This window comes from Excalfactoria chinensis, chromosome 3 (assembly GCF_039878825.1).
Source record: "Excalfactoria chinensis isolate bCotChi1 chromosome 3, bCotChi1.hap2, whole genome shotgun sequence".
Classification (NCBI taxonomy): Eukaryota; Metazoa; Chordata; class Aves; order Galliformes; family Phasianidae; genus Excalfactoria; species Excalfactoria chinensis.
Window position 1 is genome coordinate 72,315,427 of NC_092827.1, and position 72,089 is coordinate 72,387,515.

The following is a 72,089-nucleotide window of genomic DNA, read 5'->3' on the forward strand; positions in this document are numbered from 1 at the left end:
GGCCCTGTGGGATATTAGGGCTGGACTTCCTCCATGTGCCACTGCAGGCTGATTACTGATGTGTTTGGGACTGCAGCAACCTGTCAGGCTGGAGCAGGTAGGCAAAGCAGGCAGACTCAGTGCCCTAGGAGTGCTGTAATCCTAGTTTGATTGTAAGATGAGCCTGTGCTTCTGGAAAAAGAGCCATGTTGATCAGCAAGTATTTGCATGGTCCTGTCCCAAAGAGCTCCCAAGGTCAGCCCCATATACCATTGCATACAACTGGGAAGAAGCAGTTACCCTAAGTGACTGCCAGAGGCACTCTGCAAATGCACTGTATAGCAGATGTAAGGCCACTAGTCAATGAACGGGTGAGCAATGAGGAGCTGGTCCAGATGAGCCAGGGGAGAAGGCAAAAGCAGCCACAAAAGACTTCTTCACCTGGCTGCACCAGCACACTAAGACAGAAGTACCCTCTATTTTGTGTGTTTTGGTGCTTGGGAGCATGTTGCTGCTAAGTGTTGCTGCTTCTGCTTGGGGCACAGACCAACTCTTATGTCTGAGATGAAATGCAAATATGTGCAAGTGCAGGATCTCCTCTGATGCTGCATGAAGTGTTTTTCACAATTAGGTTTCCTTCTCAGGAATTGTTCTTACACTGCATCTCAAGGATCCCTTGCTGGAGGGTAAAGACGTAAATCATGGTATTTAGAACCACGGCAGCAGTCTGTCTCCCTGCTTTGCAGAACTAGTACTTCCCATGCTAGGTTGAAACATAAATGATGTAGCTTGGATCCTTGCCTGGAATTCAGTGGTCTCTGCTCTCTGCATTACTGGCCAGGAACAAAGACCTTTGGCTATGCGCTACTCAGCTGTGTGACAGATTCAAAACCAGTGGGGCTGGAAGTTCTTCCAGAGGACTCCCAGTTGATTTCACCAGGAACGGTGAAGGTGGAAGGACAGACTTCTTGTTTTCAGTCTCTGCATCTTGGTGCTGTTCTCCTGTGCCGCCCAGGCAATGTAGTGCAGCCCATTCCATCTCTAACGTCCTCTAAATGCCTCAAGAGTAAGGCTTGCATTGAGTTAGAATGCATTCCCTTGTGGATTCTAAAGCACACAAGCATGTTTCAGTACCTGGATCTAGAAACTCAGATCTGGTTTGAAATGAATTATAAATAGTTACTGCTGAGCAGGTGAATGCATAGAGTGTGAATCCCTCACCACTGCTCCTGGATCACTTGTCTAACGTGCTCCCTTTTGACACTGCTTTCCATTTCTGCAGTGCTCCTGTTGTAGCAGCAGTGCTCATAATCCCTCTCTGCTTAATGGTTCCCAGCTAACACACTGCATTTGAGCTGAGGGGTTCGGACTTACCTTTTCTTTGTGGTTGTTTTTCCACAAAGGGACTGAACTGAGAAACTACAGCCTTCAAAAACACCTCCAGTCAAGTTGGTTGGAAAGTTCAGAAGTCATTTGGAGGGAGCTGACAACAATCATCTAGGCTTTGTTTCCATGTGAAACAATGCTTTAAAAAGCTCCACTTAAGATCCCTTTGTCTATTGTCCCTGATTTGGCCAGTTTGTGTACTTACTTTTCCTCTTATGTCCACACAGAAGCCCAGCAGGCACAAGGACCCTCCAAGCACTGCCTCTCAGCTCTGGACCTGCCTCAGCATTCTGACTTTCCTGCGTGCTCCTGCACAGTTCCTGATGAAGCTTCCCAATTTCCAGACCCTCTCCCATGGTTACAAAAACAGACAAGATTCTGAAGGGTAGGGGCTGACCACATGCCTCAGGTCTGCTACTGCCTCCTGGCTCCCCCTTCAACTCAATGCTATTATCCTAACATTTTTCTTCTCAAATGTAAGGACAGCATATGTCTGGATCTGCAATTACAAGTTGTATCTTTGTGAATCGCCAAGAAATGAATGCTCCTTGATCCAGCCCATGTGTTGCTTCTTCCCCCTGGTGCCAGAGCATATGATGTGAGAGAGGCACCCAGCCCACCTCTGCAGAGGAGAGCTCTGCTGAAAGTAACGCACGGGTGTGCGAGCTCAGAATAACGCAGTGCTGCTCCCCTTCCTCTCTCTGTGATGTTAACCAGAGAAAGACCTGGGCCGCCATGCTCCCAACGCATTTTGTTGTAGGGCAGCTTGCTGGCAGCTGGCTCCTGCCAAAGGAAGGAGGTTGTATGGGCCGGCTGGGGCAGCACCCAACACTCTGCTGCCCAGACACGCCTGTGCCAGTGGCTTTCCCAGAGCTGCTGCTTACTTTAGATCATGCATTCCATTGTCTGCCGGGGGAAATTATTTTCTTTCCCCAGCTGAAGAACATTAATGGCATTGAAATAATAAGAGATTTAGAGCATCCCCGTGTTTACACAGCAACAGGCTCAATGTAAATAGCTAAACACTGAGATAACTCAACACTAAGATCAATGGGGAAAAAAATGCCAACATTTTTCCCATTCCAAATTCTTTAGAGTAATCTCATTTGACCTCCAACACAATGCATGCTTTAATGATGCCTGAATAATTACTAGGCAAGGAATTAACTCCCATGGTGGGTTAACACACTCACTTTCACCCAGAAGACCTGGGCTCAAATCCTGAATAAATTGAATGGATTTGGTGATTTAGTTCCCATTCCTCCCAGCCCTTTGTTTGCAGCCCATGATGTGACACAGCCAGCGTCCTCATGCAGAGAGCAGCCCGGTGTTCAGCCCATAGAGGTGCTGCAGGTCAGACATGGGATGTGTTAGTAAAAGCCGGAAAGCCCTTCCTGGCACAGGGTTCCGAGCCCTTTCCATCCCTGCCCTGAGAGCAGGATTCAGACAGGGAGTGTGTCTGGAGAGCAGGCAGCACCTCACACCACCTCCGGGATGTCAAATGCGAGCTGCTTCCAGACACCTTGATGTCAAAGAAGTACCATTTTTGACTGCAGAGCAGATGTTTCAAGACAAACCGCCTCAGTGTGACCAGCTGCAGATTTGTCTCACCAGTTTTACGAGTGGGAGAGCAAATGGGATTCATGCAACCTGTGGGAGGTCTTCACCAGGTGGCTGTGCTGGCAATGTTCTGTGCACCCTACAGAAACCCTGCACCTACAGGGAACCTGAAGCTAAAACAGCCCTCTGATGCCTTGCATTTCCTGCATTTCCTTCCTGCTTGCTGCTAAGGACACTTGGACAACATGGAACTTCTGGGTGGCATTTCCAAATTCTGCCACCAAAAGCTAATGCCTGGCACCTGTACTGGAGCCTACAGATGCATTCAGCTAAAGCTCAAGTACTGGATGGCTACAAAATCACATCACTTCTGCCTAGAAGCACTGCTGATATTAAACACATTGAAAGGCTGCTTTGTTTTCTCTCTCTTTTTTTTCCCTAATCAATATCTCCTTCTCAGACCATACCCAAAACATAGTCAGTAACATCACAATTGCAGTGCAAATAACTGTGCCAGAACACTCTATTATTTCACCTTTAACAATGTAGGCAGTCAAACTCAAAGGTCAAAGAAGCAAAGAGCATGTTTCCATACAAATAAGACTGCTGTTAACAACAGCCATGCGGCTGGTGCTCCATCCTAAATCGGAGTAAAATGCACTTAATTTTTTTCCTTGAAGCTTCATTCAGAGTGCAGAAGCTAGGAACAAGATTAGTATGGACAAGAACAAATCTGGGTTGTTCTTTTCCATAAGGTGACATTGCAGTCTGGATGGCTGCAGCACGACACAAGGACAGCTTTGCAGCATTTACTGGGGACATCCCTGTCACAGGATGCATCAACAGGAGTTTGTGCCCTCATTTCAATAGCAATGGGACATTATCCCATCTTTTCATGTTCTTGATGAGCATATTAATATGACACTCTTTGCTGGCAACACGCTTAACTGAAACACTCAGAAAAAGGTTTGTGTGCTGGTTATGAAACCAAGGAGCATTGCTGGCACAGCAGGATGTTCTTCCTGCTCCAACCTCATTTCACACATGCAACATGGAGGTCACATCCATGCTGCTGCATTATGGAGCCCAAATGGTGGCTGTGGAGCCACAGGGACTACAGCCTTTCTCCTATGTACCACAGATCCAGGGCTGTGAGCAGAGCTCCCCACGAACAGCAAGAACATCCTGAAGCTGCTGGTGCATTGCTGTGTGAGGTGTCACAAGTACCTCCAGGGGGTTGCAGAGACACAGGGGTGCAGAGGCTCAACCCAAGTGGCTCCCATGAGCAAACAGGGCTGGAACGAGGTGTAGGAGAGCCAGGATCCCCTTCCCAGCTGTGAGCACCAACTGCTCATCTTGGGAAAGCATGTGGCCTAATGCTACCCCTCCGGGTATGAAAGCACACAGTCATCATGCCATGGCTTGCTGCCCTAACCCAGCAAGGTCTGGCACGTGTTCCTGTGCACAGCAGTGCCAGCCAGGTAACCCAACAGGGAGAGCTCAGCTGCCTGGGAGACCCACAGCAGATTCCCAGATGAGTTGCACAAGCGCCAGGCAGATCCAGACCATGAAGAAACCCCATCCTGAGAGCATGCTGCCCATCCCCATAACATGCTCCTACTGGGAGGGGTGACACCGAAGGGAACAGTACAAGCTCACTCTGGCCTGGAACAGTTTGTCACACATCAGTGAGAGGCCCGGGTCAGGAACACGGAGCCCTTCATAAACATTTCTGCACCACAGGATCTGCACAAGGTTGGCTGGCACTCAGCTCTGCAGTTGAGGAAATTAAGGTGAAGCAAAACACTCCAACAACTAGAGGCACCAGGTTCCATGCAGGATGGCAGGCAGCAAAGCTCTGCTTCCAGCCTATGTCCTCCAGTAGGTCTGCCACCCGCCCCAGCAGCCCTGCACTCCATGCTGTGTGCTCTCTCCCTGTTTGCACACACGGATTTAAAGCATCTCCCCCGGTTTCTCTGCAAATTGCTGCATTCAGATGAAGTGGCAGCTGCTGTAATTAAGACATAGTTAATTACATATCCCCTTAATTGCGATGATAGGATTTTGTCAATTTAGTAAATAAGAACTGCGAGGTTTCTTCCGGCAAGTTGAGCCCCCGTGTGGCACAGGCGTGCCTGACTTACCCCCAGCAAAGGCCAAGCCCCAGGCTGGGTGAAATGCCCACCCTGTGGTGCCTGGGGTCTCAGTTGGGCCCTCTCATTGCAGCACCAGGGGGACAAGACCCCACCTGTACCAGAACGCTGCTTTGCTCAAGAGGAAAGAAACTGAAGGCAAGGGGATGGCGAAACACAAGGATCAACTCTGACCTTCACAGCCAGTTTCTGAGGCAGGCCCTGCAGCAATGATCGCAGCCATGTGGTGCTGCAGAGCCAGCGGGATGCCGGGTGGGTGAGAGGCACCTGGTATGGATGTGTGTGTGGGCTGTGGAATTGCCTTTCCGTGACTCAGCACGCAGAGCTGCCAGCCACATTATTGATGAGCTGTGGCTGAGCAAACAAGCACGCTCAGGGTGTTCTCACACAAATCACAAAAATAATCTCATTACGGGTTACCTACAGTCACCTCAGATTTAATCATTGCTTACAAGTAAGCCATGATTAGTCAGAAATTAATCAAAATATTGTTTGTGTTTGTCTCCCGAGCCCTCATCCGGTAAGCAACCCAACCTTTCTCCTGATGAGAAGGAACATCAGGCAGAGGCCTCTCAACCGCCATGCCTGGTGCCTGACACAGTGGAAGGGAACCCCTGCCCCACGCCTGGTGCTCCCAGTGGCCCCTTTGCTAACCCTCAGGCCCTTCACAGCACCATGTTGGCCTGCCAGGACCTGTGTACTTCCTGCATTATCCTCTGCCCCTCTGCTCAGCAATCCCCAGGTGAGGAGCAGGATGTTTTCCTCAAGCACTAACAAACCAACAGTATCAGCTCCAACAGCAATGTGTCCCAGCTTGCAGGGTACCACTGTGAGCAGGCAAAGGAATGCAGTCTACAGAGACCTGTGTTGAGGTAGGTGCACAACCGGACAGCAGAGTAGAAATCACACCTTGGGGAGTGATTCACCATCAAACCTGCAGCATACTTTTAGCAAATGGGTGCTGCTTCCATATGGTTCAAATCCTTCATAGTGAAGGCAGCAAGAGAATACACTTAGTAAAAGTGCAGGTGTAGTAAAGCTAAGAAGAACTGGAAGGATGTTAAGAGAACAGTGTAACGGCTCAAAATTGCTTCAACAAATCAGAGAAGTGGTCTGAAGAAAAAAAAAACAGGCTGCAGGCAAGACTCTACATGGAAGCAAAATACCAACTAAGCAAACTGAAAATGGGATGAGGTATAAATGGGCAAATCTATTCCATCAGAAAGGTGGAAAATATCATGCAGGATAATTAGACTTGTTGATGTAATAAGATAGATATGCAATGCCATCCATCCCTTCTGCCCGGCATTGCAAGCATCAGCGGATAAACCACGTCTGCTGTCAGGTCCCAACTCCTAGAATTAGGAGAGAGTCACAAACAGCCTCAGAGATCTCTAAAAATTACCTTCCATCAAAGTCTGAGAAAACTGGAATTGATCAGCCTGGGAAATAAAAAATAACTGAAACTTAGCAAGTATTCAAAACACTGATGAAGAAAAAAAAGGGGAATAATCTGTCTTCCATATCCACAGTGAATGGAGCACCACACAAGCTTAAAATGGCAGCAGGAAAGATCCAAATATATAGCAGAAGTTTTCCTAATGGAATAACACCAGAGCAGATCCTCTGGGAGGCTGCAAAGTCTCATGGCAGGAGGCTGGGCAATTATGTGCCTTAATCAGCAGGGCCTGGTGCTTCCTGCCACACCAGGCCCTCACTAGCCAGAGGGCCCCTCAAGGTCCTCCTTGGCTCCAGAGAGGCAAACAATGCTCTTCCTTCTTCCCTGCCCTACCCCATCCCCCCTGAGGTCTCCCCATTTCACTGCTGAGGTAGAGCTTATAGCTTATATGACAGAATATGGTGTAAAAAAAAAGTCCAGACTCAAATTACACCTACACTTCTAATTCCAGAAATGTTAAATAAAATTTTACCTTCTGTCTACAGCAAGTAAGATGCACTGGGGAGCACCTCCAATGATCCTTGAAGGAGACCAAGCCCTGAACACGCTGCTGCTTGCATCAGACCTTCTTTGTTTTCTCATCCTTGAAGCTTTAAATTTTACCGTTGTCAGGCGATGTTCCTACTGTCAAACCTAGATGTGAGGCCTGTCAGCTTAAAGACACAGCCATCTATCTACCAAAGCTCAGCAGTCAGGGTGGTGGTCAGGAGTGCAGGGGCACAAGTTTCTGGGTAGTGTGCTGGTAGATCAGACTTCCCCTCCTGTCCAGCTCTGTCTCCTTTGACCCTCATCTTCAGTATGACCTAGGTCCTTCGTTGTATTGCTTACATCACCAACTGCAGCACTGCTAGCAAATCGGACTCTGCTGCATTAGCCTTGCAGAAGTGTTTTTGTGGTTCTGAATGCTGTTAAGAGTCAATCTCATTGCTCACGGCTAAACAGGACTCCCTGAACCCAAAGGAAGTGAGGAAACATCATAAAGGCTCATACAGTGAGGTAAGGGACTTTGTTCCATCAGCTTCACCAAGGACAGGGAGCCCAGGCAGACAGCATGCTCTGCACTGCCTCACTGCCCCTCTGTGATTCATCTCATCCATTACATCACGGTGCGTGAACTAGGGAAGGAAAACTTGCTTTATAGCCTCCATCTTCACCCAATCTGCAAACAGAAATGACCCAGTAAAATAACCAGGGAGAGCTTTGCCAGTTCTGGAAAGCAGAATAGATTTCCTCCTGACAAGCAAATCCTTTTCAAGAATGCTAGGTTAGGGAACTTCCAAAAAGAGGTTCAGGGTATTTTTTAAATGCCTTCTTATTATTTAGCACTACCAGGGCAGTTACAGATGGTCTTGCAACTTTAATTGTGAGGCTCTGGCATTTGCATGTACTCTTTTTCCTCGCCTGCCACATGCTTCCTGCAGGCCCCTACACGAATCACTCCACCTGCCCGAGGTTCTCTCCTTCCTGCTGCTCTTTCCATGCCTTGTCAGCTCAGACCAAAGCCACGCTGCTCACAGCATGCTGGGTTTTTAGTACGCTGAGTCTCAAAGGCTTCTGAGACTCACAGGGAAGTTACAAGAGAAAGCTGTAAACTAGGCGTGCACGTGGCAGACACGGAAAATACTCCTTGCTGTATCCAGGATGGACTGTTTTCTACTAAAGTCACACTAAGGGTAAAACCAGAGAAGAATCACCCATGGGGAGGAGCCAGGGAAAGGAGAGGAATCTCTGTTGGTGCTGCTGACTGTGATGAGGACAACAGTTGTGCAGAACTGGCTGACAGGGATATGGAAATGTTAGTAAATATAACAGTGATTCTCAACAGCTCATATTGTGTGTGAGTGTTGGAGTTGTCACTTTTGTATGTTGTATAGCTACATTTTCCAAGATTGACTGAAATTATCTAAAGCATGAAAATACATTCTTTTGTAGACTGAATTGGATCAGGGGATTTCACATAGTGCTGTACAACTAAGTGGAAGACTCACTGTCCTTAGTTTTAGACAAAAATCGTGCTATGGGTGCATTTGAGGAGTTTCTAAGACAGCAGTGCCACAATGCCATCCACAACAACAGCCTGTGACTGAGAACTGATCCTAACATCAAACTCCTCAGGCTGCAACGTTAATTCACACTCCAATGAAGCAGTTGCCATGGAGAGGCCAAAACAATTCACTGACTCCGATGGGCAACAAAACACAGAAAAACATCTACTTTGTTTTCCAAATACTGTCGAGTCACTGTTTTATAGACATAACAGCCAAATTTCATTCCTCGGGAGGTAAAATAAATTACGACTTAATTGTGACAAATAAGTAGACCATCAGACTCACTGATACAATGAAACAGTCTGCAAAGAAATTCTGCTTAGAGTCACAGAAAAGCACTGCTGGCCTGAATTACAAAACACTGCCTTCAGTAACTTAACTACTTCCTGCCTTTACTTCTGCTTTCAGACTTGCTACTAATATTGTGCAGCTCATCCTACACACACCCATACCTCTGCAAAGGTGCGGCGTTCCATAGAACCTTTACACATACATACCAGTTCTTCCTGTAGCCATTTCCTGGGGGATTCCTAATAGATATGCTATTCCACAGAGGGTTTGGGTACTGAAACAGATTAATATATTCGGCCACATGAGCAAGTTCTTTTAGGTCTATCAGTAGACTCTTATCAAACAACATTAACTTTTTGCACCATCGCTCACAGGAATCTGTCATGTACTCTGCAATCAAACTAAGGGAGTTTGTTGATCCCGCGCCGATCTTGCCACCAGGGTAAGGCTTCTGACCAACACAGCACACCTCGTGCACACAGGTCAGGCTATCATTAAGTCACACAATAACACTGCTCGAGACAGCTATTTCACAAGGCTATTTTTGGTAAAGAAGTCTGCCCAGCTTTCCTTTTAAATAAGTAAATAAATATAAAAGGTGCATCAATGCAAACTCAGACTTTAAAAAAAGAAAAAAAAAAAAAAAGCAGGCTTGTACGTTGCTATCAAAGCCATTCCCTTATTTGCTAGTAAGCTCAGCAGTGGAACAAACCCTGCTTTTCCACAGAATGAATGGGATCCTGCTCTCTGCCTCCTGCTGATACCATCACTGTCTTGTTTGCTTGCTATATCAGCTTGGTTGTTCGCCCTGGGAAGGATGTCCGTGGATTGTATCCTGGACAAGTGGGACGTGTCCACCAGACATATGTGCCCAGAAGAGCTCCAGGGTAAGCTTGCTTGTCCAAGTAAACCTATAGGAACTTTGGAAAATACCTTTTCTACTTGTGCCTATAATGAGCAACTCCTAATGATTTTTTTTTTTAATGACTCTGGACTGAAAGATAATTCAGGTAGAGCAAACCAAAATTACATCCAAAGGCTTTTGGTCATACAAGAATCGATGTGTGTCCCGAGTTTATTAAAGTAATCAAGAATCCAGGAAAAAGAACTGCTGGGGGAGTGTGGGGGGTAGAATCCTCCAAGAAAATTTGTTTAACAGCGCATCAACTTCAAAACTTGTCTATGTTTTATTTAATATGTACATGCTATTTTAGCTGAGAAGTGAAGGCTTTAAAAATCCTAATAATATTAAACTAATCCAGTTAGTTGCTCAACTGCAAGATGCACAACTCTTATCGTGCTGATTACAAGTCAGATGGAGCCACCAGAACAATACTGAATTATTAAGGCTTTACCGCGCATTCTGGGGCTGTTAGCATCTATTAGATTACAGTGCATTATACCAAGCACTCATTTCAGCTAGAGATTAGAAAGTACATTTATACTGCTGGCTACTCTTTGGGTGGATCATAGTATTTACATACCATATGTCAGCATGAGATTACAGAATGATTCATGCCTTTTGCCTAGGCCTTTCACTAGACTGCAACCAGCTCCAGTAAACTATGAAGCCCAAACTCCATTTCAACCTGTCTTTGAATATTCAGCTCTCAGGAATTATGTCCATTTTCAAAACACAGTGAGAAAGCCCTTGGCTGACTGGTACAACCAAACTTCCTACAAGGCGGCATTTAACTTGTCTAATCTAAAAACAGGTACGTAACTCATGCTGTACAATACATACTGCTTCTCAGCAAGAAGGGCATGAACCAGGGAGGTTCACTCCACTGCAAGTGTTAACCAGCTTAAACTGCATTGAAAGAAATGTGAACAGCACCTCACTTTTTTTTTCCCCCCTTCCCTATGGGGAGCTCCATTGGCCCTCCAAAGCCACTTTCTCTCCACTACTCTGGCATCCCAGTTCCCTCTACAGTGGGAAGGCAGCCAATGGATGAGAACAAGCCAACCTATTGATACTTGCGCAGACCGTTACCTAAAATCATTAGCTGCACACACTGCAGATAGTGACAGTAACTTATATAGAAAGAGATAAAGAATAAGCACCCAGGTTTATGAACAAATCAGCACTAAGACATTAATAGAGAAATATATGCAAACAAACTATTTATTAAATAAATGTAAGAGTTCTTTAGTAGCAGGGGAGTAGGATTTAACGCAGTATTATCTTCCTAAAGTTGCATGAAAAACCTTTGAACATGAACTCACTGCAAGATATTTCAAGATGCAAGATATTTCATATTTTGAAAGATATTTTCATAAAGGAGTTGGCTATGCCAGCAAAAGGGAAGTTATGATCTTTTAATAGAAAGTAGATTTCCAGAACGATGACAAAGCAGCTGTCATGCATTACATCACTGTATCTGTCCATCTCTTTATCTGAAGGGTTTGTCCATTAGCTGCATGCCAAAACCCAATTACATGTGTAACACAAATGGAAAGGCTAAGCATAAGTGTCCCTTGCTTCCTCTCCTATTAAGTTAATAAAGCAGGCTCACCAAACCACAGGGACATAAGGGCTATTAAATTCTGCAGTACAGCACAGGCTATCAACCTCATCAATATTTCAGCACAAGCAAGAACAGCATGAGATCAGAATACCTTGTCTGCCGTTGGCCTTGTCAAGTCTACCAGATATTTGCGTCTCTCCTGAACACATCATCCCATTAACAGGAGGGGCATTTGGTAGAGAATCAATTTCAACTACTATCCTATGCAGCCAGTTTATCCCCTCACACTAACAACAGAAGAGACTTCAGAGAAAAAAGCAGTGTATAGGAAAGGCCTGAGAAACGTATACTTGTTATTGAAAAGTACAAGTACAGTGGTTTTGTTGTTTTTTTTTTTACAGCTTATAATGTAGCTTATGACAGACAACTGGAAGCTCGTTGCCAATGACTGCGACAAGCTGTTTTGAGGCCAAAGCAGCTCTTGACTTCACGAATGGCAATTTTGGCTGCAGAAGAAACTATGAGAGCTTTTGAAAGCCACTTAACTTGGCAGCATATAGGCACACTGCTGTTAGTGTAGCACTAGGCTGTTCTCCTTGCTTCTGTAGTTGAACGCAGTATAGTTTCAAGAGCAAAACAGAACACTCAAAAATCTCCCTAACTTTCAAGCACTTGTTTCCACAACATTCAGGCTGGTGGATGAGAGATCCATTCCACTGTGACCAAAAGACCTATTTCGCCATACATACAAATGAAAGATAGGGTAGAAAAAGCACCAATTAAAAAAATAATAATAATAATAAAAATCCAACAACAACAAAAATCAGCAGGGATTAGATAGGCCATAACAACTCTATAACCGTTTCTGACACCAGGAAAGCTGCTGTTCATCAACCCAAGAATTCACTCTTAAGAAAGCCTGCTTGTGCAAAGCTGGCATTCAGGGACAACCTAATAAGCTTTACAGAAGCTAAGTTTAACCATCCATAATTTAAAGAGAAAAATTCTTTGTTCCAGGTCATGAAAATAAACACACGCCAATAACAGTTCCGGTACCATATACTACCTGGATCAGACATTCTGGTCAGAGGATGTTTTCTGCTTCCCAGGCCTACCCTTGACTGAAAGAATGAAAGAAAAATCTTGGAAAAAGGAGCATAAATCACTCTTGCAATCAAGGCAGTTGTTGTTTCTTTAACTGCACTAATACTTCGTATCATTTTCAGCTATAGTTATAGTGCTTAGAAACCCTGTTTCACCTAGGAATATGAATTCCCCAACCATATAAAAGGATGGTTTGTACAGTGAAGTTAGGGCAGTGAGAAAATTGAAACAGGTCTCGAACATGAAGTTCTCTGCTTACCACGAGATAAACATTAAGCCCTATTTACTCTCTGGAGAAGCAAAGCATTATTTCACTCCTTAAGCCAAGGATGCTTCCATTCCTTGGTCGGTAGTTTTAGTGACAGTTACACAGAACACGAGAGCACTCTCTCATTATTACCTGTTTTTTCACAGTTCAGGACTAATTCACTTTCTTGCCTTCTTTTAACCTTGTGAAGATTCGCAAATTAAGTATAGTATAAGTATATCGCTCTCTCTCTCATCACAGATTTTTATTTCTTGATTTGCCCTAGCTGGGGAAGAATAGGATGGTTCTCTCCTGAACTGCAAGGCAGAGACCAAAACTAGAAGGTAGGGCCTTCTGTCAGAAAGAAACAAGTATGAAGTTGCTTCGTTTTCTGCTACCGAGGAGAATAATCCTTACATGTAATGCTGATACAAAGGTCTCTTGACTTATCTGCCATTTTTTCAGTATTCCACATCAGCCTCCTCTTTCCATGCTACACCACTAAAATACACACCTTGCTAACTGCTCTGCCACGTGTCAACAAGTTAACAATAAATTCTCCTTCTATCCAATCTTGGACATGTGGTTATCTAAGCCATAATGTGGAACATCTGATAGTTCATTAATATTAAAGGTTTCTTATATTTGTCTCACAGCCAGAATCTACTGAACCACCCCCTGCCCTATCCTGACAAGTTTCCCCCTCCCCCCCCCCCTTTTTTTTTGTGAAGGAAGAATAAGTTTTATTTGGAATGAAAAGGAAGCACATGAGTAACACTGTACAGTGTACAGAAACAAGTCACCCTCAGAGATCTGGAATGGGAACATGTAATTCTTGGGTTCTTGCCAAAAGAAATCAGATTCTTTGTATTATATCACAATGCTTATAAATGAAAATCATTCTGAAACATCTTCCAACACTAGTAGGATAAAATATGTTTATGTCATAAGGCGAATGCTTATTTTCCCCGTCGAGAACAAATGCACAGAATATTTTTAAAGTTATTTCTAAAGCAGCTCAATTTCCAATTACAAAACTGTTTGTGCTCTGTTCGCTCTCCAAAGATCTTCCACTGGTTACATAAAAGAAAAAGTTTAAAAGGGCATCAGAACGTTAAGAACTCTCACCAAAAATAATCCTTTTTAATTAGAGAAACAGTTTGCTGAAATACATGCTTTGGAAGTAGATAAGTGCAGGGATTTAAAAGTAATAATAGTAATAATAAAAAAGTAACATTATAAAACATTTAACTCAAAAATCAGAACTGTTCTTTAATAATTGCAAATGAACTTTGTACAATATCAATTTCCTAATTTCCCGAGCACACTTTCTGGTTAAACACTTGAGTGTCCTCCGTGAGTTACAAAGAGTTCAGTTTTCTGTGCTATACAGCTTAAAAACAAAAAACTTGGCATCACACCTTTTTTTTTTAAAAAAAAAACAAACAGATCACACAATAATTTAGACAGCATTACAAAAATCAGAATCCCTCTCTTTAATCACTCACAAGAGCAGCCATAAGGAATACAAATAATGAGGATGTAAAACTATCTGTGCAAAACTGCATTATTTTTACTGTCTAAAATTTCAGGGAAGTAACACCGCCAACAGCAGAGAGAGGACAACAAACAGTCATGAAGTAATGACACCTTAGATTTCCAAACAGGAATTACACTATGAACTAATAACAGGAAAAGAAAAAGAAAGATTGATGGCACCTTGAAACAACAAATGTTCTGGAATTTGCAGTTGAATAAGAACAGATACAGGTTCAAGTTAAAATCTCTTTCAGGAGTAGCAATTGATTTAAGAATATCAACTCTAGCATTTCTTTCCATGCAAAAAATAAAAATTAAAAAAAAAAAATCTATCTTTCCAACATCTTTGCTTTGCGGGCTACTAATGCATTTAAGAATGAGCAGTCTTTTGAGGAGTGTGCTTTCTTCCATGCATCTGAAATCTTTAAAACAGCTGGATCATTGATTCCCTGGGCTTCCCTACTCCAATCCATTTAACTGCAGGAGAGAAAAGTAAACTTTTATTATAAGAATGCAAAGCAGGGTTGAATTGCACCTTAAGATATAAACTTATCTTCTTAAGCATTTAAGATCTTTAGTTCTATAGCTACAAAGAAAAACATTATAATGTCTCAGCTTACTAATGGTATATTTACATCCACTGTTTGTGAAGTAAGAATGAGCTGGTAATTTGGAAAAGCAAGAAAAATCTTCAGGTTCCTATAACAAATTAATCTGTTTTCCAGATCATAGGAAAAAAATACAGAAACTGTTAGAAAAGATTTGCCTTATTGCCATTCCAAGCTTTGGATAGAATCAGATCATCTTTGTTAGGAAGCTTGGTGGTTTGTTAGCTTAGGATCTCCTACTGCCACTCATATTTAATACCACATTAGTACAACAGTGGTTTCATTGACTTCATTATGGCAGCAGAACTATATCCCTATTACCAGCAATTGGAAAAACAAGCTTAACTTCTAAGAATCTCAGTTGAATGAGAGCTACAGTGTAAGCCAAAGGAAGGATGCTTATTATAACTTCTGAAAACGTTCAATCCAACAGACAATAAAACCAGATCAAACAGATCGATAAAAAGTAGAACAGTAATTACAAATATCACCAGGTTCAATAGAGTAACTAGCTACAACTTAATTTTCTATATTGTGAACATTCATTAAGGCAGAGTGCATGAAAGATAAGTTTCGTGGAGCTGGGAGAAATAAATAAACCTTCTTTACTTACCAGGAACACCTAATTCCATTTCTATAAAACGAACATAGTTCTGTGCATTTACAGGCAACTCATCGAATGTCCTTGCATTTGATATGTCTGTATCCCATCCTGGGAGTGTCTCGTACTTTACCTCTACTTTACTTAAGACTTCGTGGTTGGCTGAAAAGCAAACAAGATACATCCACAAAGTTCATACATTCTCTATCACTAAACACATAGCTATAAAGCTTCTTATTCTTTTCCTACAAGAAGACATTTTCTCTAAGTACAATACCAGTGCTGAAGGTGCTAACACATACCTTTTTGTTAATATAAGCAGAGAAAGCAAATCCAAGCAACTATCAAGACTCAAGACTTAGAATTCTAGTACTAACAGTCATATATACTTTGTTTAAACCAGAACACGTGATTTTCAGGAAATCTGTTTCCTCAAAATGTTGATTCTTTTTTGCTACACAAATATTAAGACCCAATTCTCCTCTCATGAAGGAATTTGGTTGATGTAAAAGCAAAAATTATGTACCAGCTCATGAGTACTACACAGCCGAAGTACATTTTAAATGGCACAGGAGAGTACTTTTTATTAAATAAACATAGTAATAGCATGTATTGTTTATACAGAACATAATCCTCATGCCCCAAAACTTTACAACAGAGTAGAGTTTGTCTAGTTCAGTTCTTAAGGGTCCTAGCTATAGAATACTGTAAGGAAGGCAGTTTGCCAACATAGTCTCCAACACTACCAGTCCTCTCGTCTCTACAGCAGAGCCCAAAGCAGCTATCTTGATCAGACATGGAATGTTCTGTTCTTGGACATCATTGTATGCAAAAGATGTACAAAGAGCCTTTCAGAGTCTACCATGATAGTCAGCAGCATGACGGGACAGAATTTATCAATCAAGTCACCACTGCAGACCTGAAGGTGGAGTCATGTATTCCACTGTTCCACTTCTCAGACTAATAGAAATGACCCTATTCCATTTTTGCCAATCAATTAATACCTTGCTACAAAGATGTCCATCAATTATGAATTCCATGATCTCAAGCCCTGGAAAAACACATTGTTCTGAAACTGAAATATTCTATTAATTTTCTGAATACTAGCAATGAAATGACACTGAGGCAAAACAAAAGCCTTAAACCTGAAGATATGAAAGACCCACTGGTTTAAAAAATAAAAAAATAAAAACGGAGGGTACCAATATTCTACCTTTCCTAAAAGAAGGCAGCATTCATTAATGTTACTTAGGCTCCATGTCTCAGACAATCCAGTCACTCTTGCAAAGACAGCCAGTCAAGTTGGGAAGGTGCAGTAGGTGCAAAAGGCGTAACAAAAATGCAAATACAGAATGTGCAGCCAACAAACTCAGGCTCAAATTACTGAATAATTTGTTCTGGTGAATGTAAGTGCTCGACAGCAGTGATGTCTTAAGTAAAGCCTCTATGAACTAGAGCCTTTTGAGCAAGGGCAAAGAACACATGCTACGCTCTATTGACTTCAAAGCTTGTAATAGTGAGGAAATGCACACTTTTTGTTGTAATTGAGTTAGCCTTGACAAGCAGGCAAGAACATTAAGGACATGCAATTGTAAAGGCCAAGAATAAGCACTTTCTGTCAACAGTGGTAACAACTAAGCTGCTGTCTGCTGCCCTGGTAAATTGTAAAATAGCTGTATCTGAAGTGCAAAACCACACACCCATCTCCAGGCACTGCAGATGGTCCAGAATAAGGTGACAGCTTAGAAGTCTACAAGCAGCTCAGTTTTTGAAGCCTCTCTGACTAAGACAGGTAGGAGAAGGCTGAAATTGCTTGGAACAGTCTAATCTCACCTACAGTCTTCCATTACTTTTAGTTCAACTCCTTACTTCCCCAAAAGAAAGGAAGAAAAAGACGGATAAATTTCTCAGTGTTCCTACTGACTCCCATGTTGCTCCAGCAGGCATAGTTAAAGATGTGCGGTAAAGATGAGCCATAAACATAGCTCAGTGCAGGAACAGATACAGTAACCATCTAGATTTCTCTGAGTTCTTCCCTGAGGGGAGTCGTCTTTCAGGCTTTCTGGAACACTCCTTATTAAGAGCTGATTAGATAACAGAGAGCACAGATATAATGACAGCTGGTAGTCTGGTACTAGAATTTTGAGAGACTGTGGCGTGATATTATTTCCAACTCGGAAAGAATAGCTGTTGATTGGGATCTTGGCATCAGTGTAAAAGGATCTCAGCGTGGAAGATCCTTCAGCCATTTCCAGAAAGTGAACATACAGTCACACAGATCAGATCAAAGGTGTACCTAATACAGAGTCCTGGCTCTGCAACCACCAGTAAACGCTCAAGAGCACAAGAAAAAAAGCAAGAATGAAATAACAGTCTAAAATATTTTAGTTTAAATATTCTCCCGTTGTTTAAGAATCTGTGTTTTCAAAGTCTTGTGAGCAAGAGGTTGTGTCTGCATTGAGATTAAATGATACCTGAGCTTGTACAGGAGGAATTAGCAGACTAGACTGTGGTTTTCACATTCCTTGCTAAGACATATTTAGTTCTTTCTTAATAGCAAGTGATGAATTGAGCACAGAAATCTAACCTGAAAAAGTAATGAAGATTCCTACAATTCTCAGATCCAGCCAGAAAAAAAAAAACAGAATCTATGTAATAAGCATCTTTTTCTTTCTTCCCAAGATGCTAGTACCCTGCTTCTGATTTGGAGACATTCATTTCATATGAAGGGTAAATCAATATCTCCAAGAAAATCAGATGTAGGGAAGGGTCAGAAAGAGAAATATCCTGCTAGTGAAAGCTTTCAAGACAAGAACTTTTCTAAAGTTAATTCAAAATGTCAAAGTGGCAAGTTAAGAATTACCCAAGAGCCTGAAAAATGAAAGGGGAAGACAGTTGCCTTTCACTTTCCTCCATCAAGTTAGGACTCAGTATTACCAGAAACCTGCAGTATAGGTTCAGAAAACACAATCAAATGTTGAAGAGTACAGCAGTGAATAAGATGGGGAACACAGAGCCACTGTGAGAGACAGCATCTTCCAACTTATCGGATGATCAGCTCAAACTCCTTCCTGACACATCTGGAAGACATGCCAGCAGCAAAGATAACAGCTTCTACTACATTTCTACTGAATTCTTAACAGTTAATCAGTTAAAAGAATAAAAATACTGTTTGGTAGATGAGTCATAATATTGTACAGCAGTGGCCAAAGGTCAGCTTCCTGTTACACACACACATGCAAGGAGCAAAGTCTGCCTTCAGGAGCCTTAACAGGATTCTGATCCCATTAGAGACACAATGAATTGAAAAAAATTATATATAAATCACGAATTAACTCTTTGTTCTGTAAAGCATGGCCACCTAAGTCATCCTTAATGATGGACCGCCAGAGGATGTCTTCTGTCCTGAACATAAGACAGCACAAATAATCCTCAGGTTAAATGACAAGCCTACAAATGAGTAACTACTGAGAAGTCCTCAATTCAAATGTACATTGCCTATAATGTTCAAAGGCTATTTCAAGTACAACAGTTTCCTTTATATTTTGGAAAGGATATCAAGCAAACGATATTTGAGTCTTACAGGAGGAAAACCATTCCCCAGTTTAGTGCAAAATGATCACTAAACTTCCTGAATAAACTGCACATTATGTTACTCAATATGCACATACGTTAGCTGGCACTTTTGTTTTAAGATTAGAGAGGGCAAATCAACTAGAGAATTCCCTTAAGCACACGGAAAAAAAGAACTACAGATTTCCCCAACTGACCTACTAATTTCAAGGACTACTGATAGATCATCACTTATACCTTCATACATAATTACATGTAAACTGCCTAAATTCTTCTGAGTTGTATTTTATTATCTCTGACCAGCCTCAAACCCCAAGATAGCAACTGGAACAAAAACGTATGTGTGCGCAACATCAGAAAGCCCAATCCTTAGTACAGAACAACGTTCTTCCTTTTTCTGGAGTATCTGTACAACAAACTGAAAAAGACGTGTTACCCCAAAAATAGTATTTTGAAAATTTTAGCAGCCACTGTCCTCCTCAGAGAGGGAGTATAGTTTTCATCATGCTATGCTGCTCCTGCATTGAAATATAGTTCTGGAGAAAGCAAGGCTAACTGCTTATTTCCTCCTTGCACCATTCCTCCCTGTCCCTTTTCCATCATGCAGGTGTGCCTGGTTACTTACTGGCTGCTTCATGAGTTAAAGGGTACTGAATTGTTAAAAAATAACATGCACCAAAAAACTGGCTTTATCTGGCTTTTCAACTGGAACAGCAGACTCATCTGTTTCATTGCACATCTAAATAGTCTTATTCAAAGGAAAGGGCTAAAGCAAATAACATTTAAATTTCAGACATTTTAGATGGTATTTTGTGCCTTTTCAGTAGGCAAAGGACACTGCAGTACAGGTATTGTGCAGAGTGCATCTCAGAAGACCTTGAAGGCTTCGTACTTCAAGTAACAAATAAGTAACAAATTCCTGTCACAAATTTTACAAGTAAAAGTCCAATGCATTTAAGTATCAGGTTACACTTGAACAATATCTGAAACTGTTGAACTGAACAAGTAGCCTTACCTGGAAAATGAGGTATGACTTCACCATCTAGTTTGTATGCAACACCAACTTTGATTTCTGGAAATACATCCAAGATATCCAATTTGGTAAGAGCCAATCTATAAAGGAACATTACTTTGTTTAAATATGTTTTTAACTCCTCTCAACTTTCAACACATTTTAAAAACACAGGAGAAAACTGATTCCTGCACTTTGAGCATACTGCAATTACTCATTTTTTCCACAGAAAAATAGCATCTATGACACTATTCCATTCACTTACCTGGTGACTTAAAAAAACAAAAAAAACAAAAAAAAACAAAAAAAAAAAAACACAAAAAAAACAGCCTTTTGATTGTGTACTTCGATCTAACACTAGAAGAAAAGCACAAAACTGAAATAACAAGCATTCTTTAGTGGGCTATAGCTTTAAGTGGTAAAATTTTAACTGGCCAGAGCGCTACCAAGATACTTTATGACCATTCATTTAACTTGGTTTCATAGCACAATGCCTGCTGCTGTCTGCTCTTGTTGTACACCAAATGTCCCTGTCCTCAAAGTGAATAATAATGAAACACTGGCTCTGTAAATACCAGGTTGCATAATCAAAGCATGGTATTTTAAATGAAAAGCACAAGAGAGAAGAAAAACAGGACAATGTAAGTAAAGCGCGTACTTAAGATAGGTTTAGAGTAATCTATAGCACATCACAATTTTTAAGTCAAGTTGCCTGCAAAGCTGTCAAAACAACTTACGCAGTAAAGCCATTAATCATGTAGGCATATCGGAGTTGCACGAGGTCCAGCCAGCCACATCTTCTCTTTCTACCAGTGGTAACACCAAACTCTTTACCCCGCATTTGCAGCAATTCTCCAATTTCCTAGCAAAGAGTATTACTATTACATGAGTCTCTTTCATCTGCAGGAAGCACACATCTGCATCATATATTTTAACACCATCTTATAACACTGTAAATTACTTTCAAACTTCTTTCCCCTATTTTTCCACAAAGTTGTCAGCTGAGAATGAAAACAGAAATACAGAATTCTACTCTCTGTTCAAGAGAATGATACTATGAACAAGTCTCTTGAAAATTCTTCCTTCTCTAGCCTTCTATTCCACAGGAAAATCTAATAAGTTATCAATCAGATTTGGCAGTCTCATAAGCACAGTTTAGAATGATAGAATCATTTAATGTCTTAGATAGGAAGCGACCTTAAAAACCACCTGGTTCCAACCCCCAGCCATGGGCAGGGCTGCCCCGGGCCCCATCCAACCTGGCCTTAAGCAACCTGGAATGGGGCAACACGGCTTCTATGGACAGCTGTGCCAGCACCTCACTGCCCTCTGAGCAAAGAAATTTTGGAGCCTCTGGACTCCTTTATTAATCATCTCATAAACCTCAGCTCATTGCCCAAACACTTTCTGCTGAAAACAAACAGAACTGCATTACAGTTTCTTAAAATCAAGGCTATTCTTATGCCAGACACAGTAATGTGGAACTTACTTAACTTACTGGTCACAACAAACATAGGAACTCTAGTCATTATGACACAGTGAACAGGAACAAGCAAATAACAAAACTGGAACAATGAGATATCTAACACAGTCTTCTTTTTCATAGGCAATACTGATTTAACATAAGACAGACACAGTGAGTTATTTAACTCAGCAATAGGTCAAACCAAAGGAAAATAATGCTCACGTTATCTTGTTCTGTAGGAAAGGCACCAATTCCAACTCTAGTTGTATATGCTTTCACAACTCCATACACTTCCCCAACGTTCTGTGGTGGCATGCCCAGACCTGTGCAAACTCCACCAACTGTGCAGTTTGATGAAGTCACAAACGGATACGTGCCTATTGAAGAAGAACTGAGTTTCAAAATCACATAAACACTGTTTGCTTGGGGTTTTGTTTGTTTGTTGTTTTGTTTTTACAGGTTTTACAAGTCAAACTTCATAAGGATCACTAGAACACTGCAACTACCGAGACATTACAATATACAAAAAATAGAAAAATGAAAACCAACACCATATGCTAAGTGTATTCTGCAGTCAGTCACATTTAATAAGTTCTTTAATTCTATGTACGTTGCCTGACCCTTCTTTATTAGAAAATTAGAAATAGAATTACCACTTCCAACTGGTACAAAAGCAGAATCTCATGATTCAGAATGATCATACAAGTCAAAAACTGGAATAAGATTGCAGGAAATCATGCTTCAACTTATATCAAATATATTCCCTATTTAAAACAATGTGAAAATTTGAGAGGAGATCATTATGAAAATGATATCACAAAGTTTTGGGTTTGTTTTTTGTTTTGTTTTTTTTTTCTCAAGTCAAATCTCTGTAGAGAAAGACACCAGTTTACCTGTGTAACATGTTATGTTTGCAACAGCAGCCCACAAGCACTAATTAAGTCTGTATCTTTTCTATGACAGAGTAGCTGAATTTCTCCTTACTGGCAGATTCTACAGCCAACGGCCATCACAGCTGGAGTCAATTAGATAGTTCTTGCTCATTTTCAGCTCCCAGATTGGTAAACTGACAGTGGTTTATCCTCACCCAATGTTTAAAATACAGAAAATCAGACACGGTCACGCAAGCATAAGGCTTCAGAAAAGTGGCAGGAATCTTCAGCTCTGACAGATATGCACACTTGTAACATTTGTTTCAGTATTAAAACTTCTGTGCAACAAAGTACAGAAAACAGTCTCATCCAGAACAATCAATCAAATTTGGAATCATCAAGTCTTTTGACTGAGACTTGACTGTTGTCAACCTAAGCACCCAACCAACTGGAAACATCTGTCTGAAGAGAGAACAGAGATTCTTGTGTCAATCTGCTTCTCATAGAACAAGGCAGGATTAAATCCAGATAACTGTCAATTTAACAGACATACCTGATGATTTTCAGACATAATCTGCATTTCCTGTGCGTATATGAAAACCATTTTTACCACAGTAACAATTCAGATTCTCAGCGTCTTTCCTTGCATCGTAGAACAGTAAAACATTTTTACATGGAGCTGAAAACACTGACTTTTGAAGAGTTGTACTGTAAGTATTTTACAAATACGCTTTGTCCTTCTATTATGGAGATTTCCATTTTCCTTCTTAAGGGTTTTCTTAAGATTCATAGGAGTGTGAGCTGTTTTGCATGAAATGCACATTACACCAAAGTACCAGTTACAATCTCTTTAAGAAAATAATTGAATCACCTAATCCTTACCGTCACTTTGTGTGAGAAACAACTAAGAGGTGATCTTGGGAGACTCTTGAGCTCCTCAAAAGTATTCATGTATTAACATTTTTTCCACTGACTGTTTGCTAACCACCAAGAGTACACTTCTTGTGGAATATAAAACACTTATTCCACAAAAACAGGTATGCACAGAAGAGTTTATATTGAATTATTTCACAACAAATGTACAGCTACCTGCATCTCAGAAAGATTATACCTACCAAAATCTATGTCCAGTAGTGCTGCATTTGCACCTTCAACTAAGATCTTCTTTGGTGGTCCGTGTAAAGCCTCATACATAAAATAAACACCATCCTTTACCATTGGTTTTACTTTTTCCATGTAGGCCTAAAAAATAAAGAATAGTGCATACTATAATTTCATTATAATAAAGACAATCAGAGTGAAAGTGCTTACGTTTATACTCTTACTTCCTTTTGAAAAGGAGAAGGAAATGCAAAGATGTAAAATGAATGCTAAAGAAATACACTATAATATGTGAACAAGGGAAAGAAGAATATTATACTCAAGCTTTACATATGCAGAACATATGCAGACTACTGAATAAAAAAAAAAAAAAAAAGAAAAGAAAGAAAATCCAATTTCTTTAAGAATTTTAAATACTTAGAAATATTCAAGCTTGAGCATAACCAGCACACTGTATTCAATGCAAGTAATTTTCTTCAAGCTACAATTACATATTTTTTCCACCCTACCAATGCATTTTAAGTATCCTGTAAACCTAATGTGTATTAGGTAAACTATAAACCATTGTAACACGTACAAACAAAACTGATTTTTAGTCCTACATATTGATATAAGCACTTCATTTCAACAGATATAATTTAAAGTGAACACAGCTGAAGTTCTAAGAACTCCCACATACTCAATTCTACTGCTGGCAAACTGAATTTAGTGGTAACTAAAGATAGAATGACGATTTCTTCAGCCTGATTTTCTGTTAGAATTAAGCATATGTAACTGTGCATGCCCTTCTCTGTTCCACAAATACCTCACTATTTTTAACTCATGTCAAACTTGGTTGATGTTCTCAAAGGACTAAGAAAATATCTCAGAAAATTAAACTCTTACAATGCTGAGAAAGGATAAGACCAAGAACATTGCATGCTGAAATTGTACTATTAGACACAAGAGAATCAACACAATTGAGAAATCTCACAAGTGTCTCATGTGGGTGCAGGAGGAATCAAATCAGATTTCAGATTTAACCACAAGACTTGTTTGCTGATAACCAGGCTATCAACCTACAGACTAACAACAAGGGAAAAAGCCTTTTTTTTTTTTTTATTTAAACTTAAGGCTTTATTACTTCAGTTCATAAGTTTCCAACAACGTTCTGCCTTCCCCAACTACAACCTTGATGCTTGTTTTTTCTAGCCAGTACATTTGAGTAAGTGAAAGTCAAATAATAATTCTCTCAAAATAGGAGCTTTTCTTAAAAGTTTACAGTAGTTCTCTTGAAACCGATTCTAAATGCTGCATAAACAGGGTGTAAAAGGTGCTTTCAAGGAGCTAGCAGGTTTGTTAAATGTATAAATATCAATTTTCTATGATACATATTTTAAATCGTCACAGAAGTACGAGAGTCAGCACCTCAAGACTCATGTATCAGTAACTGCACACAGTGATTGCATCACTTAACAGACAGAAACAGGCTTACCTTGAGTTTTTTCAATTCACCGTCAATATCTATCTCTAGAGTGGGATATATCGCTTTGTACTGATTTGCTAACACTTTGAATCTGGAAGACAAAAGTCATTGAGGTTTGTTTCATTTGTTTTCTTTCTCTTACCGCCATCAACCCTCCGATCTACTGATCGCACATCCGCAATTATTTTGTTCAATTAAATCATTTTTTAGCACAGTGGGTTATAAATAAACATCAACCTGCTGTAATTGTTAACACAAGGGCACACCCACAAATCAAAAGTTACACTTGAAACTTGCATTAAAATACAAAAATTACCTCTCAGAAAATTCATCAAAATCAGATACAAGATCACACATTCTGAGTCCACTTCGAGCTGCTTTCGAAGAATATACTGGACCAATTCCTTTTTTCGTAGTTCCCAAACTTTAAAAAGATAATAATAAAAATTATGGTTGATATAAAACTAAGCTGTTTTGTTTTTCTTTAAATTTAATGCACCTCCGGTATAAAATGAAATGTGGTTTCTGAGAACCTTGTTTTAAACATTTAACAACACCAGATACTTCTAGCAGTTAACTGTTTCTGAACATCACTGCTCATAAGCATGAAAATATTCACATTCTACATACTCCTGTTTTCAGACCAGTAGCTTTTTGTATTTCAATCAATTTTATTTACCTATTTTTACATAAATCCCAGTCTTTCTACCCAAGGAAACAAATCCTGAAATAGTATCCTGAAATGCTATGAACTAAACCAGACCATACTCCTTCCACCGTGCCAATTTTATGAAGAGCTAAAGTAAAATTCAAAGAGCAGTGATCTCAAATCTTTGTGAGAGATACTTCACTTAATTCTGAAAGTCTCAGTTGGAGCCTGGAAAACAAATTATGTCAAACACGAGTGACATCGGTGCCCAAGATACTGCACATATAAATATGCTGTACATACATACAAAACTGTATGTGATTCTGAATACTAAATTACTGCTCTTACCCCACCCTGACTACTCGTTCTTAAGATGGCCTGCTTAATATGAGCAACAGTCCCATATCCATTCTGAAAGACTGCAAAATAAATCTCATTTTTACTGTTTAATATTATATGCATCCTTTCAGCTGATACTAGAACAGCAAGAACACCAAATTTAAGTTTGCTTAAGTTTGATTCCTTTAAACTGCCTTGAAGGTCGTAACATAATTGAAGAGGGACTCCATTTTAAGTAGAAGGTACAAGCTAATCCCAAGGTCACATCTAAACTCTATATTAAAAGGTAGCAACTGTTGGCAAGTAAACTGAAATACATTCACAATCAGTACTTAATTCTTTTTATCTGGACCACTACAAGCTTGAGGTAGATTCAAAAGAATAACCTTGGAAAAAGTAAACCAACAAACGCTCTGATTAGACTGATCTCAGGGTGTGATACGTTTGTCTGCAGTCCAATATGAAAGACATTCCAATCAACTTTGCCTAACATAGCATTGTTTCAATGCATCAGGAAATTGTGGCTTTAAATAATTGGCTTTAGCCTCCATCTCAATTCATACCCCTCACAGATAATTTTTTTAAGAGGAGTTAGTTTCTATTTATTAAGACAGATCAATTCATAAAATAGTTAAGCTTTTAGAAGGCATTATTTATTGACATTACAAAACTGTATACGTGTAATATACTTCTCTATTAGATTACCGTTTCTACATCCTTTCTGCAAGAGAAACTTTAGGAACTACATCTGAACAGATAGAAATATTCAGATAAAAATTAAACTTACTATTTGTAGTACTCAACTCTGAAGTGTTAGACACAAAATAAGTTTAATACAAAACATGCTATGTAGTCAAATCTACAGCTAAACATGCTAGCAAGCTCCTCCAGATTTCTTCCTCCCACAGGCAGAAGTTTTCCGATGATCAGTTTCTGAGATCCTGTGTTTAGCCAATCTGTAAAATACTTCCCCCACTACAGTCATTTACCGTTAATATTTTGGAATAAGTAGATAGCTTAATGCTTTTAATCCATCAGAAGATTTAATAAGTTTGAGAACTGTACCATCACTGCAGAACTTCAAGAACACAATAAGGCTAATGGGAAGAACAGACACACCACTTTTAACAGTGACTTAAACCTTCTTAGCTTTAAATGTAACTTTTTTAGAGGCCAAAGCTCTTTAAAATGAATTAATTCATGAAGGTGTTCCTTACTTTACTGTGCTTTCCCTTACAATCTTTAATGTTGACTAATGGAAGTAGCTCCATCTCACAAGTAGCTCAGTGACTCTTGGTATTTTTAAATCACAGACATTACCATACAGCAGTTTGAGCTTACACTCCACAGTCACTCCTCTAGAACAGCTGATATGAAAATACAGACTCATAAAAAAATATATATACACATACTCCATTTGCTTTTTAATTCCTAAGAGAACAGGTAACAAGTCAGCTGGTACTGCACAGTCAAGTGTGAAAACAACCCAATCTAAAGAACAACTGAGAAGTTACTATGCAGTAGCAACCTGTGTGAAGCAAGATGTGCCCAAATCAGACACTCTGAAAGGTTAATGTCATGGATGATAATGCTTTACAGGTCTCAGTAAGGAAGACTAAATTGTTTTTCATCCATGCAGAGAGATCAAATTTATTGGTACATTGGAAGTCCTGCTTTACTTGCCAGCTGTAGACTCTTCACATTTAATTCTGCCAGCTCTTCCCATATTCCCAAGAACTAGTGAGCTACTTAGAAATCATATAAGAAACACTGCATCTGCTTTCCAAAACTTTCAAAACCCTTGGGAAGCCAGTAGCAACATGAACTAGGCAATATGAACATGCAATTCTAAAAATGAAGCATCATAAGAAACTAAATTAGTCCTATCAGACCTTTCAGTTACTCGAAAACAATAAATTGGTACTTTTAAATGTATATTTGTAGCAACATATTTCCTGTAATCAGTGAAAATGCTAAGGAGCAGGAACGCTTTTTTATGAGGCAAATTGGGAACCAGGAACTTTTCCAGAAAGCAAAATATCTAGATAAAACCCTTACATTAGGAATATAAGATGTTGCTCGCCTCTGCAGAACAAAAGAAAGAACAATTCCAGAACATTCCACATAACAGACTTACAAGGAAACATTTAAAATTCAATGACAATCAGTAATGAAAATCCAATACATCAATTCATATGTTTGTACTAAGCCAACCATAAAAGTACCTACTTCTTTCCTGCTTGTTCTTGCCTTTGTTGTTCTTGGATGCCATCAGCAGCTTGGTGGAAATCAAATACTAAGAAAATAAAAATAACTTCCGTAAGCATAAATTTTGCATGAAACAAACAACCGTATCAATAATGCTCTGTTCAAACCAATTTTAGTCGTGTTCATCAATATAGAAAAAAATATATATACACACACGAATGAGAGGGAAATAAAATGACCAGAGTTTTTCCTTCTGCTTTTACAAGCTACTTTCCCCCCGCCTCCCCATCCCAGAGTTCTGCAGTTATTCAGAGACTCTATGTTTATTTAGCAAAATATCTGCAAGCTGCACACACATCTACCATACAAAAGCTAAGACATTTCAAGCTTCCAGTGGCCCAAAAGAACAAGTGGACAGGAAAGAAAACACAAAGGTAAAAGAAATCCAGGAAAACAGGTCATGCAAAGATGTCATTCTGCTGAAATTTATGATGGGAACGTTAAGTGCGCTTAACCATTCATTCTAAAGATTTTTTGAATCACTTGAATTTTAGCAAGGCTGTACAAATTCAAAAATATTTGGAAATAATAATAATGGTAAAGCTCCCATGAACACCGGTCATGAAAACCAGTGCAGCCATTCCTCAAAGATAACAGAGTTAAATTCTGTTCCAGTTTAACTGATGCCAGCACTATATCCTCAAAATTAAAGAATTAATTTACTCCTACACAGGTAGATAAAAATCTTGCAAATCTTGCTCATTCACTAAGAGCTTCAGCTTCTCTAGAACAGAAGTGATTTTCCTTGCTTTCCTTACCAAATTTACTTCCATGTTTATTTTCACACATTCCCATAATTTAAAGGATTAGATAACCAGCCTGAACCTATTTTTAAGTCAATCTTTTGTTACAGACTATTTTTACAGACTATAATTGCTCACAGACTGCCAGCATCCATTTCAGAGAAGACATTTAGAATACAAACAGATCTCCAAACCTCCCTTCAAAATTTTCATAAACAGAAGCATTCTGCAAGTCCATTAAGAAAAAAGGCCGGATGAACAATCATAACTAGTCCTTTTTACTCAGGACCTGTTTACCCATGAAAATTTCACAGTACCGCCACTGTAATGTAATCACCACAGAACAGTTCCTCTAACAACCTCACCACCCCCAAAGAATTCATGTACAGTGATTCCACTATCAAAACGAATTTCAGAAATTTAGGAACTGTTACTCAACTATCTCAAGTGAAGAGTAATTACTCCAAAATAAAAGGGTACTTATTTTGAAATAACACGTTCACTCACTGAGCTATTTCTGTTTTCCAGATAAGTTTAAAAAAAGAAAAAATCCTTTTTCTCGCTCATGTCATGTGCTTTTGTCTGATAAAGACTTGAAAGTTCCCATCTTCAGAAGATAACTACCACAGCATCAATAACTCTATTTCCTAATACATGCAGTTATACTGCTATTATCTCACAAAAACTATTTTACAGCAGGAATTTATGAAGTGAAGACAGTCTAGGAGAGATAAAGGAAAACCTTCTAGCACTGAAGCACTGTTTTGATGGTTTGGATTTTTCCAGGCTCTAAACTCAAGAGTCTTCTGGAACAAACTGGAATTAAACCTTGATTCATGAGCTCCCTGAGAGAAGAAATGCCATTGTCTTGATGCCTACAGAAACCTTTCCAAGAAGTCCCTTTTCCATAGTAGATTGACAGTATTTTAGTTGGTAGGGAGCTCGTTAGTTTGCAAGTCACAGCTAGTCACACAGTTTCCAAAAAGAAGTTGATATATTTCATGAAAGGAAAGTAAAACTGTTTTATGTGGAAGGAGGAAATGAGCCCTTCAATGAATTAACTTCTGAAGCACTTTTTGACTGTTTCTCATATCTTATTTTCAGCTTCAAAAGTGAGCCCCCTTTCCAGACTATGATTACGAAGCAAGGTAGAAGAGTCACTGGGTGCCCACGTCACAAACAACTTTTTCGTTATGGTCTTCAATAAAACAAAGCAGCTGTGATGTCAAGCATACAGGGATGGAACCCAAAGAAACTTCACTATAAGCACAGAGATGGCTAAAAATGGTCACTCTCTTGACTACCACGAAAAGTTCAGAGAAAAAGGTAAAAACTAAAAATCTGACAACTTACCAATATGAGCCCTGTCAGAAATTACTAGTCTTTTTTCCCAGCCTTCTAGCCCTTAAAAGACAAAGTAAAATAGTTCAAATTACGCTTTGAATATCATTTTTCTCTTTTAATGTGTAAAGGAAGAATACTTCTAGTCTTCAGCGAATCTATTAATGAGCAATCACATTTCAGAGGGGAAAAAAAAAAAAGCGTAGATTTCAATAATTAAAACTTAATGTCAGCCTATAAAACAGAGACAAATCAGGCTTATTCTGATTCCTGATAATACCAGCTGTTCAATTTCAGCAATCAATTAGTAGCTTTACACTTAGGAACAATTCAGTTGATTTACCTCATTTCTAGCAGACACCTACCAAACATGGCCACAGACATGAGAGCAAGAAGCCAAAAAGAGAACTCTGAATCAAGAGGATTACTGTCATGCTTACTTCCATTAACATGTATCATCACAGTATATGCTAAGATTACAAGAGGTAAAGTGTATTTTAATAGCTAAAATACTTTAACAAGTTGTTTTACTTATTAAATTCAGAGCTTAAAGCAACAAAAGCTGTCTGCAGATAATTCATATTTAGATCATGTTCTGTTCCCAAGTTGTACAGAGATTCCTTTTGGCTGCCTACACTTCCCATTAGGGCCCTGGGTCTTTTAGCAGGACTTCTGTCAGAAAGAAGCCAGTAAATGGAGTTCTGGAAAACATAGGCAACCTCTACAGAGGCATCCTCTGCCTAAATCTCCAAAGACAGTAGGAGGTAGCCACAAGCTATTTTAGGAGTAGTAACTCAAGATCTTCTCACCTTTTCCTTTCTTTAAGTTTTTTTCAGTTTCTTCAAAGAGTCCTGGCAAATGAATTACAACACCATTTCCTGAAAAGAAACATCACACAAAGTTTAATGAATCATGTTGAACACAGAAAAATAACATTTCAATCAATTCAAAGACACTTCATGTTCTGTAAACAGCATATTTTATATATTACAATACTCGTTTAAGAAATTAATCTATAAAAGACTGATTTATACCCAATGTGTGCCTTACTAAGAAGCTCAAACTTTCAATTTAGATCAGAACTAGCAGTTTCAACACCTATGGAGCCATTCAGAACACAATTTCCTCTTCCTCATTTCTAAAATTAACTTCCTTTTTTATGCTTAATTTTAATCACACAATAGTTTTAAAGGTATTGCACATTCCTAACATCATTATAAACATTAGCACTCCCTCAGGCACTCTTCACCTGTGAAGACACAGAATATTCCATGTAGAGAGTTTGGGTTATTAACAAAATAGAGAAAATAACATTTAAAAGTCCCATCAGAAGCAAACTTGCTTTCCTACCGGAAACAGAATTGCCACACTGTTACACTGCTCAGAAACAGACTACGCAATTAACCAGTATTGGCAAGAGCTTTAAGAAGCACTTCCATACACCAGAACTGAACCATCTGTTTATTAGTTGTGTATTAGTATGGAGCAACAGAGGACAGCCTAAACCTCCTTCTGCAAAGCAAACAAACCTTAGGATCCTGACATCACTTAGTACTGTCACTGGCCCAAATCTTGAAGAGACCTTTTGACAACATCTACACAGTATATGAATCTTCTCAGATTCAACATTCCTTTTGCAACCCAATGGAAAAGGAAGAAAGATCTATGTGGCTAATGGTACTGGTAGTCATTTACAGAGGCTGAAGAATAAAATAGAAGAGGAATTGTGAGGGGAAAAAAAAAAAGTCATTGATAGGAAGAAAAAAAGAGAGAAAGAGAAATGAAGTGCTTGGCAGTTAGCAGTTTGCATTCATGGAACAATAACAACAAAAGTGACCTATTGAAGACAATAAAAGTAACATCCACAGTCCAAAGTTCTGTTTTTACAAGCAAAGCTCAAGTCTACAAGACTGAGGGAACAAAAAGTCTGGTTTTTGTCTAACCTTGAGTGTATTTTGTTATTTTATTATGTCAAAAGTTTGAAACTACATTATTGTCTGGTTTTGCTTCAGAGATCTCCTACTCACCAATGAATGCAGTGACTTTTGGGTTGATAATCCCACTTGGCAGAAGATGGAAGTCATATTCCACAGAGTCCACAACGACTGTGTGTCCTGCATTATTGCCTCCCTGAGATGGTGAGGGGAAGAAATAAGAAAAAATATTAATAGTTCTTCATACAGGAGACAAACGAAAACAGTACGCGTATGGAACAAACTAATTCCATCTTCAACTTTGCAGCTTTTATTTCTGCTACTGATAAAAGATCTATTACAGACCTCATTCTCCTAGTCAGTCTGCTGAACTTGATTTGCCAAGCTTGACAAATTCAACACGTGTATTATCAGTCAGATTTTGGATGATACTTATGAAAAGTAAAAATGCTCTCTTTAAAAAATAAGATTAATGTATTTCTAGAAATTATTGGATACATAAAAATACTAGAATATGCAAACATTTCTAAAAGCCATCAACAGTTACACTATGTTCCTATTAGACTTATGAAGAATAAACATTAATAGTCAAACTGCAACCTTAACAAAGAAAAAAATACCAGTTAACAATGAGTAGATAAAGCCCTAACGTAATTAGGGAGGATAAGGTCAGCTGTTTGACAACATACAAGTTTGTTTTGAATTTGTGGTTCAGCCTTTTCTGTGTTTTTCCACAACAAGATGAGTTCATTCTATGCCTCCTCAGCCAGTACAAGGCATTAGTAGCCAAAGCCTGCCGTGAAGAAGTGACTCTAGAGACAACCAAGACAACTGTGGTTAAGTTCCAGGAGACCACTTGCACCAACTAATACTCAGCATTTCTACCTTTTCTCACGACCATGAGATACAAGAGCATTAAGAGATTTGTTAAACTGTGAAATACATCCAAAATACAAAAAGGGCCTTGTGTCTAAGTCTTATGAAACTAAAAAGATTACAAAACACCCCCAGTTCTCATTTGCTGTACTTCCGAAAATAAGCTTACGTTCTCTTGTGACCCAGTCATTTGTGCAAGACAAGGAACCACACAAACAGGTCTGTTTGTCTTAACTGCAAGAAAAGCATTTAGAGCATCCTGTATCAGAAATCCACCTGAAGCACTCTGCAGGAGACAATGGAAAGACTTAGCAATCCAAGCCTTCTTCCAGTGCAAGACAAGTTTGTCCTGTGCTGTAATAGTAATAGAAAAACACGAGTTCCTTACATGTCTGTGAATCTAAGCAAAGCAGGTGAAGAAAGAAAAGTTAGGTACAAAAGAGCATCTACAGTAAATTGAATCTGCTGAAAGTGGTAGTTACCTACTTCCTCATCAGATTCCTTCAATCTATTCCCATTAGATCCATTGCTAATAGCAATATAGACAAATTGAACCTGGGGACTGACACACTTTAAATGCAAATTCAATAAATAGGCCTAAGTACAATACTGGAATACTGAGCTAGCAGCAATTTGCCAATAGGAAGAGGAAAGATGAAAACCTACTTTGACTGGGAATTTAATGTTTTGTTTCTCAAGTTACTTAGAAACAACAGTTTTTTCCTAAAATCAAAATGTTTAAGAGTAGAAAAAAATTGATCACTGTATATTGTGCTTAACAATAAATTCTTAGTCTCTTAAAACATTGCCAAGCTCATGGTGTCCTTCAGATGTGCTAACATAAAGTACAGCAGCCAGTCTGCTTGAGTAAGGTGTGCAGCATAAGAACAGAGCTGCTGTTTGTTGGTAGTGTCAAGATTTTTCCCTTACACTGCTGAATGACGTCAAGATATACAAAGGCGTGTTGTTTCCATGCTTATTTGAAAATACCTCATGGCTGACAGAATAAAACTGGCATTTTACCCTTTAAGCCTTGAAGTGCAGGCACAGCACAGCTCACACTTTCTCCAGAAGCAAGCCAGCCACCCAAGTTATATAAGCTTTGTAATCGGGTTATCTAGATTTATCCGTGATAGAGGCTGCTGCCCCTATAAGGGGAAATGAACAAAAACAACGGCAGCAATCTAAGGAAAAGAACTTATTTTACTAAATACGAGACACAATATGATACAATATAACTACAACTACTATATCAAACAAGGCAGAGGAAAAAGAAAGAGAGAAAAAGAGTCCCGGAGAACCGGGGGCCTACTGCAATCTCTAGGCGACAGGCTGGAACGTTGCTGATAGAGCGAGACGGCAGGGATGGAGCGCTCCAAAGCGAAAGACAGGGCGAAAAGAGGGACGTTCCAGCCTGGGAGCGAGATTATATGTGTGTCCTCCTCCTCTGGTGATTCATCTCTGGCCGCGTTGTCCCCTGGGATATGTAGTTTCCTCCAAGGGCTGAGTACTCGGGATGCTGCCATTCCACAGATCTGGAGCATGAACCTTCCACACTTCCGCATACCCTCTGTTACACTTCCACATACCCTCTGTTACACTTCCACATACCCTCTGTTACACTTCCACATACCCTCTATTACACTTCCACATACCCTCTGTTACACTTCCACATACCCTTTGTTACACTTCCACATACCCTCTGTTACACTTCCACATACCCTCTGTTACACTTCCACATACCCTCCGTTACACTTTCTTATACCACCAAAACAGTTCATACCGCACATGATGTCATGATGTAGAATATTGACAGCACAAAACCATGACATTCCACCCCTTATTCTACATTATTACATCATGGTTACACAGATACATGGAATTACTGACTGCACTCCCCCAGCATCAATTTGCCCTGTGGTACACACTGAACATCCCCATCCTTCTGCATCACCCACCAGGTGCACCCAGGTCCCTGGGCAAAAACAGTTCCACGGACAGGTTTGCCATTTCCAGAGGCTGGAAGGACCCAAACAGCTTTTCCCAACATACTCTTCACATGCACAACAGGGACTTTATCTCCTTCTATGGTGTGTAGGGGACTAGATTGGCTAGGACCATCGCGATTGACAGATCCTCTAGTATTGACCAACCAAGTGGCTTCTGCCAGGTGCTTCTCCCAGTGCTTAAATGTTCCACCACCCATTGCTTTCAACATCGTTTTTAATAACCCATTATATCGTTCAATTTTACCAGAGGCTGGTGCATGGTAGGGAATATGATAAATCCATTCAATGCCGTGCTCTTTAGCCCAAGTATTTATAAGTGAATTTTTGAAATGTGTCCCATTATCAGATTCAATTCTTTCTGGGGTGCCATGCCGCCACAGGACTTGTTTCTCAAGACCCAATATGGTGTTTCGAGCGGTGGCATGGGGTACTGGATATGTTTCAAGCCACCCAGTGGTTGCCTCTACCATGGTAAGCACATAGCATTTACCACTGCGAGATCGTGGCAAGGTGATATAATCAACCTGCCACGCCTCCCCATATTTATACTTCTGCCATCGCCCTTCCTCCCAGAGAGGTTTCATCCTCTTGGCTTGTTTGATTATAGCACACGTTTCACAATCATGAATAATTTGCGCAATAGTGTCCATAGTTAAGTCCACCCCTCGGTCTCTGGCCCACTTATATGTTGCGTCTCTTCCTTGATGGCCCGAGGTCTCATGGGCCCATCGAGCTAGAAATAGTTCGCCCTTATTCTGCCAGTCCAAGTCAATTTGAGCCACCTCAATTCTGGCTGCTTGATCTACTTGGTGGTTATTTTGTTGTTCCTCTGTTGCTCGACTCTTGGGCACGTGGGCATCTACATGACGCACCTTTAGGGCCATATTCTTTGTTCGGGCAGCGATGTCCTTCCATAGTTCAGCGGCCCAAACAGGTTTACCCTTCCGCTGCCAGTTGTTTCGTTCCCATTGCTGCAGCCATCCCCATAAGGCATTGGCCACCATCCATGAGTCAGTATAGAGGTAAAGCACTGGCCATCTCTCCCGCTCAGCAATGTCTAGGGCCAGCTGGACAGCCTTTACCTCTGCGAATTGGCTCGATTCTCCTCTTCCTTCTGTGGCCTCTGCAACTTGTCGTGTAGGGCTCCACACAGCAGCCTTCCATCTGCGATGTTTCCCAACAAGGCGGCACGATCCATCAGTGAACAGGGCAAAATTCTTTTCGTTTTCCGGAAGTTCATTGTATGGTGGGGCCTCTTTGGCGCGTGACACCTCTTCTGCTGGTGATGTTCCAAACCTTTTACCTTCAGGCCAGTCCATGATTACCTCTAAAATTCCTGGACGATTGAGGTTCCCCATTCTTGCTCGATGTGTAATCAAGGTAATCCACTTGCTCCAGGTGACATCGGTAGCATGATGGGTGGAAGGAACCTCCCCTTTGAACATCCAGTTCAGCACTGGCAGTCGAGGTGCCAGGAGGAGTTGTGTTTCAGTTCCAACTACTTCGGAAGCAGCCCGAACCCCCTCATATGCGGCTAAGATCTCCTTCTCAGTTGGAGTGTAGCACTCTTCAGACCCCTTATACGCTCGACTCCAAAATCCCAGGGGTCGGCCTCAGGTCTCTCCTGAGGCTCTTTGCCACAAACTCCAAGTGGGACCTTTCTCTCCAGCAGCAGTGTAGAGGATGTTCTTTACATCCTGTCCCGTCCGTACTGGCCCCAAGGCCACAGCACGGGCTATCTCTTGTTTTATCTGCTCAAAAGCCTGCTGTTGTTCAGGGCCCCATGTGAAATTGTTCTTTTTCCGCGTTACGTGATAAAGGGGGCTTACAATGAGGCTGTAGTTTGGAACGTGCATCCTCCAAAAGCCCACCACACCCAGGAAAGACTGTGTCTCTTTCTTGTTAGTTGGTGGAGACATGGCAGTGATTTTGTCGATCACATCTGCTGGGATGTGACGACGTCCATCCTGCCACTTGATACCTAGGAACTGAATTTCCTGGGCAGGCCCTTTTACTTTGCTTCGCTTAATAGCAAAGCCGGCTTGTAGAAGAATGTGAATTATTTGCTTTCCTTTTGTAAAAACTTCCTCTGCTGTATTGCCCCACACAATAATGTCATCAATATACTGCAGGTGTTCGGGAGCACCACCTTGTTCCAGCACAGTTTGGACCAGTCCATGGCAAATGGTTGGACTGTGTTTCCACCCCTGGGGCAAACGGTTCCAAGTATACTGAATACCCCTCCAGGTGAAGGCAAACTGTGGCCTACATTCTGCAGCCAAAGGAATGGAGAAGAAGGCATTAGCAATGTCAATGGTGGCATACCATTTGGCTGCTTTTGACTCCAGCTCGTATTGGAGTTCCAACATGTCTGGCACAGCAGCACTCAGTGGAGGTGTTACCTCATTCAGGCCACGGTAGTCTACAGTTAGCCTCCATTCTCCACTGGCTTTACGCACTGGCCATATGGGGCTGTTAAAAGGGGAATGAGTTCTACTGATCACTCCCTGATTCTCCAGCTGACGAATCAAATCGTGAATGGGGAGCAAGGAATCCCTGTTAGTGCGGTACTGCCGTCTATGTACTGTCTTTATAGCAATTGGTACTTGCTGTTCTTTCACTCGTAGCAGCCCCACAACAGACGGGTCCTCTGACAGGCCAGGCAAAACAGACAGCTGCTTAATATTGTCTGTATCTACAGCAGCTATTCCAAAGGCCCATCGATAGCCCTTAGGATCCTTGAAATGCCCCCTTTTGAGGTAATCAATACCCAGTATACATGGAGCCCCTGGACCAGTCACAATAGGATGTTTCTGCCAGTCTTTACCAGTGAGACTTATTTCGGCTTCTAACACAGTCAACTCTTGAGAGCCCCCAGTCACTCCAGAAATATGGATTGGTTCTGTCCCTTCATGACTGGAGGGCATTAGAGTGCACTGTGCGCCAGTATCCACCAGTGCCTTATATTCCTGTGGTTCCGATGTGTCAGGCCATCGAATCCACACAGTCCAATAAATTCTATTATCCCTGTCCCTCCCCTGACTGAGGGTAGGGCCCCTCTATTGGTTACCTGTGATAACCGGAGCAGCTCTACTGGTGGTTGGTCTATTCTGTAGTTCTCTCACCCGTGCTCGCAGTACAGAAGTAGGCTGGTTATGCCACTTCCTCATGTCCTCTCCACAGTCACGTAGGTAGCGCCACATGGAAACACGTGGTGGAATTGTACTGTTATTCCTTGCTCGAGCTGGGAAGCGTGTGCGTCTAATTGCCGAGACTTCTGATCTTACAGGTGAGGAGTAGTGTTCATCACCTTTAATTAGTTTGATCAGTTCCTTTAATAGACTTCCTTGATCGTTCTGATCTTCATTGGACACTGCTGATACCTGTATGGGTTTGTCACGATTGGTCAATGGAAATAGTTTCTCGTGCATCTCATCCAGCCGGTCTTTTACTTGTGAGATGGCAGAAATAGTGGCGGTGTACAGTGGGGACAACTGATGTTCGAAGTATTGAAGTGTCCTAATCAGTTCACTAACTTCGGGCCTTCTGTTGTGGTCCACATATTCTTTACACGTTGTTGCCAGTGATGACGCGTATTTCTCTGGTGCTGTACTTGTAAGTTTCTGCCATATGTCAGGATCGGTCTTCACATTCTCAGGATCACGTTCGTTTAAATTCGCAGGGTTGTACAACAGTTCCACCATGGCCATTTCCCTCAGATACTGGATACCACTTTGGATTGTATCCCATTTAATAACGTTAAGCTTCAAAGCTGCCTTGTAGGGGTGCCTTACTTTCACAGCTGCTAAGAGTCGCTCCCAGAGGGTGGCATCTTCATCTGAACATCTGCTAATCTCTCTGTCGATAGCTGTGTCTCCGGAAATGTTTCCTAGCTGGCGTGCCTCATTACCATCTAGTGACAGGCTGTGGGCCCCGTTGTCCCAGCAGCGAAGCAACCAGGCAAGGATACCTTCGTTTTGACGCCGTATGAACTCCTTTCTTGAGCCTTGGATCTCAGTCAGCTTTAGAGGTCGACGATAAACAATTTCCTCCTCATCAGCCTCTTCTTCACGCCTCTTAGTCTTTCTTTTTGCCTTTCTCGGTGCCGATCCAGACGAGGTACCTTCTTCTGCTTCCTCTTCTTCTGCTCCTCCTTCTCTTCGTTCTAGACGCGTGGACACCCGTCTCCATTTCTTGCCTTCCACAGGGGCAACTGATATTGCTACTGATGCCTCCCGTGACTGATTAGAGTCGACCTGGATATTATCTTTGTTGGTCTGAATCTCAGATCGGAAACTCTCTCTCTCCAGAATAGTATTATACAGAGCACGGTATGCGTAAGCCAAACCCCAAATAATGTTTACCTCCTTAGATTTCTGACCCAAGTACTCACTTAATTTCTCAGGGTCCCTCAGGTGTTCAATAGTGAAATCCCACGACACTGCGGGTCCCCACGCTTCTAAGATCTTTCCTAAACCTTTCCATATTCCCTGCCAGTCAGCATTCTCTGGTTTTGGAGGAGACTTCTGCATAGAACGAATGTATAGGAATACATATACATTCACTGATATTGATAACATGAACATGAGTATGAGACCAAGAATTAATATTACCTCGGCTGTTGAAAAGCGTACGACAATCTGAGAGTACAGCCTGTACACTGGATTGAACATTGTGGTGTCTGTTAAATTAGCTATTCCATCTGGAATGTATGTGCCGACAATTAAATTATACCACACTGCATATAAGTACCAGGCAGGTGTCTCCATCACGGTTCTTATTAGGTTATATAGATACAGAATTCCGCAAAAAGAAAGCACGTATGGACAATATGTTGAGAGGATCATGATTGCTTTCAATCCCCTAAACAGAGCGACTGGAATGAAGAGTGGGTTCATAGCTGATAGTAGCTAGCAGGCCCTGTGAAAGTCAGAGCTAACTAGCTGTGCTCTGAGAGAGCAAGAAATCTCTTTGTTTTCTTTACAAAAGCAAGATAGTAATGCTCAGAGTGAGCAGCTAGCTCAGACTGTTGACAGTTCGTCTGGAATTTCAAGGTCACGCTCTCAGTGAGCAGCTATGAAAAAATAACACTCCTGTAACAAAGCTTTTAGAGAGCAAAAAGAGAGTTGTTGTGGAAGCTAAAAAAGCAGCAGATCTAATCGAATCAGATTGCCCGCATTCTCCACCAAGATAATGTAATCGGGTTATCTAGATTTATCCGTGATAGAGGCTGCTGCCCCTATAAGGGGAAATGAACAAAAACAACGGCAGCAATCTAAGGAAAAGAACTTATTTTACTAAATACGAGACACAATATGATACAATATAACTACAACTACTATATCAAACAAGGCAGAGGAAAAAGAAAGAGAGAAAAAGAGTCCCGGAGAACCGGGGGCCTACTGCAATCTCTAGGCGACAGGCTGGAACGTTGCTGATAGAGCGAGACGGCAGGGATGGAGCGCTCCAAAGCGAAAGACAGGGCGAAAAGAGGGACGTTCCAGCCTGGGAGCGAGATTATATGTGTGTCCTCCTCCTCTGGTGATTCATCTCTGGCCGCGTTGTCCCCTGGGATATGTAGTTTCCTCCAAGGGCTGAGTACTCGGGATGCTGCCATTCCACAGATCTGGAGCATGAACCTTCCACACTTCCGCATACCCTCTGTTACACTTCCACATACCCTCTGTTACACTTCCACATACCCTCTGTTACACTTCCACATACCCTCTATTACACTTCCACATACCCTCTGTTACACTTCCACATACCCTTTGTTACACTTCCACATACCCTCCGTTACACTTTCTTATACCACCAAAACAGTTCATACCGCACATGATGTCATGATGTAGAATATTGACAGCACAAAACCATGACAAGCTTCCACATTTTTGCTATTAGCAGCTATGCTCCAAGGGATTTTGCTTACAATTAAAAGAAGAAAAATAAAAGAAAATCTCAGCACTGTGTGTGATGAATCACCACTTGAATGCACTCTTAGTTCTCAAGGTTTCTTAATGCTCGTTTGCAAATTATACTCAAATTTTAATCTCAGAGTTCAGTTGTTTGTGTTAGGAGAATGCCTACAGCATGGAAAGATTTTATTCCAAATGAGCTACTGATACTGATTGCCTGGTAGAACAATTGATAGGTAGGAGTGTCTGGTCAGTTCACATCCTGCCTTCAGCAGCAGTCCATCAATTTAATTTCCTAAATTCAAACCATATTTTAGGAGAGCACAACAACAGCAGCATTCAATTAAGCCAGTCTTCTTAGGTTGGATGTTAGGAAATACTTCTTTACAGAAAGGGTAGTCAAGTACTGGAATAGGCTCCTCAGGGAGGTGGTTGAATCGCCATCCCTGGATGTGTTTAAGAGCCGTTTGGATGTGGTGCTCAGGGATATGATTTAGCAGAAGGTTGTTAGAGTTAGGGTACTATGGTTTGGCTGCTGTTGGATCTGATGATCTTTGAGCTCTTTTTCAACCTGGGTAATTCTATGATTCTATTCTAAGATTCGAAATGTTGACTTACAGGTAATCCCTAACCTAACACAGAAGTGCAAGTGTGTAGTGTGGAACTTAACTACCGAGCTGTAAAATACAAAGAGAATGATTCATGTCATATACCTAAAGTGATCTATCAGTGAAATGTACTCATGTTGTATGCTTAGATATTGTACAACACAGCTTTGGTAAACAATTCCGCCTACAAAAACCCAAATTCAGAGTTCTAGCAGCAGGGTTCTTGTTGAGTTCTTCAGTTTAGTGGGTTAAGGGTGTTGGTCTGTTTCTTTTTCTCCTCCATTGGCAGTATTTGTTCCTTTTTTCTCTTCATCCAGAAACTGACAATAACACCAACATCTTCATAACTGTTGCCTCTGGGCTTAAGTCAGTGTAGAAACTAAGGAAGCCACTTCTGGCTTCAGTCCTTTCTGTCTGTATTGCTCACTCCTCCCTCACCACAGTGATCCAAAAGGGATCAGTTGGGTCATTCAAGCCAACACTCCTTTGATTCAATTATTTAAACATCAGTGGAGAACTCCTGTGTTTAACTAACAGTGAAAATAAATTCCAATGCTTATGCTCAAATAACCTTCAAAGTTTTATGAAGCTTTAGCCAAAGAGAAAGGAAAAACACAGAGGTCATCTCTTGAGGAACATTCAACAGACTCAAGACTTTACGTTGGTATTGCAATGCAGTATTTAATCCCCAAACCACGTAAAAGAGGTGACATTCTGTAGGACAGCAAAGATGCAAACACCTGGCACAAAAGATAAGCAAGGAACTCCTTTTAAGGGGAAAAAAAAAAAAAAAAACAAATATTTTAGCAATTTTTAAGTAACCTAAACTCACAGAAGACTGAAAAACAGGTCAGCATTGACAGTGTATGTAGGACTAGAAGAAAGCCTTTGAGGTCTGCAAGACCCCTGCTGTACACAATCAAACCAACAGAACCTTTCCATGTAGCTATGTGCTCTCTCCCTGCTCTCATGGCTTCCGAGTGTATTACAGCTGTATGTAAGAACATGACGCTGTAGAGCTTAACTTTTGCTTATTTAAACACCAAGATAACAGTCCAGGTTACGCTACTAGTCCATTAGGTAAGGATACTTCAAAGACAGCTGTTTTTTTATAATCACGTGTCTCTATGAAAGCACAGCACTGCCTATTTTTTAGCATAACTGAGGTTTGATTTTCAGAAGTCAGCAATCTCCACACAACTGTGTTTAGAGGAAGGTAAATGAAAAGTTAGAAGCATTCACTTCCCGTTTGTCCTTTTCTCCCTTCCTTACACTGTTCCTTCTACCCTCATCTTTTAAACACTATTTGGAAAGTTTCTCTTCTCTCATAATGTGTTCTACAGTGCCAACAGAATCAGCCCTCTCAGCAAGGCAGTCCAGAGCTTTGCCAAATTATAAACAATATTAAGTTGTGTCTCAAATAGGATTTCCTCAACTTTCCAGCTGCCACGAGCCTGGGCTCAGCAATACAAAGCTTTCTTTCCTTGATTTTTCACTTTTCCTTGTGGTGGACAATCCTTAGTACTGCTGTTACCTCTTAGGGTTGGCTTCACAGCCAGATGCTGCCTCCAACTTGCAGCTTACTCACTGCTGCCTGCACCACTGCTAGCAATCCTGGGGGGGTTAAAGCCATCAAGTGACACCTAACCTTTCTGCTGGCGATAGAGAAACATGAAATTACTCAAAATGAAAGGTGAACTGAACACCTTTTTTTCTTCTCAACAATAGCAGTTTGAGCAGTTTGTGGAATTGTGGAGCTCAGAACCTTAGAAAGATCTCTTTCAGCCATAGTTTGGAGGCAGAGACAAACAAGACACATGGCCCTAATATATGTTTCTTAGTATTCTTCCAGCATTACTATTGCAGTATGCTTAAATCACTTTCTTCAAAAAGCACATGATCCCTGGCCACCAGTTGGTAATCCCACAATATCCAAGCTATTCAGCATGCAGAACAGCTAAGTATACAGGCATCTGAGGGGAAGGTGCACAGTAATAGACAAATTATCAGACAAGTTCTGTTAGAATGACAGTAATCATGGTAACAACAAAAAAACTACCTATTTAATTCCTTTCTCTAGAAGTTTCATCCCAAAAACCAATCCCTATGAAACACCTGTTTGAAATATTCTGATCTCTAAGGTCCCTTCCAACTCGCATGATACTATGATACTATGATATTCCTTTCAGAGCAGTAAGTTGCTCAGACAGATTTGAAAGGGGAAAAAAAAGAAGTGTTTTTTTCCCCTCCAACCTGCTGAAGAAGATTAAGGAATGTAAAAATCCTTCTCAGTTTAAGTACCACACCCAAGAATCTGCACCCATATACTCAATATAGATAGGCCAGTCAGCACTACACACAGAGTTATGGTAAAGTACACCTATCCTGACAAATATTAAAATATTTGGGTTAAATATTGAATGATATTTGTGCAAGCACCTGACTACAACACAATTACTATTTTTCCTTCACTGTAAAGACTAAAAGCAACTTTTACGAACAGAACAGTTGAAAGCCATATTGTGGAACCAAACCAGTAAAGTCAGAAGAATGTACTAACAGCCACCAAACAAAACCACCTCCTCACCTGGAACCTCCCTGCAAGCTACAAAGCCTTCAGCTCATTGCATGCTATCCAGTCTTAACAGCTTTCAGGGCAGGCCGTGTACAGAGCATGGAGAAAGAGCATTTGTAATATCTGACAGACTTCTTTCCCCCACCTCGGAACTGCATTACAAAATACTGAAGCTGAAATGTCCCATTGTTTGTAGGGGTGCTTAGTTCCTCTTGTTGATTCCTCAGTTTGTTTTTCGTTAAGTACGCAGATACAGGCAGTGTTCCCTAAGTTAGTTATTTAGCTTTCCATAAATACATTTCAATATTAACGTTTACTAAGGAGGTAAAAAAACTTAAAAGGACAAAAACAACACTAACATAACATTTGCTAACTTAATAGCTCCTCTGAAGCCAAGTGAAGCCCACAATTAAGGAAGTATGGACTCTCATTTTCCAAAATGACCAAAGACAATACAAAGTCATCTTGAAATGTATATTAAAAATCCCAAACCAGAACCTTCTTCTCTGATGAGTTTGCTCTGAGAACTCCCATGCTCATGGGTTTGCAACCAATCTCACAGACTTACCTGAAAAATACCTACAGGACTATCACTTCTAGTTCACATCAGAAGGATTTGCAGTTCCTCTATTTTCTTGGCATACAGAACTCATCTGTACAGTACAATAGCCAGAGTGCTTAAATCTGTTATGAACATACCAAGACAAGGGAGAATTTTAAACCCTGACGCTTTGACAACACCAGCACCCTCCACACTGCCCAGCCTACTGGGCACACAAGAGGATTTACTAGAAAAGCAGACTGAAATTACTATTAAAAGCATATTGTGAGGGCTCCAATACTGATATTAAAATTGTTTAAAGCAGCTCTGAAATACCAGAATACACACAACAGTCACTGCCTTTCCTTGTAACACAGTAATGCCAAGCAGTCTACCTTAAAACTGGATGCCTCCGGGTAGAGCAAAGGCGGCTTTCAAACTAACTCTTCTAGAACAGAAATTAGTGGCATAGTTTAAAAAGATGTTATCTTATGCCCGTATTAAGAACGGAGTCATGCACTTCCTTGAGCTCTCCCTATCGGAGTTGTGTGGGTGTGCATGCATTGATTTTCAGCTCAAAGCAGCCATGGTTGTTTCTGAACTAGTAATACAAGTGACTGCCAAGCTGGGCAATAAGCAAGTCAGCATGGCTTTGGCATCACATAGTTCCATTTAGTTCTTAAATGAAAAGCTATGAATGCATCAAAAAAGTGAGCTATCATTACTACTTACAGTACATATACCCCTTCCTTCATGTCATGTGCAGCTTCTTGGCATTTCAGAAACACCTTTAACAAGGTGATCAGTGTATCTGATCCTGAACTTGCATTACATACCCCAACACAGTTTTGCAACTACTGGACAATTGGCTTCTCATTTCAAACCATATTGTCAAAAATCTACTTAGAACCTCAGCTTGCCGATCATCCCTCCTCTGAGAAAAAACAAACAGAAAATAACACCAAAACATGGATAATAAATTCATTGCTCCACATCTATATTCACGATTAATCTCTTGCTCCTTTATCTCTCACTGTAGCCATCAAACTTGACTATATAACCTATCCTAGGAATTCAGTATAAACAACATTCAGCACCCTTCTTTGCCTACTTCCTCTTAACAAATAAAACAAAACATTAATTTCATAGAAGTCATAGCCCTATTTTCTTAGGCTCATCTCAAAAAAACTCCATACGAGTAGGAAACTGGACTCATAATGCAAATCTTCATTCGAGTCAAGAAAAAAGACTAATTTATCCCTAAGAGATACGAGATTGAGTGAGGGAGGCCAATAAGGCGGAAGAAAAATGCTGAAAGCACAGAATGGTCCAGCGCTACATTCCTTCAGTGCACAGAACCCACTGTTGTTTTCTACATTCCACGGCAATAGAGTTAAGAATGGATATGAATAACAAAGAGTGATTTGGGGAATATTTACAGACAGCTGCTTCTAAATGTAGAAGGCGGCACAGGAAAAAAACATATTTGAAATTTGAGCTGCTACAGAGAACTGCATCTTCATCAACCACGTGAAAACAGTGAGATTCTGTAAGAACAGTCGGAAAGAACAGTAGGAAACCTGCATGTCAAGGTGTAATTTGTTCTCCTGTGCTGTTAAGATCTCCTCTTAACAAGAATACAAGGTTGCTGTTCTTCTGTTTGAAATAATGCCTTGTTGCTGGATTGTTTACATCAAGGAGCAATCACCTACCCACACTGCTCTGAAGTCAGTCTGTGAAGCACTCACTCCCGGCAGGTCAAGGAACTCCTTTTACTGGCCTCTCTCCCCAGCAGCACGTTACCAGCATGCTGATGACCTCTACACAGCCCACAGGTGCATACAGCACTTCAACAAAGGGAGAGCTCCAGCATGCCATAATCTACAGGGTGCCTGATCTGATGGAAAACTGCTGTAGCTCTCCATCCTTCCACTCCCACCTCTGCCAAGCTGGTATCAGCTGAGAAGATGTGGTAAGAAGCTGCAATTTAGTTCTGACACAGCAGGAAAATAGGGTTCTCCAGCATAGTGAGCACGCCTTAAGTATAGAAGACTTCAAAATCTTCTTCATCTCCAAGTTATTGCTCTCAATAAATCAGCTACCTGTAAAGCTAAAACCGTGACCACAAAATGTGTTGAAGAAATGAACAAATGAGAATCACGAAGCAAAGACAGAATGTCGGGTTTTGTGGTTGATTTTTTGCTGTGTCGTGTACAGGAGTACACTGGTGTGAAGTAATATAAGAGATGCATAATGTGTTTTTTCTACTCTTTGTTTTGAGATGATTACTTCAAATCATTTGCTTGCATTATTTTGCCATTCCCATATCCATTAAGGAATGAAATTATAGTAATCAAATTCCCTAATTTGGTTGCATTTTGCAATGTAGGAAGTCTCTTAATCAGAACAATAAATGTCCTCCTTTTAACTTTCCATTACCCACGGAACTGGCAAAAACACAACATACAAGTTTAAACATTGCCAGCCCTGAGGGCAGCGAGGCTGACTGCTTACTAAGAGGAAATTGTGACAATAAAAAACCACAAAAGCATGGCTTTCCTGACAACTGCTCCAGAATTCCAAACCAATTCTTGTTCTGTTTTACTGTCTGGAATACAGTTCAAATGACAGCAGGTAAACAGGCTTTGGTCTGTAAACCTACATCTGATGCTCAGAGGCTTAAGTGCAGAAGTCTCACAGATTATGTTTGCTTTAATGAAAGGATCGTTTTACTGGGTATCCGTTACTCAAACTTAACAGTGGAAGAACCAGTACATACAACCACAGCTGACAGAGCAGCTGCATTAACACTACATACCTGCAGCCCCTGGGCACGTCTTGGTTTTAGCCTTGTTTGTTAAAGTCTGGTGTTTCTGAAACCACATCACTAATTCTGATAACAAGAAAACTTCACATCCTTTGAACAACCTCCAAACCCAAGGTGATATCTGGAAGAAGCACAGCCACAGCACTAGATGTCCTGGCTGTACGTAGGCAGGCACCCTGTTCCAGGTGCCCCAGCTTGCATCAGCCAGGCAGCCAGCGACAGAAGTAATGGGGACACCTGCTACCTATGAGACAAGGAGGTATGGCAAATGTAAATGCATGCATTGCCTCTAAAGGTGTTGTAAAAGCCGTCGATAACTGGCTGTGTTGCAGGGCAGGACCATTTTTATGGCATGTATCTGTGCAAAACCAAGCACGGTGGTAGTATGAAGCCATGCGAGAGCTCCCAGACTTTCAGTTCTAATACAATACAGTTTACTAAGACACCTAAGATCAACTACAGCCTACTGAGTCTGCCAGTAAAGTAGCTGTACTAGCACAGTTTCATAGGAACACAACAGAAATACTTGATCTCAACCATAGATATTCTAGCAACCACGCAGCTGAGCAGAGTCCAACAGGAAGACAGGACCTAGAAGTACAGACTGTAGGAAGCTGCCATTAGCCAGGGGCAGACTGAGGTACAGCCTGTCCTCACTGGCTGTACTGCTATGAGACACATAAGAATCATCTTCATACTCTTGTTCAGCAGCAGTAACAAAACCATCAGGGTTATTCCTGCACAACACACAGTGAGATGACACACAGGTCATCACTGCTGGAAGAGAACGGCCCTACCTCCCCCCTCATTCTGGGAAACCCCTCTCTGTGCTTACCTCATTCTGGGCTCCTCATTAAACTCCCCTGAGCTAAGTCAAGTCAGTTTTGCTTACTAAAACAGCAGAAAGTAGAACTAACAAGAACAACAAAAAAACTTCCCTGCCATCTTGATGACTTAAACCAAGTCATGGGAGGAGGCCCTGACAGCATGAGGCCCTCAACAGGAAACGGAAGAAAGGAGGGGAAAAAAGCCCTCCTTCCCTCAGCAGCAGCCACAGTTAGCAAGGGCTGAAACAGCCACCGTGATCACACCACAATTTTTCCCCTTTCCTCACCTTTGTTCAGCTGACTGGAAGAAAGCAGCACACGCATGAAGCCTGGCCACCTTCCCTTCCCCAGCGGGCAGTAGCACCGCGTGCCTCTCACCTGGCACCTCCTGCCCTAAGAGCAGGGCTGCAGAGCAAAAACCACTCCCGTGCTCTGTGCCCCGCAGCGCATTTTGGTTTGTGTAAACACAGGGCATGAGAAAAGCCATTCATTTGCAAAACCAGTTGTATTTCTCGACTTCCAAATCTGTCTTCAAGTTGCCAAGTTTTGTGTTGTTTTTTTTTTTTTATTTCTCTGCTTTGGAACTGCGGCAGCCTTGACAACCCCAGTTTTATGCACGGCTCTCCTTGGATCATACAATGCCTCAGTGTTTACACTGTTAAGAGAAAGGCGCTCTTTTCCGAAACGCATTTATCAAACATGGATTTAGTGCGTGCACCCGACGGCGACGGGCAGATAACAGAAGCGAGGTGCAGCCCACACGTGCCACGGGCGTTTTGTGCAGCTCTACCTCTAACTTCGGGAAAAAAACGCTGGCGGCTCCAGTTCACGTTATGGTACTTCACAGAACCGCCACGAGAAATATTAACGAAAAAGAGAAAAAAAACAAAACAAACAAACAAAAAAAAACACCACCCAAAAAAACTCTCCCCTCGGATCTCCGTTTGTTTTGATGCAGGCACAGAGGAGCGCCCTGCCTGCAGGCTGCACTCACTTTGTAACCCTTCTGCGAACGGGGCCTCCACACAGCGACCCAGGGGGCAATCCCAAGGCAGACAGAGGGGTTCCGCGCCTCCCCTCCACCTCTCTCCGCTCACCGCCTCAGGGCCGCGATGCTGCAGGCGGGAGCGTTTCCCCTTCCCCGGCGCCTCGCAGACAAAGAGCGGAGCGCGGCGGCGGGAAGGAGAGCGCCGACCCGGGGCACGTTCCCGCTCCCGGCCGCGGGCGGCCGAAGAGGCGCCTTCCCCGCGCCGCTCGGGGACAAAGGAGGGCTGAGAGCCGCGAGGCCCGGCCGCCGCGCTCGGTCCCCAGCCCACGGCGGCCCCGCGCCGGGCGGAGAAAGGGGAAGGGGCGCGAGCGGCCTCAAGGTGACACCCGGTAACGCCGGCCGGCCTCCCGCGCCCCGCTCACCTGGCACCTGCAGACGATGTCGGCGTCCTGCGCTAGCAGATCCACCACCTTGCCCTTGCCCTCGTCGCCCCACTGGGCGCCCAGCACGACGGTCACCTTGTTGCCGGGGAGGCGGGCTGCGCACCCGCCGTTGGGGATGGCGGGCGCCGGGGCGCCGTGCTCCGCCATGGCTCGCGCTGCCCGCTCCGGCGCCGCTCCAAGCACATGCGGCAGCGCGCGGCGGCCCCGCTGCCCCCGCCTCCTCCCGGCCGGGCGGGGATGCCGCATGCAGGTGGTGGTGCCGCCTACCGGCACCGCCCGCCCCGCCGAGCCGCCCCCAGCCCTCCGGCAACGGCCCGCCCCGCCGCCCCGCGGGAACCCGCCGCCGCTACGGCCGCTCCGGGCGCCTCGTTCGCCCTTACGCCGATCTCCCGCGTCTCGCGGCGCGGACTACGCTACCCATCGCACCCCGCGGTCCCCGCCTGGCGGCCTGCCGCGCGGGGCCGGGCGCGGTGCACGCTGGGGCGCGTAGTCCCGCCGAACAGCACCTGTAACTGAACGGGCCGTTGGCGGCCGCCCCAAGCGCCACCGCGGCGGCGCGAGTCCGTGTCCGTTAGTGGCGGGGTGGGGCCGCCATGGTGCCGTTGTGGCCGTTGTTCCTGCTGCCGCTCCTGCTGCGGCCAGAGAGAGGCTGCGCCCTGTGGAGGTGGAAGGAGGGGGCGAGGGGCGCCAAGCGGGGCCGCGGGGAGGGAGGCGACTCTGAGCGGGGCTCGGGGTTGCGCGGGATGCAGTGCCTCAGGTCCGCTCTCTGGCTCCCCAGCACGCAGTAGCCCGTGGCCGAGGTGCTACAGGTGTGCTCGCTCGTCGCCACAGTCACGGAAATGAGCGTTTTTACAACACAGGGTGAATGTGAGAAGCCATTTTCTTCAGAGGCACGGGAACATGGCCCCAAGCTTACTCACGAGGAAGAACAATAATGGAAAAAAACCATCTCAGAGAAATGCCTTCCTCGTGCATACTTGAGGCTTTAGAAGTGGAACTAGTGTCTCAGGGGCTTTCATTCTTTCCTACTTCACAGAATCGACACGCCTAAGGGAAAGAATTTATTTTGAAAGCAGCTATTAAAAAAAGCGTCAGTCTAAATGATGTAATTACTGCTCAGACGGCTACTCGGAAACCTGAGTCACCGAGCTAGCACTGGCAGTCTGCAGCTACGGGCAGGTCATGGAGTTACTTCGGGTTTTAGTTGCGTTTGTGTTCCCTCAGGTTTGCCCACCCGCAGCAATTGCAGGAGCTATAAAAATTAACCAGAGAGAAGGTTAACCATCTTGTAAGGGCAGGAAGATCTATAATCATCTGTAGGACAAGGAGAAACAGTCACAAACTGAAGTATAGGAAGTTGCACACCAACATGTGTAAGAACATTTTCACATTAAGGGTGACAAAGCACTGGAACGGGCTGCCCAGGGAGGTTGTGGAGTCTCCTCTGGAGATATTCAGGGCACACCTACCTGTGTAGCCTGCTGTAGGGAGCCTGCTTTGGCAGGGGGTTGGACTCAGTGATCTCTAGAGGTCCCTTCCAGCCCTGTGATTCCCTGGTTATGTTATAACGTTGTCTGAGAACACTAGAAATCGAAACCTGTTGTTGCAAAGAGGTGCTATGGCAAAGTAATCAGGAGTTCTGTGGAAAGATGTTGAGCAATTGCAGGTGATATGAGGCAATTGTGTGTACACACTTCAAAGAGTAAATGGTCCCCAAACACTTACTACAGTGCATTGTATTAATGTTTTTGACTGCTAAAAACCATAGAAAAGGTGTTCCACTGGACAGAGCCTTTGGGACGTCAGTAACAAGCAGGAGGAGTCTGCTGAAGTCTGTCTTACCCATTTTGCTGATGCTATGGCAAACTTTGTTCTAGTGCAGTCAGTTTGAAATAAGAAACAGAGACTGTACATCACCTCACGAGTCCCCAAAACTCAGTCCTAATTTAGGATATGATTTTCCAGTTTAGCTGAATGATACTAATGCCTCGCCATTGCCAGCACAAATATTCTCTTGAATCTCAAAATATATTTGAGCCTTTTTGGATAGTGTTCTAATAATGTGATATTAGTGAATTGCTGCTTTCCAGAGAGGTACTAGATGCACATTGTCATTCTACTGCTATTTTTATTCATTATAGAAGAGTTTTGAAAGTATATTTTGGTGTGATTTCTTGGTAGGTATAGATCTGCGGAAGACAACCATGAACTCTTTACTTCCAGGAAAGATGTAAGTGTTTAATCAAGGTAATCAGTACTGACTGGCATGGTTTCGAATTTTTAGTTAGTGTATATCTGTCATCCCTCCATCTCCTTATCTTTGCAAACTAAAGGGAAGCTTTCACTCTAATACTACAAAAGATGGTAGATTATCTACACAATTTACTAAATGTGTTTGTAGTATAGTTGTAAAAAGCACTAACTCTTGACCAAAGCACAAAAACAACAGACATCTGATGCCTCTTGTCAAAAATAGGCATTTAGATATATCTAGTTAGATATATCTAGAATATGAAGGAACTTTGTTTATTGAGCAGGAATTTCCTGATATGCCTACTATCGAAGATAAAAGGTAAGGTTTCACAAATGAGAACCATTGTCACAACAGCAGTATTTTGAATTCAGCGAGGGAATAGTTAAGATAATACAGTATGCTTTTTAAATGTTCAAACCAGCTACTTTAGAGAGGTGTCTGTATGCAAGTGCAAGTAAGGTAGCAACAGGCAAGACTAAAGATTCTTAAGAAAATAAAATACTGGGATTTGTTCTTTGCAAAATTGCAAAGCTACATCCTTTGGTTGGAAATGAGATTTGTAAATTCTGAATTGCAAAGACAGCTATTTAATGCAATAATACTAAGAAAAATGAGGAAAGAAATTTTAAGTGAGTTCTTCAGGTCTACATATTCCATTTTTCCCGAAAGCGTGACAAATGAATTGCTGTCCTTACAGATGAGAAATGAGTTTTCATATGGATGGCATTTTATTTTCAATATTTATCGCAAAAACTTAAATAGGAAAGTGGGAAAGTAGACGTATTAAGTAGAAATTAGCTTCTACTACCATGTTGCCCCAGAATTTCATTGTTCTCGATCTATCTTGGCCTTTCACAGCATCAGACATTAGAAGCTTAACAGAAGGCATTGTGTGATAGATAGTTTGGGTCATTAACTTTCTGCAGTACATTTAGACATTTCTTAGGAACCCAAATGTTGTGCAGTATTTGACTGAGAGAGATCTTAAATTTTCAGAAAGCTTTTTCTTCTTCAAAAATCTGTTGTTTTGTTAGAATTTTTCCCTTAAAATAGTCATTGCAGAAGTATCACCTTGACAGGGGAGCGCACACTAGTTCCAAATTTACATCAGCTTTATCTGTTTGAAAATAGCAGCCTTTACTCACCTTCTCTTGAAAGTGCTTTAAGAACTGAGAGTGAGATACTATGGATTGTATTTGGTTATTAAATATAGGTTAGAATAAGCAGTTTTGTCTGTTTTATTTGCTAATCTTTAATCTGCGTTATCTGCTAAATCCTTTTTTTCTTTTTCTGTTAATCCTACCCAATGTTTTTAGACAAGATGGATGAGAACAAGCTGGTTAATGAGGTGAAGTGTGACCTTAAAGACAGGCAGTCAGGATGTGCAAGCCTCTAGAATGGCCCATACCATTCCGCATGCTTAGATAGTTTAAGACTGGGAAGCATGCCCTGCCAGATGGCTGTCCTTTTGGGGACTTGTTTATACAGCTCTTAAGAGAGACTGGTCGTGTAATTCTTAATTTCCTCCAAGTGTCACTCTGATTCTGTACAGTCGCAAGGTTATCTCATATACAGGTAAGGTAGAACTTGAGGCAAAATCTTAATTCATATTTTATATGTTTTTAAGCTCACATTTCTCTTACCCTTTTATTTATTTATTTATTTATTTATTTATTTTTAATTTGTTCCAATGTGCTTATAATGCCCTAAACTATCTGTGTTTTTAGTCTTAGGCATATAGGTTGCCTGTCACCTGAATACTGAACTGCTAGATTGTATACTCTGCTTAATAGACAGTTCTTGCACAGACTTTTGAAGAGAACCCTGAAATCCTGGATTTCCATGATTTAATCTAAGTAGATTTTCAGACAAATACCTGTTGTTAACTACTCTGTTATGTACAGTGTTGTGTTTCTTTTTTAATGATTGTAGTTCACCCAAAACAACACTGAACTTTCAGTTTTCTGGAACATACCACATAAATCCAAAAGTAAAGACTGAGGTAAGCTGCCAGAATAAATTGTGTAAAAATTGACTGCAGTCTCATTGTGTACACAGTGATGGTTTGAATGCAGGTGTCTCTCATAGCATCCTTAGTCTGTTATGGAATGGAGTTCCAGAACTAAATAAGCTATTTACAAAATAACTGTCTCCAGAGATAAAGGTGGTGAGGGGGAGCTTCCAAGGAATGGAGTTTAACTAATGTAACAATTCAATGCAAGTTTTATCAGTGAGTTCTGAGATTTCTGATAGCCCCTATTGTTTTATTAAAATATTAAATTTGTTACATTCATCCCCTTCATGTCCATTTCCTCTTGTTCTAGAGAGCTGTGTGCTTGCTGTATCTTCTCTGGTGAGGCAGCTACTTATATAATCACAGAAAAAACTGATCTATCTCAAAATAGTTTTAATTATGACCACTGATTGTTTTTGTAGACATTCTGCAGTATGATTGCAGCTAAAAAAATATGGGGCAATTTTAGTGGATTTTAATCTTAAATGAGAGATAAGAAACCATTCTACAGACATTATACAATTTCTTATTGTGTCAAAACTCTTGATTCCCAAGGGGATCTGCAATAATAGTATATCCTGTCTGTTAAATGGGATTGAAACAGATTATGTGGATATTGTCACAGATTTCCTTCATGTTTACCAGCAAAACCCCTCAAGATTTAACTAATTAGGATTTTTTTGTTCAATATTTTGTTAAGAATGTAAGTGGTGGTTTAGGAAATTGGTACTGAAGATGCTTATGCTGAATCCTGATTATGGTTATCTATCAGAAGAAACTACAGAATTATTTACGTGGAGTAAGGAAATTTGTAATATGCTGTTGAATCCATGTTAATGAGTCCTAATTTATGTATGTGATCACTTACAAAAGTTTTAGGACATTGAGTTCTTATATAGTGTCACTGAAATCGGGTTCTTCATGAATCAAAGTCTTTTTCTATGAGTATTAGAGCATTACATGGTGCATATATTGCTATAAGTAAAACATAAGCTCACAGCACTAAGAAGGCAAATGTATCAAAGCAGACCATCTCTCTCTTTTCTAGACCTTTGAGGATGAAGAGCAGTATTTGCTGGCTTCTGATCATTCTAATTGTTTCATGTGCTATGCAACAATAGCTTCAGAAATGGAAGGGTAGGTTTTTTCTCTATATGAATATTTTTGGAAATATGTAATAGTAATATTTACTAAAAAGGATACATTTTGTTATGATCTGTTTGGAGAAATGAAAAACATCTCAGTTTGGAATTTGAATTTTGGATAATGTTGGATATCCTGTGCATATATTTATGCATATGTGTATACATATATGTCAAATATAGAACTTCTTTGTTTTTCTATTGAATTAAAATTCACGGAAAAAGAAAAGGGAAGATTTTGTACTTAGTAGAAGCCTAAAAATGAAGGATACTGATATACAGATTATATGTAGCACTGTGCTGTTATGCAGCCAGTCTTTGCCTGAAGTTGGTCTGTTTCAAGGCAATTGCAGAAGGCAGCCAGCTAGCAATCGATTACGAAGAAAAATTGGGATATTAGTTACCAAAAGACGCGGACTTTGCAGGTCATATCCCTAACAGATCTTGAAGTTACAGAAGAAGTAATTTGTCCATTTAGTGTAGAAAGTGGAGGGATTTTGCTTGCAGGGTCCAGAAATATGTATTTTGGAAGAAGCCAATTGTAGAAATAAATAGTATCTTGGATGCTATTGTGGGGTTCCAAAGAATGTTCCAGAGAAAGGAAGAAAGTGAGACAGAGACTCTATTTATGTGTATTTCTCATGCTCATTAAATTAATGACTTTTGAACTTTACAATGCAAGCATGTCTGTCTGTCCCTTCCCTTGTCCATGAGGAACACTGTGTCAGAGTGAAGCTGCAGCTAAAAGCATGTATTCAAACAGGAATTTAAAATATTGAACAGAAGTTGCCATTTGTGTGGAGGGAGAGTGCATTGCTGTTCAAGTGTGCCAGGCAGATCAACTAAAAAAACAAGTAATGAAGCATAAGAGCACATGTTTTAATACAGAAAGTCCAAACAGGAATCTCGGTGGTTGTCAGTTGAGAAAGCCCTGCCAGAGTTACGATTGCCTTATATTCCGCAGCTCTATGAAGAAAAGTCTGATTATCATCAAACTCTTGCAAAAGTTCCATAGAGGTCCTGCATAAAACCAGTCGTTTTTAGGCAAAAGCACTAACTTGTATTATGCTCCTTTCATCCATGAAGTTTGCCAATATTTGGCTTCATTTATTTATATGGGAGGAAGTAGACTATAATGCAAGCCAGAAATATTGTAATGCATGTGTTTGTTTATTAGATACGTATACAAAGTCCTCTTGTTTCTTTTTGGTTTTTGAACCCCTCTTAAAACTCCTGTATAATATAAAGAATCGTATGTTTGGCCCTCAAAGCTGTTTTATCTGTTTATTTAAATAGAATGCCAGTGAGTTCCTTGCTTGGATTATTTCCATCAGTTCCAGAGCAAACTTCCCTGCATGCTTTCTGTTTTGATCAATGTTAATGTCGCTTGAGGATGTCTTTGAATTTCCTAGATGTTACTGAAAAGAGAACGCCTTGTTGCTTTTTCTGCTTTCTTTTGCTGAAAGGAATGCACTCGGTACATTTACAAAACGAACACTAAGCGGGATTGACAAGAAATCAAAGACAGCCGTGGCAGCAATGTCTCCCATCCTGAAAGGACTGTGCATTACACTTCTTTCTGCTGTTACACATCAGTCACGCTAGTTGAAGTTACTTGTGCCTGCACCTGAAAATTGCAAGTTTAGTTTTGAACTCGCAGGGAATTTTTTTCCATCAAATTTGAATATAATTGCTAATTTTTTAAATATTTTATTCAAAAGCTTATGAAAACACATTTCTGTGTTATGTTTTCCTGCTTAAAATGTTGAAAGAGTGATTGACCACCTCTTTTGAAAGCAATTGATGTTTTCCCATTGACTTTGTGGGGGTTAGCATTTCATCCAGGATGTTCAGTGGAGTTGGATGTAATGCAATCCTAATGTATGGCTGACATCAGAGATCTAACAGTTTCCCTGCCTCTCCCACTTAAGTTGCAGCCCGTGGATTTTCCCCATTCCAGCTGCAGCACAAGTGTGGGGCACACAAGAGGTCCTGTTGCTAACATGACCAGCAGTTTGCTCCCTGTCATGTCACTGCAAAGAGGGACATGTCTCCCTTACTGGACAGGGGGACTGTTCTCCTGATCCACTGAACAACACAAAGTCTCCATAGTGTACTCTGATACAGCAGGCATCCTTCTTTCCAATCTGATCTTTTTAAGCTGGTAACTTTAAATTAGATGAACTTTAACAGAAGACATGCTTTCTTTAAACAGTGCATATTTTTTTTAAGGGAGAAACAATGTTATAAAAAAGCCTCTGAATGATGCTAAGATTTCTAAGTGACAACCACCAGCAAATATAGATGTCTGTCCTTAAACATCTATGCAGTGGAACAGCCAATGCCATTATGATAACACATTGTATTATGACATTGTAGACGTTTTACACACCTGAGACAGATTGATTTGAATTGCGTAAAATAGTTTTATTCAATAGAAAGCTTCTTAATATTGTATTTTTTTATTGTTTTTGTAGCGCAGATCAACTCTTCTTAATTGAGCACCAGGTGAATTTAATTTTGAATGTATTCTTTGACCTTATGTTTTTATCTAGATTTTTAATTGTTTTCATTTTTTATGAGATACAATTTTGACACAAACTCATGCTTACTGCCGGCAGGCTCTGGCCAGCCTAGTGGACTCATTTCTTTGAACACGTGTGTTTGCTTGGGAGTTTTAAAATGTGTCATAGTATCATCATAGTATCATAGTATCATAGTATCGTGCAAGTTGGAAGGGACCTTAGAGATCATCGAGTCCAACTCCCGGGTTTCGAGCCCTCTGTGTAGCGAAGCGGCACTTCTACCCCCTGCATCACAGGGGGATTCGAACCTGGGCCCTTCGGTGCCGCAAGCAGCACTTTATACCACTGCACCACCGGGGGCACACAGATGTGTCCCCGTCCAATGAATGGACGGTGTCCCGTCCAATGAATGTGGTTAAACATGCCATTGGTACAGTCAATTAATATCTGGTTTATAAAATGCCTTATTTCGTAACATTTGCCAAATTAGTATAAGGAGATCACAAGATAAATTATTTCCTACCTCTCCCCCTTGTTTGACTGAGAGAGACTGGGATCATTTGAGGAAATATGGAAACTTTTCTTATAAACATGTCCATGCTAACAAAGTGACTTGAGATAACTGTTCTATAAATGGTTTGCAGCCTGCTAGAAATGGTGCAAGCTCACAAGTGTGGAAGCAAGCTTATATTCTGCTCAAGTTCTATTCACCCACCTCTGAGAAAGCAGCTGTAGGATTCCTCAGTTTGCGCTGTTCTGAGGACAGATTGTACAACTTGGCATTTTGATCCGAGTAGACGAATAGCAAACTGTAGCGTATGAACTGTGGGCTGCAAACTTACAGCATGTCTGCTGTTTCATAACTGCCTCCGTGCACATCCTTATACTTCTGTACTTTGTGGTAAATGGGGGGAGTCACAGAATTAGTCTTCTCATTGCGTGTACCTGGAAATTCCAGGTGCTTGCCTTCTACCTGACTGAAAAAGCAGTGTGTCAACTCTGTGTCAGTCATGGAAGTGTCATTTTAGTAGCAGCTTTGCAATGTTTCCTTGACAAGAAGCAAATTCTGTTTTAATAGTGAGTAACCTCTCTTCCATTGCTGCAGCAGAACAGGCTGTATGTAACTGTGCCGCCCATGAGAAATGCTTCTGAGGGAAGCATGAAAGCCTCAGAGGATAAAAAAATTTGCATGAGTTTTACTCTTTCCTCTTTATATCTGAGAAAATGGGTGCTGTTTCCCTCAGTAGCTTTTGCCCATTGACATCAATAAGAAACTAGATGTACAAGGTTAGTTTGCAGGATCAGCGTTGCTTAAGTTGGTGTTACTGTTGTGCTGTTTTGTGTGATGTTGGAAGAGGAAATATTGTCTCATTAATAGATTGTTAATATATTTAAAAAACATACTAACTGTTGTTTCTCTATTACTTATGAGTTAATTTTGTGGATCTATGATCCTGAAAGTGCAGATGCCTCTGAACTGAATCACACTGCAGTTTTTCCATCAGAAGTAAGTTGAAATTATGCCACTTTAGAAAAAAGTGAAAATGTATGTCTTGTGAAAATTTACCAGCTGAAAGTGGAAATGTCTTGCTGAAATACTGTATCTGCATACATCTTTAATTCCTTTTACTGTCAGGAAAAGTACATTTGCAAGATTTTCTCTTCAGTTAATACTGCAGCAGTAACACAGCTATGGAGTGAGGTGAAACCTATTGTCTGTTTTATAGGTAGAAGAGTTAGCAGGTTTTAGTGATACAGTTGCATTTAAGTCCTTTTGAAAATGATACTGAAGCCATTGTAACTGGTAATAATATGTGATAGTTCGGTCAGATTCCCTGTAGACCGAACTGTTAGAAAATACTTAGGTTAAAAACATTATGGAAGTCATGAAATGTGATAAATGGGGTTGTCTACTCACTGGTTTAATTCACACCTCAAATGTAACAAGATATTGTATGGGCTGATCTGTATAGATAGATCTCTAGGCTGAATTAGGTATTTACTAATGAGATTATCCAACATGGATTAGCTATAGGGATGAATATGCACAGTAAGTTTTGTAAGGACTGACTTTCTGATCTAAACAAATGGCAGAAAGTATTTAGTTTTGATGTGGTATCTGGCAAAGAGTAAGCGTGCATGGCACCGCAACTTGTTTGTTTATTTTAAGTTGTCATCATTAGATATTGATTTTTTCACATTTGTTTAATATTTGACATTACTATCTTAGAGAAGAAAATTGAAGAAAAAGAATAGCAATAGCAATTGCATTCTGAAGGCATCTTTGTTATTAGATAATTAGATGTTAAGAAAGTGGATTTTGTTCTCTGATGTGATGGAAAAAAAAAACAACCCACAAATTACAGAATGTTATATTCTGAGTGTAGTATAGGATAAAATGGATGGACTAAATATGGTTCTAGTAGTATGGTATGCCATTGGATGAAAATATATGTTATAATATAAAAGCTGATTCCAATGTCAGAATGTCTAAAAGGAACTGTTGTCATAAACAACCTTGTCCTAATTGGACAAAAAAGTTGATTAATAAAAATCTTTGCTTTGCTTACACATTGTTCTCAGGTGCTCAGTAAGCTGTTACGGATTTTGGGACAGAAACCTGTTGATCAAACCTATTTCAAACAAAACACATCATTCTGAGAGGCTTCCAAAATTCAGGTATGGTAATTTATTTATGGTGGTGTGTTTGGGTGGTTTTTTTTTAACTGAATGCTCTCTAGAATGAAATTTATGACTCTACAGAGAGTTGTTAATAAGTAAGCATGGAGGGGACATGAATAAAATAATTTGGTCATTTTTCTTCTAATTTTTTTACCTACAATGTAGAAAGTGTTCTTGGAAACATATCAGAATATCCGTTATTTCAGCCAGTATGTCAACAGACATGTCAACAAAAATGAAGTACGAAGGACACAGTACCCAAAGAACTTCAGAACTTCTTTGTAACAGTTTTGGTACACAGAAAGGAAGGATGATTGAAGAAAAAACGCAAATGTATGCAAGCTAGAAATTATCAGTCCTGAACTTTTGGTATCAGTCTTATGAATTTGAGTACTTTAGGGAATAGCTTGTTCTCTGCAGGAAGACCTAATTCTTCTTTTCATGGTCACACAGCACTTTTGTGGATGGGTAACAAGTTATAAACAACTTCCAGATTTGGAGAAACCTTTAAGGTATCTGGCTTCAAAAACCCAGGGAGTCCAATAATAGCTTTCAGAGCAATGAGATGTGACTCCTCAAAATACAACATATGGCTGTGGCCATGTATGCACCTCTTCTTTGTGCATTGGGGTAACTTTGTGCTTCAATAATAATTTTGCTCTTTTTGCTTTACTTTGAAGACAGCTTGTCATGTTAAGCAGGTTTATCTGCCCTTTGTTTCGTTCACCATAGTACTTAAGTTTATGTAAGCATGCAGTTCAGTGCCAAAAAACTTACTGCGTATAGTTGTTCTACTTTGTTTGTACAGAAGCCCAAGGAGTAGAAAGCATGACTAGACTGCAAAATCAACTAAAGATTCTACTGTAACAAATGGTCTATGAGTCTTAATTATCAAGCTGTAGATAACAGCTTGAAGTTCAATGTCATCCCATTCAGTCATGCAATTCCTGGAACTTTAGATCCTGTGTGAGCTATTGTGTCAAACATCTCTTCCTCATTAAGAAAAAAATATTGGCCAGCTGTTATTCAACCTCCTCTAGGCTTCTAAGTCTGGGATTTGCACATTTTTACTTTACATGCCACAGGAAGAAGGTAGCTCAGGTAGAATGTCATTCAGGGTCAACTAAACTAGTTCCAGTATCTCTGTTAGCTTGTTCTAATTTTGCTTTCATAGAGTTATTTTTCTTGATTATAGCTGGTGGGGTGTTGTGTTTTGGGTTTAGGATACAAACAGTCTCGATAGCACCAATGTTTCAGTTGTTACTGAGCAGTGCTTGCGCTGAGCCAAGGACTTTTAAGCTTCTCATAACTTCCATACTTCTCCTACTACTCTGCCAACGAGGAGGCTGGGGGGCACAAGAAGAAAGGAGGGGTCAGAACCAGGACTACTGATCCAGACTGGCCAAAGAGACATTCCATACCATACAGCACCATGCTGAACAATAAAACTGAGGAGAGGTCTCTGGGAGGGGCTGCTCCTGCTGCTCAAGGACTGGCTGGGTATCAGTTGGCTGGTGGTGAGCAATTGCACTCTGCAGCACTTGCTTTTTTATTCTTTCTTTGTTCTTTCCCTGTTGTTGTTTTTTTCTCCTCTTTCTTATTAAACTGCCCTAATCTCAACCCATGAGTTGATGAGTTGAACCCCTGTCACATGAGCAGGAGTTCTTGCTGTGGGAGAAAGAGTGAGCAAATGGTTAAGTTGTGCTTATCTGCCTACCAGGTTAAAGCACAGCACTTGTTCAAGATCGAGTCCTGGTATTTGTGCAGAACATCTTACACATCTTCTTTCACCTCTTTGCTTAAGAGTCCATCATTATCTGTGAGTCTTCCAGCAAGAACCAGTACTTAAATATGCTCTTGATAGAGTAGTAGTAGGGCAGTTGTTCTAAATATTTCTGATAAAATAATACCCAAAGTATTGATACTCCTTTTAAAGCTTGTTTATATTACAGTCATGCTTTTACTGGAGGTTTGCATGTTCTTCATAGGGAATAGGAGAGCAAGAAAGTGTCTAGAAGGTGAGGGAAATCTGGAAGGGACCCTAGTGCTTCCTTGTACTACAGCATCCACCAACAGGTGACATTTGTTGGAGTTTCTTACAAAGGTTATGTAGGGTTCCAGAAATAAAGAAATGATGGTAAGACTTTGAGTATGGACATTGTCAAAAAGGCAATTAATGTATCTGATAATTTACATTTGAAAAGATTCCTGAGGCAATGCCATCTGCTTCTATTCCTGTCTTTTCTGTGCTGGAGCTCTTGATGAAACACTTCTGCACAGATTGGTGTGGTTTTTTTCTAGTATTTGAGAAGAAGAATTCTAATATGATGCCTCTCCCACTGTCAGTTGCTCTACTTTTAGCACTACTTACTGCATCTTAGGGCAATTGCTTCTTTTTCTTTCCACAAGTATGTACTATTCACCATACTTTCCAGTGTGCTGTGAAAAATAAGAAAACAAAAATCAGCAGTGAGAAAAAAGTTTTTATTTGATTGTGAGTTCATAAGAAAAAAGGTCAAGCCAGTAAATAATAGTCATGTGAAAGTGCAAGCAAAGGCATTTAGCAAAGGTATTTGTCACCTGTTTCATTATCTGTAAAATTTTGACCTATATAGACCTCCAGTGAAGCTAATCCAAATGTATCAGCTAAATTTTTTCACAAGATTATGGGAATTACTCTGGGTTTACATTTTACAAGGGATTCTCAACTGCAGACATTTCCTGCAATGGTATTTGCCATCTGCCTTTTACTTGCTATTGTTTTATATCCTCTCTGAACACCGGTTGTAACACACTCACTACTACTTTGTGACTGTGCCTTCTATTTATTGAAGAGCTTACTCGCAGCATGTAACTAATACTGGGTATGATACTGCAAGAAGCAGGTATGCTTTTAACAGGGGTGTTTTAGTACTTGGTTAAGTAGGTTTAGTTTGCTCTTAGACATCTTCATCAGTTGTATCTAACCGTGTAATCGCTAGATGGCAACATAGTAACACTCCGTATCAAAAGTTGCTGTAATCAGGGATGGGCTTTTTCTACAACATTTTTCACAGCTGAACTAAACTAATGCCGGCTGCCCCACCTCATGAAGTGGGAACATAACATTCTGGCCGTTTCAGTAGAGTGTTTCTTAATTATATGAGTTCTGGTATTCTTTTTTAACTGTTCCATTTTAAAGAACCAAAGTGCAGAGTAATCAAGTAGGAGAAAATGAAATTGCTTTGTAAATTAATTCTTTCTTTCTTTCTTTCTTTCTTTCTTTCTTTCTTTCTTTCTTTCTTTCTTTCTTTCTTTCTTTCTTTCTTTCTTTCTTTCTTTCCTTCTTTCCTTCCTTCCTTCCTTCCTTCCTTCCTTCCTTCCTTCCTTCCTTCCTTCCTTCCTTCCTTCCTTCCTTCCTTCCTTCCTTCCTTCCTTCCTTCCTTCCTTCCTTCCTTCCTTCCTTCCTTCCTTCCTTTCCTTTCCTTTCCTTTCCTTTCCTTTCTTCCTTTCCTTTCTTCCTTTCCTTTCTTCCTTTCCTTTCTTCCTTTCCTTTCTTCCTTTCCTTTCTTTCTTTCTTTCTTTCTTTCGTCTATTGATTCACCTGAATCTTCTCATACACACTTGGATATTTTGCAGCAACTTTTTTATTGAAGCCAGTGGCACTCATATCAACAAGAACAGAATTTGGATCATTTTGCATCATTGTTGAGACCACAGGGCTAGCAGACTAATTCAAATTCCAGTTGGACTGGACAAGATGATTCTCACTGTCTGAAATTTCAGACTCAGAGGGAAGGAGAAGCAAAAGCAATCTCAGTTGATCTGCCAGCTTCTCTTACTTTTGGGGCTTTGGACGTACTCATAGTTTCACTACATTTTTGCAAAAAAAAATTGCTAAGTCTCCTCTGAAAGTCAGCAGCATCTTAGGAAACCCAGACAGTCTGCAAGGAGAGGAAAAGTCTCTGTCCTTTATCACACTGTCTTCAGAAACCAAAGTTACAAAGGTTATACTCCTCCCAGATCTCTTTTATAATGAACTGAATTTTTGTTTTTGTTTTAAGTTTGTATCAGCCCTGATGTAGTGAAATAGAACTACTTGGGCCATAATTTTGAAGAAGTAATCTTCTTCAGGGATGTTGGCCTTTTGCATCCATCAGATCTGTTATTACCCTGTCTACTTCAGAAACTAGATGTATGATTATAGACTATTTATGTTATGCATGGTTTTCTCTTATTGCTTATAAACACAATTCTTGATGGATCATTAGTGGCCCCAGTCATCAACTGCAGTGTGGTTTCACATTAGCTCCTGTTAGTCTGTTTTCTCCTATGTATTGCAGGTTGTTCAATGGAGGCTATGGGGAAGGTGGGGGAGAAGGTATAGAAGAAGGAAGAGTAATACAGCAAAATCTGTATTACTCACTGGAGCTATAATAATGTTACAACCATTCATTTTTAACTTCAGATGCTCAGTTCTTACTGAGGTATATGTATGAAAGCATGCACAGAAAGTTCCCAGACATTACTGAGATAAAGAATATGCCTGCTTAGAAATTACGGGCAAATTTTTATCTTTTCCTCCCAGTTTGGATTTCATTGTCTACCTTCTGGCAATTAGAAGAGGCTTAAGAAATAATTTTGCACCGCTGTTGGTGCAATTCTTCTCCGAGTACGACATTAATTATGTACCTCAGTTTCTGTCAGTCAGAAAGAAAACAGTAAGTTTTCGTCTTTCTTTTACCTTTTGTTTCTTTCATTTTCAGATTCTGGGTAGCCAATATACCTGAAATATCTGATGGTGTCATCGTAAAAATAACCGGAATATTTCAGGAGTGCTTTGTTCAAAGTACTTCTTTTATAATTCCAAGGCCCAAACAATCATTTCCTAGCAAGGAAAATGACATCTCACTCTGTTCCCTTCAGAACAGTGAACTCTCTATTAAATGGTCTGCATGTTTTCCAACAACAGCAGTTTTGTTATCAAATTTTGGAACTTTCTATACAAATGATGCATTCAAAACGCACATAGAAATTGAAGTTCTCTCAGATGTTTTGACCCAAGGCCTAAATAACAATGTAGCTGTTGTGGCTCTGTCAGATAATGGAATCTCGTTTCTAATAAACAGCACTTGTTATAAAAGAGAAGCCAGACGTGTTTTTAAACTTGGAGCAGAACACAAGCTTCCTGAGAGTGAAACACCTGGTATGCATTCAAGATGTTCAACCGTCTATCCAGTGCAGGTGAGTTGTTCATAGTTCTCATTCAACATTTAAGATATAGATGGTCTTCATTACATGTCTGGATACATCTATTGTACATCTCTTTTGAACCTATATAGTATAGTCTGTCTGTAGTTTAGATACCTATTTTAGAGTAGGTGAACCGCAGTTACACTGTTTGGGCAAGTCAGAACCACAAGAAGAGAGAAAGATTCAGCCTGTCACCTGTCGCTGGCACTGTGGAGGAGCTATAAAAATAAATTCCAAAAGTAGAACTGGACACTTTTTCAGATTCTCCAGGTATCACAAAGATCTCCTTTGTCTCACTGAAAGCACCACTGTGGTCAAAAGATTTTTAGTAATTATTTTTCCTTATTCTTTTATAGGAATTTAAATCTTCTCGTCAAACTGACTATATTTTAGAATCCAATTATACACAGGCATTGTGAGTATCAGAAAATTTATATAGCAGATGTAAATCTGATAGTGTAGTTTTGATAAGTAGGAATTAAAAGCACCATCAGGACTTCACGAGTTAATCTGAACATTATTATATAAATAATAATGTTAATATTGCTAATGGGCAGATACTGATGCTTGCTTAAATACCTCAAGGAGGGGTATATGCAACCTACTTGGTAAAATCATATTAATTTTATCTAACATATAGATTTATTCTTTCCTTTTTTATGTTGATCCTGATAAGTGTTTTCAGCACTTACATCTTCCTGGGTGAAAGTTCAGCTGTTAAACAAACTTATATCCCGAAGTTATATTCACATAAGAGGATCTTGGGTTGGAAACTAATCCTAACTTTCTTATGCTAACTTTTGTTTTGGATTTGCATACAGGTTAATTCCAATCTCTCCATCTCTAAAAGTCTTGACACTCAAGTTACTGAAATGATAGTTCTGACTACTAACCACCTTGTTTTAGAAATGGAAATGTCCCATTGACAAGCAAGATGCTGATATCCTCTTAATGTGAATGAATTAATGACAAATTGGTAGCCTGCTGGAGTCTAAAGGAGTTTCTCTCATTTGGTAGGCCTTTTTATTAACATTGTAGAGACTTTCCAGACTCTAAACCTTACGTAATGCACACAAATCAAGAGCCATTCTTCCTGAAAAGATATGCAAGAGATCAGTGAGTGTAGAACATGACTGAACTAAGCCATTATCTGAGGGAGATGACTTCATCTAGAGTCAGCACCTCAACGTGGAACCTTAGTACAGTGCTCTGGCAAAGGATCTAAAAGGATTTTATGTGCATATTATATAAGGAATATGAATAAGCACTAAAAAGATCGGGTTTCACTGATGTATAGTATTGATAATGCTGAGACTTAGTTGTGTCCAGTTCTGATAGTCACTGTTTGAAAGGAGTGTTAAAATACTGAGGAGGATTTACAATCAAAAAATGATTTGGTGAGTGAAACAGAAGTTTAACAATCTGAGGCTTAAGAAACCAATTTGTTTCTTGTATTTTAATAAAAGAAAGAGGCCATTGCACTCAACATTTTCATAATGCTTACAACAAGAAAATAAAGGCTAAGACTCAAGGACAAATATCTTAACATTAATATACTGAAGTACAGAGCCATAAAGCTGTGTGCATCTGATGATATCATCGCTATGCTCTGCATCAAAGCACAAAGTAGCCTGATTATTCCTTTGTCAAAAAATAGTTACGCTTTCAAAGTTTTGAATCAAGCTGCCCATTTAACTCTTAATATTCTCCTTCAAGGAGTGCTAAAAATACTAGCGAACAAGCCTTGCCATTTCAGAATATCAGATCATAGATGTGAAATACCATTGGGTGTCTTCAGTGCACTTTTCAAGGTCTGATGATTTTCTGAAATTGATTTATTTATGAAAAACTACAGTTAGGAGCAACCCAGTAAGTGCTGCATATTAGGGCTGCCTTAGTCAGCAGTCTCTGACAGACTTCAGATTCAGTGCCACAGGAGGTTGTCTTATGCCTTTAATTTTACCTCAATAGAAGCCAGAGTTCACAAAATGTGAAATAGGGTAGGATGTCTGCAACTCTCCTTATCTCCATCTGCCTAATTCCAAATTGTACTGGCCCTGGTAATGGGTTCAGTGATAAGCATAAATCTCCCACAACATTGATCAGTCTTTCACCCAAATTTGACTTTTCTGCATCTCACAGTATCATTTCTCTGCAAACTCAAATAAAAATTCAGCTGTCTACATTTTCTAAGCTGTGTTCACCATCTCACTTTTACTGCACTTGTGTTTGTCCGTAGATTAAAACCCACTTCACAGCAATTATTAAATAATTCTCCCAAAGCAAAATTTATTCTAGCATTCCAAGAGAGCTGGGCCTGAAATTAACATTGAAGAATATATTCCATCCTTGGGTAGCTACTGTGTTATTCAAAAAGTAACCCGGAGGTCTAATAATATCAAACTCGATTCTCTGCAATCAATAAGCATTTAAAATTACTAACTACTAGAGCTGACTCTCAGTTTTAAACATCCACCTGTAATCCCACAGCAATGCCTGAATTACTACAGTGGGAGTAAAAGAGACATTGATGTTGGTGATGTGATAATAAAGTAACAGAAAGTAATAATAATTAGTGCTTCTTGCCTCCAAATGAAATTACCTTCCTATTACTGTAGTTAGTTACTTTGGAGTTAATGGCTGATTTCAAAATAAATTATAACATGAATTCTTTTGGGGGAATTCCTTTGTAGAGAATGACCAGCAGTGTTATGTCAGCTGAACTGAAGCCTAGCACTGTTGAAAATGCATGTAAATTACTGCATGAGGTAAGTACGGTAGCTTGAAAAGTTATAGTCACAATGCTTCCCAGAAATTCCTGACCTACTGTCAGGAGGATTTCACTGTTTCAATCCATCATGTAAGATAACAAAGACTGTCCAAGTAGAAATATATAGAGAAAAGTTCACAGAATAGTACTGATGCAAAAGTGTTTGAGATGAGTGAGATGTGAAAAACTGTGGACTAGAGGGGAGCCATAGTGCTGGATTATCATGCAGATCCATGCAATAGTTCCTGTCATTATTCCCACTAGTAGTGATCAGACTCCCTGTAGTCTGTGGCTGATTCTCATCTCTGGAAAGTTTCCTGGGTAAACTAAAATTTGTTACTTTGTGATTTGTTTTGATTTATTTTTTTTTCCAGGTGTCTCACTTTTTTGTTGGCTGCCCTCCAGGAAGACACATCGCTGTTGAGATGTAAGTTTTAATCATTTATTGTAATTCTAAAATGCCATAGGACACCTTAGTTTCTTGCCCGGTGTAGGTAGGACACCAATTACCCATCCTACCCTCTGCAGCCACAGCAGCTCTACATGCAGAGTTAGAAATGCAAAGGCTGTCTGTGTGTTTCTTCGTTCTCACAAGGATCACATTTCATGTTTTACAGATATGATGGTGGTATTTGTGTTAGAAATGTTGAAGCAGATTTTACATTATGGGAGATAAAAGGCAGAACTGACGATGAGTACACTTCATCCATGAAAAAAGTAAGCCAGCTCCTGAGGATGCAATTCAAGTATTTTATGCATAATGGTCTACATGCAAAATATGACTGTTCTTACACATGTTGAGACTTCTTTAATCTGAATGGATGGATTTAGCAGCTTAACATTTTAACATTTAATATACTAGACTTAACATCATACAATATTCAAAATGTAGCATGTGGGAGTTATCAAAGCAATACACTAAAAGGACAAAGAATCTGCATTTAGAATATGATCTGGAAAATGCAGCTTAAAAATCTCCTTGAAATTTCAAACTGCCTTCTCTCCAAAGAGAAGATCAAACAATACCCACTAATTCACGTGGTCTTGTCCAAACAAATTCTGCCCAAATGAGGACATTTCTTCCTTTTTCAGTAAAAAGATAGCGAATATTTAAGCCCAATCCTCATCTATATGTAGTGTTCAGGGAGCCTATGGCCTTCTCTGACAGCTCAATTCATGAAAGAACTCTTGTATGCTCTTCAGTGTACACATATACAGCAATGCTGAAGGTTTGGACATGATGGTTCTTCCTCATTTGCAATCCTGAGAAAGACAATTATTTCTTAAAGACAAGTGAGTCAAAGATATGGAACTATAATGCCACCTTTTAAATGAGTTACATTTGAAATTCACATTTTTAATCTGCTTGATTTGTATTTTTAAAAGGAAATGTTTCTGTCTGAAGCACAGTCTTGGCACATGATGCCTAAGGAAAGCAAAAACTCCACACTGGATGACATGTGGGGACCACAGGTATGGAAATGTATGTTAATATAAATAGTGAAATACAAAGAAGGGTGCTAGACAGAAAGCCAGAAGGGGATTATAGAACTATATCCTATTTATATATCCTATTTATCAAGAGGTTCCTTGGCAGTTAGCTCAACTTTATAGAGGTTCTTTCCCATCTAAACAAAATCATTTCACAGAACCCCACGTTTGGGCTTTGCTTAAAGGGGGCAATCGTGTAATTACTATTCCATAAGCTATTTTAGCAGTCCATCTGTGGTCTTGATAGAATAAGTGTAGCCATAGTTATGTTTAAGGAAAATCCTTTGAAATCTATTTCATCATTACAGTTATCTAAATTATGCTATCAAAATATACTTAAACTGTTTTGATTAGAAAATGCTAGCTGTTGTGATGTAGCTACGTGTAATACTAGCTAGAAAATTTCACAGCCAAATATTCTTCCTGTTTGGTGTTTAAACCCAGAGACAGAAAAGACAGGCCCCAACCTCCCCAGAGGCTGACATGTGCATCAAGTTCCCATGCTAAGAGGCTGCAATTGCAACTAGACCCACTATCCACTGCTTTTCTGCACTTTGTCTTTTCTAAAGGATTGAAAGGAGATCATTCCCTTTGACTGAGGCCAACAACCCAATCACCTCTAGCATTTCCAGAGGCTCTGGCCTTTGGAAGGAGTAGAAACACCCGAAGCCTTTCATTCAAGCACCAGTAATTTCTGCTCAGAGTACTCTCCTTAACCTATCAAGTCACAATTGAAGGAGAGCACAGAGAAGAAAACCTATCTGAATACCAAACACTTCCATCACAAGCAGGATATGCAGCTTGAAAATCCTCAGTGGCACTTATTTATCAGTACCTATTTCTGACCATCCAGACAGTTGTTATAATACAAAAAGAGGTTCCTGTGCATTTTCCAGTACAGCCAAATGTTGAACATTGATGTTCAACATATGCACATCCTGAACAGAAGGAACCTTCTCAAACTTCTGTCCTCATGACTTTATAATACTTCTTAAAAAGAGAACCTTTCTTCATTATTGGCCCCCTTTTCTTTTTAACCTCTCAATAGGCATGGGATAACTATAAATTACTAACAGGATTTTTCACGTGATGGTCCTTTGAAGCTCTTTTGGGAGACATCTGGATCTTTAGTTGACATCTTTCACCAGACTGATTCCAAAACTGTCATTTTCAGTTAATCCCATCCTTTAGGATTCTAGGCATCTAATTTGGCTAAAACCACTGATGTTTACAACTATGTCAAAACACAGAAAAGAAGTCGTGCATTGTTAGCAAGCGTCACTTGTGGATTCCAATATGAAACACACAGATTCTGTGAGGTATTGATTAAATTACCATTTATCGGAGAACATGAGAAGGAAAAAGGAGACAGCAGATAATCCTGCATCCCTTCAGATGCTGGGAACTCCAAAGTGTGCGGCATTGGACAGACCTTCAGCCAGGGCACAGCATGCTGTGCAGATCCCATCTGTGGTGATATTTGCCAGCATTAGTCTTGAGTGCTATTACAGGATTTTCTTGGAAGTAAACAACTCTGTTTATCATTTCCATTGTCAACTGAAAGGACGTGTAAATCTGCTATTTTACTCCAAGATAAGATGAGACGTGCCAAGCCAGGTGCTAAGGAAGAGCCATATATGCCCTTCTCTATTGCATTTAGGAGGTTTCTCCATCGTTCAAGTGGTACGTATAGCACAGCACATATGTGCCTATTCAAGTCAGTTGTTATGTACTCACTCCTTGATGTACAACAGCCTTCTGGTTTAGTCCACAGCAAGTATCCAAACCTACAGGACATGAGATTTTCTTCATACAGGCTAATTAGTTGCCTCTGTAGCAGCAGAGGAAGGAACAGCTGGGACAGAGCCTTAATGTTAATGAGGACCTTAAGCAAATCAATTTGTTGTCTACAAAATACACAACCCCCATCCAGTTTCATATCACTCTGTTCTTTTAATGGAATCTTAATTACATTTCTACATCTTTTAAAAAGAAAATGCTTAGACTATGGGACTGCAAGCCTCTTCTAACCTTGTCTTCTAAGATTACCTCTTCAACAGTCATCACCTTGCCCAACTAGCATTGTTGAGAGCTGGTTCCTCACAGCTGACCTTTTTTCTGTTTTTTATATGTATACTGTGATCCTGGAACACACAGAACTCTTA

At 40.5% G+C, this 72,089-nt stretch overlaps 1 protein-coding gene and 1 long non-coding RNA gene across 2 annotated transcripts; one reads left to right on the forward strand and one right to left on the reverse strand.

Annotated features, from left to right (window-relative positions):
* Positions 1-13,817: 13,817 nt before the first annotated feature.
* On the reverse strand, positions 13,818-50,132 carry ADSS2 (adenylosuccinate synthase 2). Its single transcript, XM_072331572.1, has 13 exons — positions 49,794-50,132; positions 32,299-32,401; positions 31,081-31,149; positions 30,284-30,334; positions 28,149-28,215; positions 25,248-25,355; positions 24,941-25,022; positions 23,481-23,607; positions 21,716-21,870; positions 20,766-20,890; positions 20,032-20,129; positions 15,456-15,605; positions 13,818-14,711 (listed from the first exon to the last, which is right to left on the reverse strand). The coding sequence occupies exons 1-13, from the start codon at positions 50,058-50,060 to the stop codon at positions 14,659-14,661; spliced, it is 1,455 nt and encodes a 484-aa protein (XP_072187673.1). The 5' UTR covers positions 50,061-50,132; the 3' UTR covers positions 13,818-14,658.
* A 258-nt stretch (positions 50,133-50,390) lies between these two features.
* LOC140249620 (uncharacterized) lies at positions 50,391-55,219 on the forward strand. Its single transcript, XR_011903044.1, has 4 exons — positions 50,391-50,478; positions 51,996-52,044; positions 54,001-54,070; positions 55,131-55,219. It is a non-coding gene; the product is annotated as an uncharacterized lncRNA (long non-coding RNA).
* The last annotated feature ends 16,870 nt before the right edge of the window (positions 55,220-72,089 follow it).

Excerpts from the sequence above, each read along its gene's own strand:
- ADSS2 (XM_072331572.1), bottom strand. The coding sequence starts at position 50,060 with ATGCGGCATCCCCGCCCGGCCGGGAGGAGGCGGGGGCAGCGGGGCCGC. Across the intron at positions 30,335-31,080 it reads AAACTTAAAGAAAGGAAAAG|GGCTAGAAGGCTGGGAAAAA; the intron begins GTGAGAAGATCT and ends TTGTCTTTTAAG. Across the intron at positions 21,871-23,480 it reads ACTACTGGACATAGATTTTG|GCACGTATCCGTTTGTGACT; the intron begins GTAGGTATAATC and ends CTTCTTCAATAG.